Raw genomic sequence first — 72,089 nt, forward strand, 5'->3', positions numbered from 1 at the left:
TTTGAACATTATTCTAGTAAGCAATAAAATGTATAATCCAATAATGAAAAACTAATCATTTCAGAAAATTTCAACCATAAAGGGCCACTCAAGCTTCTGTCATTACAGTCCATCAGTATCAGTCAATAAGCACAATTTCTCCAGAAGTAAAAGCCATCAGAATAATTTCACACTAAAGACATCTATAACTAATTAAGAGGCTGCTACTGGCAAATAACTTTACATTTCAGTGTTTCATCTACAAATTCAGTGCCTGCTGCCCTTGAAGAATTAATTTCCTATGTTACATTAAAAAAAAATTTGGTAAGCTGGTAATATTGCAATAGAGATTGATTGATAGGCCAACAACAAATTGATAGTTACTAGGCATCTCATACAAAGAAGGACACACTCAAGAGAGCATAACCCCTATCTCCCCTTAAAATGTATCAAATAATCAGCAATCAAAAGGGCACTTCAGTATCAGCACTCCATATACATGGTGTGGGACTAGAATCCACAACCTTCTCCATCAAAGACAAATATGTTACTAACACTGTTTTCAAATTCTACAGCACAAACAGTGACTGCCATTTGCTAAACAAAACCATTAGTTGCACATTGAAAACAGACTTAGCATGAGCAACAGTAAACCACTCTTCCCTTGAAACTCAATCCAACTCAAGACCATGAAAATGTACTGAAACTCAAACTCACAGTTCCATCAGCAGTCTGGTAGTTGGTGTAAAGGATTCAGGCTCACAGTTCCACATGTTCTATTCTGTCTGTTCTATTCTGAGGAATAGGCCCAAAATATGATGCAAAAATCTGGACAGTTGGGAGGTATGTTACACACACACACCCACCTTCTCTTAGCTCTCTCTCTCTCTCACACACACACACACACACACACACACGCACACACGCACACACGCACACACACACACACACACACACACACACATATACACACACACACACACACACAACTGACCATACCTCTCAACCTCTTAGAGCAAGAAGTCTGGACAAAGCCATAAATAATGGGGGATAAAGGCCCAAAAATAGGGACAATTTTTAAATATCACTCTTACAAACTTTGAAAGTTGATAGAATCTAAGGCTTTGCATTAGCATGAATTTTCTGAAAGGTATGATGTCAGAAACTCAAATATTTGTCATTATTTTCTAACTTCAATCACACACACACACACACACACACACACACACACACACACACACACACACACACAGACACACACACAAACACACACACACACACACACACACACACACACACACACACACACACACACACACACACACACACACACACACACACACACACACACACACACACACGCACACACCTACCATACCTCTGAACCTCTTAAAACAAGAAATCTGGACAAAGCCATAAATAATGGGGGGACAAAGGCCCAGAAATAGGGACAATTTTCTTACAAACTTAAACACACACACGTACACACTTATACTGGTGAGACGGCTAGTTTAAATTCCACTCCTGAGTGCGGAATGAGGTTTACATCCGTGTTTGGCATGTATGCATGCACACGCATGGTCCTCCTTAAAAGAGAACACACCAGCCACGGTTTTAATGAGTACATTTTTTGCGCCCCCTTATGATCTGCACCCTAGGCAAATGCCTAATTTGCCTTAATGGTGATGCCAGCCCTGGGTAGAAGCTGTCAAGCCATGAAAACAGGAACTTAATCTCCAGAAACAATGATTTCTAAATCATCTCAAAAGTTAATGTATTCATCGCCAATAAACAAATAAATAATTTTATGTGAAGTCATGGTGGACCCACCCTTCTGTTTAATCTGCAATGCATATACCTTTCCAGTTTTATTGGTGCAATGCTAGCCCTGAAGATAGGAGATGTACCACATTAGTTTACTAGAAGTACTAGAAGCAGTGACAAATGTCACTAAAAATTTAAGAATATATACATCTGACATGATGTTAAAGACTCTATGGGGTCTACAAACATTGTCATTTCCATTCATCAGGACTCATAAGGCTGAATACAGAAAACTTTGCTGCATTGCTTTACCTTTGTGCATTCCTTTAACCACATTTGAATGACAAATGAGCACACACAGGGTGATGCAATTCACATGTGGATAGGCCACGTAATGTGGTGGCTGTGTTATATGCTGATGACTGTATAATGAAACTCCATATATGATAATGAAGTAAAATAAGATGGCAGAATGATTCAGAACCATCATGTAGTGAAAATGTGCTTTCTTCAGTTTTGAATTTGGCTATTAGTCCATCTTCAGAAAGTACATCAAGCAAATATGCTTTGGTTTGTATACCCATCGTAAATGTGTATCTGCAGGAGGCTCTCATTGCAGCTGCTTTGCCCAACAATGTGCAACATCACTCCCAGAGGTGCAGGGTCATCCGTCTTCAAAAGCACCAACATACGGGACCAGTGTTGCATGTACAGGAACACCCACCATGCAACAAATCAGGGAAGTATGTCAACCTCATCTGTAGCCCCATGGGAGTTGTGGAGTACCTATTCAAGTGGATACCAAGGTATGTGTGGTTTTACGTATATTAGCAACACAGACTATTCAGTGACCTACTAGGGACACAGTGGGGGTATCTAAAGCCATACGTTCCTCAATGTCATGCTTCAACATATGGGGGGGCATAAGTGGTTCCCACATACCCCAGAATAGAAAGCCAACATCATGTAGGAGTTTTATGACCTAGCCCATATCCCTGAGGTTCTGAGAGCCATAGACAGTATCCACACTGAAATGAAGGTCCCTACCTGGTGAACTGGAAACAAGGTATGTGAACTGTAAAGGGTATCACTCCATTACTTCCAGGTGAGATACAGTGAAGTGAGCATCATCTACAATGTGTGTGCAGGCCACCTGTGCAGTCTCCATGACACCCACATATGGCAAGGAGTAACTTCCTTTGGAGGCATCTTGTTGATGGTGCCAGATATGCCCTGGAACCATGGCTCATGACACCCATCAGAATTCCATGCAATCAAACTTACCACTCTCTGGGGGACTATCCAGCTCTGTTACATTATAAAGCATGTATTTGGAATGCAGAAGGCATGGTTCTGCTGTCTGGATTCATCCAGTTGTGCCCCATAGTATGACCCTGCCATATGCAGCAAAATACTGACTGTATATGCAGTGTTACACAATATTATAGTTAGGAAGCAGCTAGAACAGGATGGTCACTTGCATGGCCAGGAGCTCCCAGCACCACTGGCAGTGGTAACTCAGATAGATGAGATGTCAAAGGAGGAGCCAGCAGCAGGAGATTATGATGCCAGAAAGAGGTGGGCACAATATGCTGCAACATTAGCAAAGCGGCAATGGATTGCAAAATAGACTTATAACTTAACTGTGCAAGAGCAAAGCAGATACACTATAGTAAAAATGATGCATGCAGAAATACCATACAGTAGTTACCCATGCTTAGGGTGGCCAGGTTGTACATCAAACACAGGCAACCCAAGTAGTGATGTATACAAGGAACAGCACAATTATCATCATTTACATTGGTAGACAAAGGAGTACTGTCTTTCACAGGGAAGTGTGTAAGTGCTGAGGTATAGCAAAAGAAAAAGTGTATGGGAAGTGTGAAAACTGGTATGGGATTAATCTCAGGAAAGGGCAGGGTCATTGGATGTGTGGGAACTACTAGAGGCTGTGTGACCTGTGTGTGCATCTGCAGGGACACAGCCTCAGCACTTGGTGCAGCACTGAGGCTGGTCTACTGGACAGGTGTAGAGCATGCAGACTACAAGGTAATGAGGACTTGCAGCTGTTGATACACTCAACTAGGACTACAAACTTAGGATATCTGCAATTGAATCTCTCTGGGGACCTATCTAGCTATGTCACATCATACAGCCAATTGTAGCACATGCCTCAACATATAATTAGTGATGCTTATGAATGGATGAATGAGATCCCTGCTGTCCTTGCCAACTGTCAAACTATCAAACCACAACCAAGAAACAGGCTTGGTAGAATCAGCGGGGAAAGACAACCCTGTTGAGCTTGGCTCTAGTCTGGCACTGTGAAAAGACATGAGAGGTGTAGAATAAATGGGAGTCCTTGGCCATTGGTGAAATACTACTACTCATTATTTTTTCACTTAACCTAGTGAGGTGGGGTGAGGCAAACCCCACCTGGGCTCTCACTTCTGTCTCCAAGTACCTGTGCATCTGGGTGCGACCCCCTCCGGGGACAGTGTCAGGTGGGGAGTTTAACTGGGACAGTACACCTGTCAAAGAGTAATTTAGGTGTCCTAAGGCGAGCTCATGGAGAACAGAAACCTTCCGTGGAGCAGAAGGGCAAAAGCTCGCTTGATCTTGATCTTCAGTATGAATACAGACTGTGAGAGCACAGCCTCATAATCATTCTGTTTTTTTTTTTTCAGGGGGGGTTAAGCAAGAGGTGTCAGAAGAAAAGTTACCTCAGGGACTACTAGCTTGTGGCAGGCAAGCATTCATAGTGACATCGCTTTTTGATCCTTTGATGTCAGTTCTTCCTATCATTTTGAAGCTGAATTCACCAAGCAATAGATTGTTCACTCAATAATTGGGAAAGTGAGCTGGGCGTTAGACCAGCATGAGACAGTTTAGTTTTAGCTTACTGATGATGTGTTATAGGTTCATAGGTTCATAGGTTGGTACTAGGCTATCGGCCTTAGGGCCTATACAAGCCTAGCTATAACAATTCCCTGAATATTTCTTCCCACAATATTTACTTCTCTGGACCCCTGTCTAGCAGGGCGACTGACATGATCCCAGGGGTGAATTTCCTATCTCCCATGCAATCATCAAGGTTCCTTTTGAAGAGGGCCAAGGAGGTGCTCTGCTTGACATGTTTGGGCAGTCTATTCCAGAGTATGGGGAGTATCTGGGTCAGGAACCTATCCCTCCAGCATGGTTTTATTCATTGTGATGACAAGGTTTAGATCCCTGGAGCATGTGGCTCTGAGGGATTGGAATTTCTAAGTGGAGCATGTCCAACAGCTCAGGATTTGACATGGCCTTGTATGTTAAGCAGAGATCACCTCTGAGTAGACGATATGCCACAGAGTATAGCTGGAGTTGTTTTAGATGGTCAGCATATGGCATCGGCTTTAGGCCTGTGATTCTTTTAGTGAGGCATTTCTGTGGCCTTTCCAGCTGTTGCAGATGTCTTGTAAGGTACATACCAAACTGGGCATTATACTCTATAATGGGTCTAATGAGGGATGAGTACAGTGGGACAATGACCTCCTTTTTTCTGTATGAAAAGCCCTTGGTGATGAGGTAGAAGGATTTCCTGACTGTTTTGGCGATGTGGTTATCGAAAGTGAGACCACTGTCCACCTGTGTCCCTAAGTCTCTCATCACACTTTCGATGTTTAGTGTACTGCCACCTATGTGGTAATTCATGGGTACATGTTTTTTTCCAAAGGGGATAACTATACATTTCTTGGTATTAAGCTTGAGCCCATGGCTCTGGCACCAGGCATCTGTTTCTGTAAGGCCCTTTTGTGGAATATCCACATCATTTGGGGATTCAATAATGGCTCCCAGTTTGCAGTCATCTGCAAACTTTGTTAGCCAGAGTCCCTTAGTGTTAGCCTGTACTTTAGAGAAGTAGATGCCAGACAAGAGTGGTCCCAGGACTGAACCCTGAGGTACTCCACTTGTCACTTGTCTGGAGCTGGATTTGGAGTCGGCTACTTTTACAGTCTGGGTTCTGTCAGTAAGCCAGTTGGCAACCCATCGAGTGATGTAGGGATTTATGCCCAGCTTAGTAAGTTTATCTATGATTCCAGAGTAGGGGATGGTGTCAAAGGCCTTGGCAAGGTCCAGATAGGCTGTGTGGACCGCCTTACCCTCGTCCACAGCTCTGGAGACTGATTCGAAGAAGTTAATCAGATTCAGGAGACAAGATCGGCCCTTCACAAACCCAAACTGGGTGGGGTCCAATGTTTGAAGGTTGCCAATGTCTTTGTTTATAAGTTCCATGATAATGGGTTCCATGCCCTTGCAGATCAGGCTTGTCAGACTGATGGGACGGTAGTTCTCGGGATCCAAGGTGGATTCCCCCTTGTGGAGTGGGATAACTGTAGCTGTGCGCCACTCAGTGGGCATGAAGCCTGAAGTGAGGCTATGATTAAACATGACACTTAGGTGAGGTGCCACTTCATTTTGTAGTTCATGTAGTAAACAGCCTGGGATGTCATCTGGTCCCATGGTTGCTGTATTCTTAGCTTTGGAGAGTGCAGTTTCTACCTGTGTGGCCATGATTACCAGAATTTGGCAATCTTTTGGTATTGAGATGGGGGGGTGAAGTTGGCACTAAATCGATCTGCCAAGATATTGGCAATATCCTTGGGATCAGTATATTTAATGCCATTCTGTTGTAGCTCAGAGCAGATCTGAGCATTGCCATTTAGATTCTTGATATAACTATACAATGCCTTGTGGTTATCTTTGGAATCTTTGGCAATTTTATTTTCGTAACTAGCTTTTGAAGATTTTATGAGGGATCTCAGCTTCCTACTGAGGCTGGTGAGGGAGTTTTTTGCATCCTGGGAATTTCCTCTCTTATGCAACAGTTTCTTCCTTCTGTTGTATAGTTTGTTTATAGCAGGGGACCACCAGATTGGCTTCCTTTTTTTGGAGAAGAGCATCTTGGTTCTATTTGGGATGGCACGATTCATGAACGAGTGGATGTGCTCATACAGTGCCTTAGTGTAGGATTCTGCAGTCGAACTTTCAGATCCTGTCTGCATGGGTGTCATGAAATTTGTCACTTCTGACTACAGTAGCATGAAGTTGGCTTTGGAGAAGTTTTTTAAGGAGGTTTCCTTACAGGGGGGTGGGGGTGGGATGTGGATGTCAAGGGTGATTTGCTTATGGTCAGACCTGACCAATGAGGGGGTGACCACTGGTGTGGAGCATCTATCTCCCATGTTGGTAATGACCAGGTCTAGGATATTGGAGCCCCTGGTGGGACAATGGAATTGATCCAGGACATTGTAATTTATGAATTCCAAGAACCGCTGGGAAAAGGAGTTTGTACCCAAGTAGTTTTCCCAGTTAATGGCAAAGTAGTTGAAATCACCCAGTATTAGGGTGTTTGGTTGTATATTAATATTTTCCAGTATGTTTAAAAGGGTGTAGTGAGAATCTTGGGGCATGGTGGGGGATCTGTAGCAAGCTACAGTTTGGATTGCAGTCTTACCTAGTATTAGTTGCACCTGGTGAATTTCAGATGCATTGTGTTGGGCAACTAGCCTGGAGGTGTGAATATCCTTGGTGAATATGGACACTCCTCCACTTTTAGTATTTCGGTCTTGGTTTTGTGGCCGAAAAGTGTGGTAAGAGTTATAGCCTGGTATTGCAAGGGTGCTGTCTGGAGCCTTGAACCAGGTCTCAGTTACTGCACAGATATCGATGTTTTCCATTTTTAGGAGTGCCTCAAAAGAGTGCATTTTGAGGTTTAGACTTCTAGCATTGAGTAGCATTACCTTCAGATTTTGCATGCTTGTATCTGTTACGGTGGCAGTTTTGTCCTTTGAACCTTGCCTAAAAAGGCACTATAGGGGTGGCAAGAGTTTTAGCCAGTAACCTGAATCCCAGGGGTGACAGGTGCAGACCATCTCTGGCAAAGCATCGTGGTTTGTCGATCATGTCTTCCCAGGCAGACAGATACTGGATCCCCTTTGAATGACACCAGAAGCTCAGCCAATTGTTGAAGTCAATCATTTTGTCCTTATACTGTGGTATCATTCTGGGCGAAGGCAGGATGCTACTCAGGGCTAGGGTCATACTGCCTGGGCCATATGATCTGAGAGCTCTTCCATGTCTCTTTTCATGTAGTCCAGGGAGGTACGTCTCAAGTCATTCACTCCAGCATGGACAATAACAGAGTTGTATTTGTACTTGTTGTGGAGTGACTTGAGTGCATGCATTATGTGGTGGATCCTGGCACCTGACAGGCAGCTGACTATAATTTTCTCCTTGTTCAGCCTGGTGAGTGGGACATCAGTGTGCCTGACTATAGAGTCACTATGACTAAAGTGTTGGGTACATTGTCTTGCCTTAGGGGCTATTGTTGGGTGGCACACTGGTGTTGTGAGCTATGTGTCACTTTGGTTGTGACTGGTGTTTGTTTGCGTTTCAGCTTTGGAGGTCCTTGTTGCTTGGGCAGGTTAATGTTAAGGGCCTCCACATATGTGGGTTTAGTGTTGTTATGTGTGGGTGTTGATGGTGTGGATTTTGAAGGGCTATGAGTTGCTTGAGGTGTAGTGCTGGTGTTAACCTTCACCTCTTGACTGTCTAGCCCAATCTTGGCCGGAGAGAGCTTTGCTTCCAGTTTGGCTATGTAAGTGCATCTCTTGCAGGTTCTAGTGTTGAGTGGTAGGAAGAGAGGATTGTCTGTGTACATGAGGCAGTTGCCGCATTGCCCCAGTATGCCCAGATTCACCAGGTGGACAGGAGAAATCACCGGAAACTGACCCTTGGACATGCCTGTTTAGGTGCTTTTTTTGTAAAGTATAAGAGCTGTTTTCCCTTACCTTTGCAAGGTACTTTGCAGTTATAGGATGTTTAGTGCCTATGATTAATTTTGCCTTATTAACAAGGAGAGTTGAGTGCTTGTATCAGTTTCAGGCTGCCTAGTGCTTTCCAGCAGGTTCTAGAGCAAGTGCTAGTCACAGGGGGTTCAGATTTTAGTGCTACTACTGAGAAACCAGCTAGTTCTAAGGGAAAATTTGAACAGCAGACTTTCTGGCACCTGGAATAGTTTAACTATAGCCTCACGGAGCTGCACGATGCGAAAAATGTGCAAACACACGCATTTTAAGCCAGAAAGTTGTAAGGGATAGAAATCAGCCCAAAAAGGCTAATAAAATTACAATTTCAGAGCTGGAAACCACTCCTCTAGCATTAAATAGGCAGTAAAATGCTCACCACTCCCACTGGTAAGCAGTAGGACTTCCCTCTACCACAGCAAGGTCTGGATAGCTCTGAGCACAGAAAATAAAGTCCTGAGACAAGCAAAGCCTGGGATATGGACTGGCTAGGAAAGGTGGTAAACAAGCAAACAAAATATAATTTTTTTTTTGTTAAAACAGGCTAAACAATGCAATAATACAGTAAATAAATACAGAAAAGGCTAACACACTTGAGTGTGTAGTCCTAAACAATAAATGCAATTAAGACTCTACAAAATTAGCAATTTAAAACTTTTTAAATGAAGCAAGGCAAGTGCACAACTGAAAAATGATTTAAGAGGCAGTAATACAGCAGAATGCGTAGCTAGTCTACAAATACAGAGAAGTCTATATATACAGAAAAGCAGCTAAAACACAAACAATTCATAGGTTCATAGGTTCATAGGTTCATACTAGGCTATCTGCCCAAGGGCATTTATAAGCCTAGCCCATAGTTATTTGGCTTTCGCCACCCCTTTAGTTTGAATAAAACTATGCCCATTATTTTGCTGTGCCTCTTTCAAGCAGTGACACTGAAGTAATCCCTGGGGTATATCTGCGATCCCCCATCCATTTGTCAATATTCCTCTTGAACAAGGCCAGCGAGGTGCTCTGCCTCACATGTACCGGGATTTTGTTCCACAGCATAGGGAGTCTCTGGGTGATGAATCTGTCCCTCCAGCACATTCTATTAATAACCGTGTCAAGGTTTAAGTCTCCCGCCCTTGTGGTTCTGAGGGATCTAGATTTTTTGAGGTGAAGCATATTCATCAAATCAGGGTTTGACATGGCCTTATATGTCAGGCACAGGTCACCTCTGAGCAAGCGGTATGAGACTGAATAGAGCTGGAGTTCTTTCAGTCGGGCAGCATAAGACATATTTTTGAGACCCTTTATCCTTTTGGTGAGGAACTTTTGGGGCCTTTCTAGCTGCTGCAGGTGTCGGGTCAGATACATTCCGAATGGGGCATTGTGCTCAATCATAGGTCTTATGAGTGATGAGTACAGGGGGACGATGACCTCCCTTGATCTAGATGTGAATCCCTTTATGATCAGGTGGGCAATGTAGAAGGTTTTCCTAACTACTTTAGCAACATGAGTGTCAAACGAAAGGCTACTGTCAACCTGGGTCCCCAGATCCCTGATGACTTCTTCTGTGCTCAGTGGATTGCCACCTATATGGTAGCTAGGGGTAACCTTGTTTTTCCCGAAGGGTATGACTATGCATTTCTTGGCATTTAACTTTAGGCCATGGCTCTGGCACCAGTTATCCATTTCTGTGAGGCCCTTCTGAAGGATATCTGTGTCAGATGTGTTTTCGACTATGGCGCCCAGTTTGCAGTCATCTGCAAACTTTGTCAGCCATAACCCTCCTGTGTTTGCTTGTACTTCAGAAAAGTAGATGCCGAACAAGAGTGGACCCAGGACTGAGCCCTGTGGGACACCACTTGTGACAGGCTTTGAGTCTGACATGGCTCCAGCAACTCTGACCCTGTGGGTTCTGTCACTTAGCCAGTTTGCAACCCATCTTGTGATGTATGGGTTTACATTCAAGCTGATGAGTTTTTCGATGATACCTGAGTGGGGTATTGTGTCGAAGGCCTTTGCCAGGTCAAGGTAGGCTGTATGGACTGCCTTTCCCTCATCAATGGACTTGGTGACTGTTTCGAAAAAGTCAACCAAGTTTAAAAGGCATGATCTGCCTTTGACAAAGCCAAACTGGGTTGGATCCAAAGTCTGCAAGTTCCCTATGTCTTTATTTATGAGTTCCATTATGATCCTCTCCATGGCTTTGCAGATAAGGCTTGTCAAGCTAATGGGACGGTAATTTCCAGGGTCGGTGGAGGCACCGCCCTTGTGAAGTGGGACCACAGTCGCCGTGCGCCACTCCTTGGGTATGTATCCTGAGGTGAGGCTAAGATTAAACAGCTGTCCTGTCCTCATTGAGTTCGTGGAGCAAACAGCCGGGGACACCATCCGGTCCCATGGATGCTGTGTTTTTTGCTTTGGAGTGCTTTCAGATGCAGTGCAACCTAGAGTTGTAGCAATATTAAAGCAATTACAGTTATAATAAATGCTCTAAAGTATACTCTGTATTTACAAAATGTTTGAGAAGCACCGTCAGAACACAAGGAGATTCAGGCAATTTTTTTTTTTTTTTTTGAAAGGGAGAAAGGAGGAACAGAAGGCCTTCTCAGATGTTCTCTCTCTATTATGTAGAATGAGCTAATGACACTAGACTGGGAGGAGTGTCCCAGATAAAATTTACAGTAGGGGCGGGTAACTGCAAAGTCACCAAGTATAACAACAAGACACCAACATGGACGGAGGGTGGGGACCAATATTAAAGCTATTAGCCCACACTCTTTAGACAGTAAATACTACAGAAAGCTACAAAATGAAAGTTTTTAAACAGATAAAGGAGCAAAGAGACTTTACAGAATGCTTTTAACTGCAAACAAATCAGTTACCCATACAGATTAGTTAATAGCAATAAAATGCACTAAAAACTATGCAGCAGGCAATAAAAAGGGCTATATATAAATTGCTAGAAACAATAATTAGTATAAATAAGCCAAAAAAACAGGATACTTATATATCTCAGCTCAGAGTTGTAGTCAACACCCCTCCTCCACTCTGCTCAGTGTGTATAGACAGAAATCCTCTCAAAGTTAGGGCTTAAATACCAGAAAATACAACCTTAGACAACTTTTTTTTTTAAAACAAAAGCACAAAAGAACCAGCCCCCACTATCCAGTAGCCAATTAGCACAATCTAGCGAAGGTAAAGAAAGGCTTCTGCTAATTCAAGATGGCCTGTTCATGTGCTTTGAACAATCACTATAAAGACAAACAGTGCCAGAGCCAGCAAATATGAACTAGGACAATACTGAAGCTATTAGCCCACACATTGCAACAGCAATCCTGCTCAGTCTGAAAGGAACTACAGATTCAGACATTTAGTATATGTGAGACACTGTGGAGGTTTTTCTGCCTTTAAGTGAGGCCAGAAACTTCTCTACCTCCATAAGGGGTGGCTCATTTCATAGTCCACCACCTATTTCCCCTCATTCCAATGCCAGGGCTTCTGCTCTGTGGGTGGCAGTATGGATCATATCCGTGCCCCTGCAGTGAACCATGTCACAGTTGCAAACCTGACCACCCACAACATTAACATTGCTGGCAATTTTAGCATAGCCAAGGTTATGGAAGAGCCAATTGGCAGAATGGACCAAAGCCCCATTACCTATGGAAAAGAAAGACCTCCAGTACTGATTCATTCTCAGCATCTGTAAACTTGAGTTTGCAGGTGGATGTTGAAGCACCACCAGATACAGTACTTTTCTTTGGGCCCTGTTTTTTAGGCATAGCTCTGTTTCATGGAAAATAGTGGAACAGCCTTGTTCCAGTATGGGCCTTAATACTACCACTACTACAATACCACTAGGCCATACAGTATACCGTAGTGGTGGCTGATAGTTACATATCTGAAGTTACAACATTTATATAAATGTCAGGAGTGGATGTGTACTAAACACATTCTCTCAACAAAACAAGCACAAAATTGCAAATGTACAACAATATCTGGCCATTATAATAGCACTGTTAAAAAGGTTGTGCTAATTACATATGTCCAAGGCACACAACACCTCTGGGATGTGTGTATCATATACCCTAACAATCCTATATGTGACTACATTCATTATACTTACAACATAACCCTTAATATAGGAAGTGATGCCCCTTATAGACCTCAGAGTAAGGAGGACCAAAAGCTTCCACTGTACAAAGAAACAGATGTATAAAAGGTATCAATTAGTTTATCTAAGCTATTATGTTCATAAGAAGAACTATTTCTTCAAAGATACCCTTGCAGCAATCAAACTCAGGTTACAGACGTTTCCCTCTGTAGTATTATGAGGCCCTGTACTTCTTGTTACATTTATATCATGTAAATTCTCTCCTCTGGGCTCATTGATTATGGTAATTAGGGCTCATCTCATTATTGTTTCTAAATCACTCAGCTTGTGTGGTGAGCAAACCTGATAAATCTCATAGCGACTTCTACGCAATGCCATTCGCTTGACTGAGCAAGGGCCATGCACATGACAGAAGGTGAGCAGCCAATCATTTTAGGGTTGAAGGAATTATCATCCCATATTTAACCATAATCAAATGAAGGCACTGTAGAGAATGCATTCTCAATACCATAGACAGGAATGAAAGACTGGCATGTTTCACACCTTAAAGTGCACTTGGAAATATTAATACAGCACCTACAGTTTCTGAGATTGCCATCCATCATGTGAAGGAGGTGCCAATTCATGCCCACTGTTGTGCTGCAGATGGAATACATGACAGCTCTTTTGGGTATCAACTGTCTGCCATTCTTCCCTGAGATTCTTCAAGGTGAGACATCATGGATGGAGGAGCAGGAGAGGGTAGTGGTGCTTTTAAAGCACAGAGCTGGTGTGAGGAGCAGTCCATGATTTTTCTGGACAGCCTCCATAAGCAGTACAGCCAGAGGCTCCTGCAGGAGGGCTATACTGGGTCACAGTTTAAAGCTAATGACTATAATAGTTTAAGCAAGGCTGTCACCCTTGTTATTGACATCCCATGCATACAGGAAAGTGCCTTCATCATTACAGTGATGCCAGGCATCACAATCCTGAACTTCTTTGTCAACAGGATGAAGAAATTAGGGAGCAGTCACTAACTCTGCCTGTAACTATAACTTCTTTTAGCTATCCAGATAAACCACCACTGCATATGACCAATACATTTTTCATTATGCCTTTTTATGTCTCAAGTCCTGAAAGAGATCAAAAGAAATTGTCAAATGCACAAGAGCAGAATGGAATGCCTAAGAGACTAGCAAGGTGAGAATACATACTACCATAAAAAGTCTGCTTTCAATAGTAATTGTAGTAGACATTAAAAAAATAATGTAAAACCTTCATACACCAGTGCCACATCTTTCAATACTAAAATAACTGTAAGGTATTTGCATAAATATGCAATATTAGAAATATTTCTTCATGCCTGTTCCTGTATAGGTGGACAAGTAGACCTTCACGTTAAATATCTTTGTTTACAGATTGATTAGGATGTCAGTGAGTTTAGCCACCCCCACACACACATGCACACACACACCCACATATTGTTGTGACCATGAAAAACATTTCATGTATATTTTTCTGACCAGCAGTATCACTGCAGTAATACATGGTCCACATATGTAAGATCACCATTACTGGTTTGGTGGACATTTCACAGCTTAATATAGAATTAGTTGTCCTTTGCCTATCACCTGTGATGGAAATGTGTCTGCCTGCGCAACATGTTTACTTCCTATATGTACATTACTCTCAAACATCAGCATGCACCTCTGACCACAGGAACATGTTGGGCTGGCTAAGTAGCCCCAGAAGTTAATCTTCTGTCTGTAATACTGCATGTCAGGCTGGCTGCTGTTTTAGGACTCCCCTTCATATATATATATATATATATATATATATATATATATATATATATATATATATATGTATATACATACATACATACATATATATGTGTATTTATATAGATATCTATAACTATATCTATATCTATATTTACATATAGTTAGCTATCTATATCTGTATCTATCTATATATATATATATATATATATATATATATATATATATATATATATATATATATATATATAGAGAGAGAGAGAGAGAGAGGCTTCCGATGTCCATGATTATTTGTTTTGCACATTAACTGTATCATTAACGATATTTAGAATGCAGTTTTTACTACATTCTGCATCGCACCTCACTTTCTCTTGATACTTTTTTGTTTCTTTCTTCCAATTTGTTTTACTATTGTATGCAGTAGCATAGCACACTGCAACTGGCCCACTGGCAAGACAGGTCTACCTTACCTTCTCCTCTTACCTACTTACTACCCTTGTTTCCTTTCCCAAGTTTCTCTTCTCTTAAAAATGAGCACAGAAAAAGTTAGTTCTCCTACTGCACCTCCATCCTGCTAATCCCTTATTTGCTCACCTTCCGTTCTTCCCTCTGCTTGCCTGCCCTTTTCATCCCTGTTCTACACTCCAATTCCAACCTTTAGTCTGGTCAAAATATAGATGAACACACACATGCTCAAAAAGGGCTTACAACAAATTATGTTTTTGTGGTCATACATTGCATGACAGGTCACAGTGTGTACCCTCGATGTCCATATATAACCACTAAGAAATGGCATTTATCATACAGCAAAAATGAAGTCCAATCTATGTCATACACTACACGTACTTCCATCAGTCACTCAAATCAGCTGAGTGCCATTGCATGGCAGTTGTCAAATGTGAAATGGAGTAAAGTTTATGCCTTCATTCTGACTGCTGCCATCACTCAGCTTGTGCATGAGTCATGGCTGTCAGTGCATAGAGTGGGGTCTTACAGTCTCCTTGTGACTATATTTTTTATTTTACTTTTGTGCCTCCCTCCTGTCTATGTGTAACACTCCCATTATATGTGTTTCCAGAAGCCCTTCAGTATAACTTCTGCAATGGCTCATTTGTTAACTACCACTGTAGAGAGTCAAAGGCTCAATTCCCTCAAGGCCTGTCATTTGATTTCTACTACCAGTCTGTTCTTGTGTATCATTCTCCAGTAAGTGTTTCTTTAACCCCTTCAGTTTGACTGCTGTAATAACTGATCTTCATAATACTGTATTTAAGAGAATAAGTGGGTTTAAATTCCCTCAGAGTTGATATTTAGTTTTTCATCACATTCACATTACAGTACAGGTAAAAATGTGATGATGTCAGGAATGGTGTAGGTCAGTACATCATGTTACTTTATTGTGTCCCATCTATCCTGTCTGAGTTTCACATTGTCTATGTTCAGGTATTTTATCTGGATATCTGTGTGTATGTGACATGTCCCCTTCTCCACAGTAGTCTACATCCCTGCTATGTTCACCTTTTGCAGTCTTCTGTCAGTTTCTGTTGTTTCTTTTGCTCTAGTAGCACCTCTGCACTCAACCTTTGGCAATCATAGCCTTATTTTGGTCTATAACAAATTTTTCTGCATAACGTCTGCCTTGAGTCACAACAATAATTTAGCACCTTAGCATTATCATCTGTGCGTACAGTCAGTGTTTATAACAGCTGCTCATACTTTACTTTGGAGTCAGATTAATCTAAAACAAGCTTTCCATGAGTACCTCTTGAAGCCATGTTGATGAGGAGCATCTCACTACACACACTGGCCTTGTCATGTGCAGCTGTAATGAGCCTGCACACATAGTAAACAGTGTTGACTTGTCTGTGATCATGTTAGCAGTGTTTCAAAACCCCTGGGATAGTTTTCACAAACTTGACCTAACCAATATAGACAGAATATATTAATATTTCGTACCCATGAAACCCATGCTGAAAATCAATTATCAGGCTGTGAGTTTCCAAATATTTGTTTATCTGGTTATCTAATATTTTTTTAATAATTTTAGAAAGATCTACTTAATTACTTTTTTCCAGATTTTGACATTGACATTTGCCAAATCTCTTTCAGCAAATTTCTCCTCCAAACTAAAAGAGTTAAAAATGTGAACTCTATGCATACCTCTCAACTGTACAGACTTTTGCAGAATGCCCAGATTTTTGCCTCAAATTTTTGGTCCGTTTTTCATAAAACTGGTTTTCTGGCAAATTAGTGGCAAATCAATAAAGACTGAAGTTAGAAAATAATGACAGACATTTGAGTTTCAGACTCCATATCCTTCATAAAATTCATGCTAATGCAAAACCTGTTATTCTATCAACTTTCTAAGTTTGTAAGAGCAATATTTTAAAAAGTGTCCCTATTTTGGGGCCTTTGTCCCACTTTTATTTATGGCTTTGTCCAGATTTTTTTTTCTAAGAGGTTGAGAGGTATGACTCTATGCCAGACCAAAACATCCAATGCAAGCTGAAAAAATTTAACATGTGTGCTATTCTGCAAAATATGTGGTAATTTTGTACAGTTTCACACAGCTGTATAAATTTAAACTCTGAGCAATGAAAATGAAAAGTTAATACTTTCAGAACTCTGTGAATATTCTAAGTTGTCAACCTTAATTTTTTATACATAAAATATTTATTAAATGCCAGTGCTGTATCACAAGGACCAGTCATCACTGAACCATTCACCCAATTTCAGACTTGTTGGAAGAAAAACACATTCTTGTTTACCAGTAAATTGTCTGAATGCTCACTATACCCGAGTTGTTTTTAGGCAGCAAAACTTTTAAATCAAAACATATTTTTCTGCTTGATGAGTGATTTGAATATATTTTAATCTGCTTAAATGTCCACTAGTCTGAGGCAGTTTTAGCTGTAGCATTTTGGCCATAACTTTCCATTCTGCCTTAACATTTTCAGTACTATAATCAGAATTTTCTCTTTCTTTTTCTTTTTCTTTCCAGTTTCAGTTTTGTGTAAAAGGAGCTACCAATTTCATTATTTTCAAAACATATTATTTTGTATTTGTACATTGTCATTTACATTTTCAGTCAGTAAAACCTGTGCCAGTCCAGTGATGCCAGCAGATTATTTATATAATCTGATTTCAGACCTGAAAAAAACCTAACAAAAGTCCTCAACTATTCAGTAGATAGAATAAAATAAGTAGATGGCCTTTTGAGAAAGTTAACGAAAGTTCTTCAGGTGTTAATACCCAGGCAATGGCTGATGCATATTTTATGGGATAATGACATACAGTATATTTTAATGCATTCTGGTATTGACTTAATTTTGATATGTTATCAATTACATTAAAATCTACACACAACTAACTATGGCTGAAATCCTCTACCATAACCTAATCTTCTTCAGGATTTATATTAGTTATTAATATCTATAAATATTTCCACCTATTTTCTAAAAAAGTTTGATATAGAGTTTAAATTACACTTTTCTGTAAAGGAAACTATTAGCAACAACATTAAACTTAAAAGCATCATGCTTTACCTGCAAGGTTGTGAACAGAATATTACAAAGCAGAATAACTTCCCCTTCTGCTGTATCGTACTCTTTTATAAAACTACAGGTTATACTTCATAGGTTCATAGGTAGGTACTAGGCTATCTGCCCAAGAGCCTAAGTAAGCCTAGCCAACAAGGTTCCCTGGCTTACTCCACCCAAGAAAGTTAATTTCCTGTGCCCCTGTCGAGCAGAGCCACAGAAGTGATCCCCAGGGTGTATTTCCTATTTCCCATCCACTTATCAAGATTTTTCTGGAAGAGTGCTAATGAGGAACTTTGCTTGACATAGATGGGAAGCTTGTTCCAGAGTATAGGAAGTCTCTGAGACAGGAATCTGTCCCTCCAGCATGTCCTATTTATTGTAGTGACAAGGTTTAGGTCCCTAGAGCATATAGCTTGGAGGGACTGGGATTTCTTTAGGTGTAGCATGTCCAACAGCTCTGGGTTTAATATGTTAGACAGAGATCTCCTCAGAGTAGGTGATATGCTATAGAGTAAAGCTGGAGTTTTTTGAGACGGTCAGCGTAGGGCATCTGTTTGAGGCCAGTAATCCTCTTTGTGAGGTACTTCTGTGGCCTTTCCAGCTTCTGCAGATGTCTTGCGAGGTACATTCCAAACTTAGTAATAAATAAAATAATTTTTACACCTGATTACCAATGTTCAACTAAAATGTAATAGTCACATTTGTGTATCAAACTTTATAATATGAAAGCATCATTGTTAGATCATAAACACTAAATGTTTAACAGAAACATGTCAAACAAACTTGGCATGGCAGAAGATTTATTCAGTTTTGCAGATGCAGAAATTCAAATATACACAGTCTGTTTTCTGGGGAGACCTAAGGAGAAAATCTCCAGTAATAATATAATACAAATACAAATTCAGTGATAAAGGTAAACAGCTGAAAAAGCACAAGTGTATTAAAGAAAGAAATGTGGCAGATAAAAGGTGTGCAATCTCCAACCTTCAAGTTACTATTAAGAGGAGAGATACAATAATCATCTGCTAATTTTCAAAGTATTTATCTGTCCAAGCAGATTACAAAGCTACTATTGTCTACACAGAATCAAACCAAGGAGACTTTTAATGTGAAAAACTATGCATTATGTACAATGAGCACACAGTCTGTATAATATAAAAAGAAACAGTATACACTGTGTTTAGAATTTTTTTGTCTCATGTTTAATCTTTGCAAACTACATATTAGGTTGTAGCTTCTTCACAAATGAGTTAAATGTTTATGATATGTTTATGTTAAGGGAAAACTGAAAAATAAATGTGTAATTATGCAAGATATATTTTCACATAAGCAGTAGCCTTATATTTTAAGTATCTTACAACTGCATTCTCTCTATTAGCAAACTGCAGTGTACTGACAGACATTTGAAGATAAAGTAAGTGCTGAGGGAGTTATGGTATGTTATGTTTGAAAGTCTAGTTTCAGAAAGTTAAGTAATTGTGCCAGATACTGGTAACCAGATTAATTAACAATATCCTCTGGCCTTCTCAGGCTGGAGGATGAGTCTTTGCAAGGCTCTCTGTGAGATAGTGCGTACTTGTACCAAATGTAACAAAGCTGAAGGACCATACATTTTCAACTGAGGTGGCTTATGTTTTAAAATGCAAATTTGTGAAGTGTTCACTTGAAGCTTTAAGTCAGAATCACGAGGACTTAACATATTTTAAAATGCAGTGATTTGTTAAAAGTAATGTAACATCAAAGTTTTGCATGCATGCAACTGATAATATATATGAAGTATTGTCTTTTTATTTCTTGAGACTGATCTGAAAAATTTGCAGGGAATTAAACCTGTAATTCAGTCTTTAATGCAACAAGTAATAATAGTGCCAGTTAAAAGCCCATGTAATATTCCTATTCTCCCGGTAAAGAATCCAGGAAAAGATAGTTATAGGTTTGTGCAAGTTTTAGGGCTGTAAATAATGCATTATTACCAACTTTTCCTGTAGTTCCTAATCCAGCAACAATACTGATTTGCATATGACCTACAGCAAAATATTTTTCTGTGATAGATCTCTGTTCAAATTTCCCATCTACCCTGAAAGTTAGTTTCTGTTTGCTTTTACTTATGAGGGACATCAATGTACCTGGACACAGCTACCACAAGGATACACTGAATCTTTTTCATTATTTTCTCAAATTCTAAGAGTTTGGAAGAAGTAACATTTCCAGGCTGGTCTGTGTTAGTGCAATGCATAGATGATTTAATAATAGCATCTGATTCTTTTCAGCATTGTCAGCAGGGTACAATACACCTTTTAATTATTCTTGCAGAAAAAGGACATAAGGCTCCAAGAGAAAAGTTGCAGCTATGGTCATCTCAGGTACATTACCTTGGCCATCTGATATCTCAGAGTAGTAGTCAGATGCTATCATCTCATATTGAGGCAATAGCTAAAGCCCCATGACCAACTACTCAGTGTCAGCTTAGATCTTTCTTCGGTATGACAGGATATCGCAGACAATGGATTTCTAATTATGAAAAAATTGCTAAACCCTTGACAAATCTCTTAAAACATGATACACCAGAGCCCCTCCCTTGGAACAGTGAGGAAAATTAATTTCAGAATTTAAAGCAAGGTTTATCTACTGCCCCAACTTTAGGGTTGTCACATTATGAGAAGGCTTTCATTTGATTTTATCATGAAAGGAATTGATTTTGCTCAGGGAGTGCTGGCACAGAAACATGGGAACAACTATCGTCAATTAGCTCATTATCCTACATCACTTGACTCTGTTACAAAGGGATTTCCACCATGCTTAAGGGCAGTGACCACTGCCACCATTCTAGTTGACCTTGCACAATCATTGGATCTCAGGCACAATCGTACGGGAACCATCCCTCATTCTGTGTCATCTCTCTTATTTAAAATGAAAACTCAGCCCCTCTCAACTGCTCATCTAACTAAATATGAACATACTTACTCTTCTTTCTGATCCTTCTATAGGTCTTATATTCCGCCCTGTTCTAAATCCTGCATCTTTGTTTGTAATTATTCTCCTAGGAATGACTAAAAGGACACTCCTATACCCACTGCTGAACTAGATCTATTTGTGGATGGTTCCTGCGGAAGAGATCGAAATGGAAATTTGGTCACAAGAACATCCATCTGCACCAGTGACAAGGTTTTGCTCCAACAAAGACTGGAGGATGTATATTCTGCCCAGGTAGCTGAGTTTGTGACTCTACAAAGAGTTTGTGAATTAGCAAACTGCAGAACTGTGAACATTTATACAGATAGCCACTATGCTTTTGGTGTTGTACATGATTTTGGGTAACTTTGGAAGCAGAAGGATTTCTTGACCTCAACAGGGGCTCAGACTAAAAATTCTTTCTACATCAATGCTCTTTTAGATGTTCTTTTGTTATCTAAATAATTAGCTGTAGTCAAATGTAGTGCCCATCAAAAAGGTGTTGATACTATTTCAAAGGGAAATAATTTGGCAGATCAAGCTGCAAGATGTAGACGGACTTTTTGCAAAACTATATGTGATTTTATTACATGAATCTAGCAGTGATGATGTGTTTGATGTTAAGAAAGTATCAACTTTCCAAGCCGAAGCATCACAGGGAGAAGTTCCATAGGTAGCTTAAAGACGGATGCAGTAAATCTACCAAGGGACTATGGCGACATCCGGAATCTTCAAATGGACTTTTTCCAGATGCCCAAAGTAAGTAATTTACAAAATATACTTGTATTGGTATGTATGTTCTCTGCATGGGTGGAAGCTTACTCATGCCAGAAAGCAGATTCTGTAACAGTTATTAAATTTTTTTTTATTTATTCCTAGGTTTTGAGTACCTTGCACTATCAATAGTGATCAGGGAACACATTTCATTAATGCTCTGATAAAACAGTTATGTAAGATTTTTAACACTAGATTAAGTCTTCACTGTTCCAACCATCCATAACCATCTGGATTGGTAGAGAAGGTGCAGAAACAAATCTTAAATGGCCAGAGGCCCTCTCCTTAGTAATAATGAATATGAGGAGGACATTAAATACTACAAGGAGATTGAGTCCCTATAAGATATTAGTGGGTAGACCCATGGCCCTTCCAGCTACTCCCCTTCTGTCAAATAAATAATTGACTCTAACTGATGATGTTATATTGTCTTACTGCACAAAACGTATTCATTTTTTGCAGCAATATCACAGAACTGTACGAGAAGCTGATCCTCAACCTCTTGACCAGCCCTGTCACCAACTGCAGCCAGGTGATTGGGTGTATGTTAAAACTTTACAAAGAAAGAACTGCTTGAGTCTGAAGTGTAAACATCCTTGCCATGTGCTACTTACTACTTTTACTGTTGTCTGCTGTGTAGGTTTACCATCCTGGATTCATTCATTGCATTGTAAAAAGACCTGTCATTTAGAGACCCCAGATGAATCATCTTTGTCAGCGAATGAAGACCAAAGGACGAACCATCTGCCCCACTGAAGGATTAAAGAAAATTGACTCAGATGGCAGTCCATGATAAATTTTGTAGCAACCGGTACCTCTATCTTCTTTTTATTGCTGTTTAATCTTACAAAATAGTCAAGAGAAAATAGTTTCCTGTTGGTTCTTTGACAATATGCTGTAGACTTAAATGTGATGAACTGTTGGCTGTGTTCGCATATACCTCATCATTCTAAGGCAGGAATTCCTATAATTCCAATCCCTGCATCACAAGTGACATTTGAAAAGGAACTTAGTAATACCAACTTAACTTGGTGTAATGTGTATAAATTTTCAAAGGTTATGTCTCTTCAGCTTGCAACAACAAATCATGGAGATACATGTTATGCCAGAAATGAAATTGTACCAGTGGGAACCAGCAGATGCAATGACACTAGACATGAAAGTGTGTTGAACTCTTTACACATAAAAAGCTATGACTGGGATGTGGCATGGGCATGATAGAGGACAGTTACTACATTTGCGGTGATCATGCCTACCACTGGTCACCTATAAACTGGTCTGGATGTTGTTTTGTGGGCTGTATCACTCCTGCTATTCAACATTTAAAACCCCCCTAGCAGGCAAACTGAGAAATAAATGGGCAAGTCACTGGACAGAACAAGTATGTTCAGCTTTTATTCCTGTGTATGGAGTGCAAAGAACAGTGCTTGAAATCACCATGCTTGCTCAAGCTCTTCGGGAAGTAGCAAATCACACTTCACATCACATCAGGATGGCAAATTGAAAAATGACTGAAATTTAAACTGTGGTACTACAAAATCATCTGGCACTCAACATAATACTAGATGCCAAAGGGGGGGGGGGTCATATGCCCTGATAGGAAGTTGCTGTTTTCCCTATATCAATGACTATCCTGGTGGAACAAAGGGCCAAGGACCTGGTACGGCCAAACAGTGGACACTTTTTGGATGGTTGGGCAGTACATTTAGTAACTTAGGAGACAGTATATTACAAGGTATCATTACAATAATCAGTATTATTCTTTTAATTGTTTTACTAGTTTCTGTTGTAAAGGTTATGATTACAAAATGTTTGACCTCACCTGCATGCACAATGCCACTCATAAAAGTATCTGATAATGAACTTAAAGTAAACAAAATCAAATCACTGCAGATGATGAATATTATGATGCTGAGGCATATTTTAGCAAATTAAGAAGAATTCAAATATAATTGGGGGTGTTATGTGACACTAATAGTGTCAAAGGGGAGGGACTGTTTGGAAAATTATTATGTCACTTGTTTATTCCTCACAGAATACATATTAACTTGTAGTTTCTTCACAAATGAGTTAAATAAAATGTTAATTATATGTTTATGTCAAGGGAAACCTGAAAACAAATGCATAATTATGTAAGATATGTTTTCACATTAGTATTTTAAGTGCCTAACAACTGCATTCTGTCTATTAGTAAATTATAGTGTACTTACAGGTAACTGACGGCAAAGCAAGTGCTGAAGGAGTTTTATGTTATCTTATGTTATGTTATGGTGCATTATGTTATATGTTATTCTATGTTGTTATGTTATGTTACATTACATCATGTTATTTTGTTACTTTACGTTATGATATGTTACATTATTATGTTACATTACATGTTGTATGTTATGCTATTTTATTTTACGTTATGTTATGTTACATTATTATGTTACATTATTACATTACATTATTTTATGTTATATGTTATTTTATGTCATGTTATGTTATATGTTATCTTATGTTACGTTACGCTACATTATGTTGTGGCATGTTACGTTATGTTATGTTATGCTTGAAAGTCTAGTTTCAGAAAGTTAATTAATTGTGCCAGGTATCTGTGGAAACTGGATTAATCAACAGTACACTCTGACCTTCTCAGGCTGGAGGATGAGTCTTTGCAAGGCTCTCTGTGAAATGTTGTTTTGAAATGTATATTTGTGAAGTTTTATGTAAAGCTCTAAATGAGAATCATGAGGACTTAAAATATTTTAAAATGTAGTGATTTGTTAAAAGTAGTTTAATGTCAAAATTCTGTATACATGCAACTGATAAGAAGAAATATATATATATATATATTATATATATAATATATATATATATATATATATATATATATATATATATATATATATATATATATATATATATATATATATATATATATATATATATATAATAGACAAGCAATTCTAATGTCCTGAAGCATCATAAGGTAACTTCTTTGTTATTTAATTTGTATTTTAACAACTGAAAACAAATGAACAATTTTTTGTGTTGTCATATGTGCCTAAGTTTATAGGATTCTAGCTAATTACTAGGCTAGCTGCCTTTATAGGCCATTCTAAGCCTAGGCAATTTCCCTTCCAAAGATGAGAAATCAAACACTGTACCTTGTGTCTGTGAGTCAAACACCTTAACCATTATATCAACCCCCAACCAAAACTAAGTTCAGTACTAGGCTAGCTGCCCTTGTGGGCCATTTTAAGCCTACTTAATTTCTCTTCCAAAGATGATACTCAAACTCTGTACCTTATGTCTGTGAGGTAAGCACCTTAACGATTATGCCAAGACCTAAATGTATAACACCATATTGTAATACAAACTTATCACTGTAAAATAGAGCTATCAGTAAAAATAGAAAGCAGGACTATAAGGGATGATAAGGAATAGCTGATGGGGAAGATAAACATAGGATACAGAAATAAGAATAGTGAAATAAAAGTGGACAGAAACAATTCAGCAGCAGAGGAGGGACAGCGTAAGAGAAGGATGCAATGCAAAAGATCATCCATGTGCAACTAACATCGGGCAAATCTGCAATGCAAATTTTGACCTGCTACAGATCACCCTCCATGACCCAGGACCACCACTCCACCTTTCTGGAGTTACTGGAAAACATGAAGGTCCTACCGAACACCCTGATATTGAACGATTTCAATTACCCTACCATTCACTGAGAAAACTACTAGAGTACAAATTCCCAGGCCCAGCGCTTCCTGGAATTCATCAACTCAAATGCCCTAGATCAGCTGGTAAACTCCCCTACCAGAGGTGAAAACCTATTGGACTTGATCATCACCAACATGGGTGACAGGTGTTCCACACCAGTGGTCAACCCGTCACTGGTTAGATCAGACCATAAACTAATCACTCTGGATGTCCACACCCCACCACCACCCCCAACTAAGGAAACCACAGTAAAAACTTTTCTAAAGCAAACTTCACCTTACTTAAGACAGAGGTGGTAAGTTTCACAGCCCCCACGCTAAAGGATAATGCTGCCCAAGATGCAGAAACCTTTACAAATGCACTCTATGAGCACCTACAAGGATGCATGGATCATGCCATCCCTAGCAAAACCAAGACTCACTCCTCTAAGAGAAGGAAACCAGTTTGGTGGACCCCTGCAATAAATAGGCTATACAATAGAAGGCGGAAACTAGTTCAGAAAAAAAGCAAATCCCAAGAAGGAAAGACATCCCTGATCAGTATCAGTAAGAAACTGAGGTCCCTCATGAAATCATCCAAGGCTAACTTCAAAAGAAAAATAGCCAAGGATTCAAAAGATAACCACAAAGCCTTCTTTAGCTATGTTAAGAATCTAAGTGGCAACTCGCAGATATGCACTGAACTAGTGCAAAATAGCACAAAATATACTGAACCTACTGATATTGTCAACATCCTGGCAGATATATTCAGTGCAAACTTCACCCCCCTCTCACCTCCAAAAGGGCCCACAACAATACCATAAAAGTGTAGTGTCCCAAAAATCACAGACGCACAGGTGAAAACAGCCCTTTCAAAAGCTAAAAACACAGCGTCAATGGGACCAGATGGCATCCCAGGCTGCGTCTTGCATAAACTACAGAACAATCTAACCCCCCCCACCTAAACACGCTGTTCAACCTCAGCCTCTCCACAGGCTACGTGCCCATATAATGGTGCACAGCAATGGTTATTCCTCTCCACAAAAGAGGGGCCACAACTGACCCTGGTAACTATCGCCCCATAAGCCTGACTAGCCTGGTCTGCAAGGCTATGGAGTGCATCATCATGAAACTCATTAACAAAGACATTGGGAACCTCCAAACACTTGACCCGACCATGTTCAGCTTTGTTAAGGCCAGATCATGCCTACTAAACCTAGTTGACTTCTTCGAGACAGCCACCAAGGCCATAGACAAGGGAAAGGTGGTTCACATAGTCTACCTTGACCTCGCCAAGGCTTTCAACACCATTCTCCACTCGAGTATTACAGAAAAACTCACCAGCCTGAACATAAACCCCTATGTTATGAGATGGGTTGCCAACTGGCTTACAGACAAAACTCACACGGTAAGAATAGCGGGCTCCAGGTCCGACTCTAAACCAGTCACAAGTGGTGTCCCGCAAGGCACGGTCCTGGGACCCCTACTGTTCGGCATATACTTCTCAGAAGTACAGGTAAACACAGGAGGACTATGGCTAACCAAGTTTGCCGATGACTGCAAACTGGGAGCCATAATTGACTCTCCGGCTGACACGGACATCCTCCAAAAGGGCCTTACTGAGACGGACACCTGGTGTCAAAGTCATGGCCTCAAGCTAAATGCAAAAAAAATGCATAGTCATCCCATTTGGGAAAAACAAAACACCCACGAATTACCACATAGGTGGCAGCCTCCTTAATACAGAAGAGGTAATAAGAGATCTGGTGACCCAGGTAGATAGTAATCTCTCCTTTGACAATCATATTGCCAAAGTAGTTAGGAAATCCTTCTATGTGGCCCATCTAATTACTAAAGGGTTCACATCTAGAAATAAAGAGGTTATAGTGCCCCTCTACTCATCACTCATTAGACCCATCATAGATAGGGTTGCCACCCTCACAAATGGCCAAAGTGGGACATGTTTGGTACAGACATCAGACTGTACAGGCCGACACATACCCACGGCCAGTATAAAGGACAGAACATAACTGTTTTGCCTACAGAAAAGCGTATTCCTGTAGCATTTTAGTTGCTTAGTCTGTTTCTCATAACAGTCAGGTATTTTAGATACAGAATTAACTGTTTAATGCAACTATCACATAAAATATAAGAAATATGTTTGTCCTAAAATCTCAGGACATTTGCTATGTTGACAATTACATGTCAGGACACAACTGCCCAAAGAGGGACTGTCCCTCGCAAAGTGGGACAGGTGGTAACCCTAATCATAGAGTACAATGCCCCATTTGGGATGTACTTCACAAGACACTTCCAACAGCTGGAAAGACCACAAAAGTACCTCACCAAGAGGATTACTGGTCTCAAACATATGTCCTATGCAGCCCGACTGAAAAAACTCCGGCTGTACTCAGTGGCATATCACTTACTCAGAGGTGATCTCTGCCTGACTTACAAAGCCATGTCCAACTCAGAATTGATGGACATGCTCCACCTAAAGAAATCTAAGTCACTGCGAGCCACGCGCTCTAGTGAGCTTAATCTTGCCACAACAATAAATAGAACATGCTGGAGGGATAAATTCCTGTCACAGAGACTCCCCATGCTTTGGAACAAAATTCCAAATTAGATCAGGCAGAGCCCCTCACTAACACTCTTCAAGAGAAACCTTGACGAGTGGATGCATAACAGAAAATACACCCCTGGAATCACTTCATTGGCTCTGCTTGACAGAGGATCAGTTAATTAATCAATAGGGTGGCGAAAGCTGACACACTCTGGCTAGACTTATAAATGCCCTTGGGCAGATAGCCTAGTACCTACCTATGAATCTATGAACCTAAGAGCTGCAATTCAATGTCAAGTACATAGACAGTAACCAGAGGAAGTCAGTGGAGCTGTCCAAAGAAAATAAAATGTAAATCTGCAGAGGGAATAAGAATAAAACAAGATCGTATTCATGCAATGGTGTGTCTGTAGGACCATATTACCCTAAAACATTGAAGTTATTCCTGTTTAAACAGGAATCTCGACCTCTACTGGTAAATGGCAACAGGTAGCCTGGTCCAATTTTTTGGAGTAACAGAAAAAGGAGAATCATTGAATTTGCTTGCAAGGAAACACATGGAAAAGGAACACAGTCAATGATATTGGAGAACATAACAGTGAGCACTGTTTAAGTCATGCACTTTGCAGCATGCATGGTCTTAAGGAAACCAAGACATGCTAATGATGATCAGTCACCTGAACTGACTTTAGAAGACTGCAGTGGCGGCATTTTGATATCAAGACTAGATGTGAATCATACACCTTTATTATATGACCACTCAAGCAGATTTAATGAAGACATGATTAGCTTAGTGTAATGATTTGAAGCATAGAGCAGAAGAAGAAGAAAGGCCATGACTTCCAGTAAGTAATTCAAAACTGTTTCATTCCCTTAGAATAGACCCAAGTTTTTACTTGTCTTTGCAAAAGTGCTGTTAATGTGAAGGTCATATGTCATGTTTTTATAAAGAAACAGACCCAACAACAAAACTACCTGTATTTCATTTATTTTGTTCTTGTACAAAACCATAAGAGTGAAGACTATAATTAAGTGTAGTGATTTGCACCCCAAATAATATGCAATGTATCTTTTTTATTTATTTGCTAATTTATTTATTTATTCTTCACCTTAGGGATCTTCTGCCAAAAATAGTCCGATGTCCAGCCAGTATACCAAATCCTTTAGATCTTTGTATGTGCTGTATGTCACACATATACTCCCCTTTCAGGAAATAGGCTATAAAGGTGACATATGAACATAGTTGCCCAGAACTGAATTGCCCCAGAAGAAAACAGTCTCCACAGGACAAAGGAAGCTATGTACATCCAGAAGGAGAAAATGCAGAAGGAAAAGGTAGACCCTTGGCCAGGAGGGAAACCAAAACAAGACCCAAAAGAAAAATCAGGGAGGATGGAGGGAGGGAGAGAATACTGCAAAAGTGAAGAGAAGAATATCTACTGTTATGGTAAGATTTTATACAACTCTACAACATTCTTTTATATCACTGTTGCAGTATTCTTCACCTTTGGGAGAGTACAAAAGCTCAAGAAAAGGATTCAGAGGTAGAATACTGGGAAAACCCCAAAACAAACTCATGCGGAATGGCTCTAGCAAACTCTGCTCTAGCCCTAGAAACCATATCCAATTTATAATGCTTAGTAAAAGTATGCACTAAAGAGCAAGTAACAGCTTCAAGGATAGAACTGGTGTCCAATCCCTTGAAGAAAGCACTATAAGAGGCAACAGCCTAGTGGAGTGAGCTCTGACTGAAGTAGACAGACACTTGCAATGAAAAGAGTAACAAAAGGAATGGCCTTAGAAATCTGGGAGGAAATGGTTTGCTTAGAAACAGCCAAACCCAATGTCCTGAGATGAAATGAAACAAGAAGCTGGTCAGACTTACAAATGGCCCTAGTTTTATCCAAGTAATACCTGAGCTGTGTCTGCAAATCTAGGGTAAGAAGGACCCTCTCACTAGGAGATTGAGGAGAAGGAAAAAAGGAAGGCAATTGCACTGCCTGATTCAGAGACAACTCATTAACAAAAATGGGCATAAGAAAAGGATTAGTATGAAGGGATAACCTGTCCCTCTGTTTGAAAAATAGAAAAGGAGGGATGGCCATAAGGGCCTGAAGCTCAGACACCCTCTGTGTAGAAGTAAGAGCAAGCAATAAGATAGTCTTCCAGGTACAATGTTGCAGAAAAGCTGAACCTGCAGGCTCAAAGTAGCCTTTGTCAATTTTTCTAAAACAAAATTAATGACCAAAGAAGAGGAATAGGCTTCCGTGGGGGCCTAAGACGCAGGATGCCTTTAAGAAACTGTTTAACATCAAAATGAGAAGCCAAAGGAGGATTCAGTGGCAGAGAGGTAGAAATAGCTGACAGATGGGCCTTTACAGAAGAATAGGCCAAGCCATACTGGAGTAACTCAAACAAATAGGAGACAACCAGAGGGAACTCCACTGAAAAAGGGTCCTGGTTATGAGCATAACACCAGATGGAAAATCTCTTCCATTTGGACAAATGAGACTTTTTGGTTGCAGGTTTTCTTGCCTCCAGTAAAACAAACCCTGAGTATGTCCTCAGAAAAGAGGTGCTGAAAAGGGATTAGAACCCTATCATCCACAGTGTCAGTTGAAGAGTGTACAAGTGAGGATGGTTAAGTGACCCCTTGTCCTGTGTAAGAAGATCCAACCAGTGAGGTATCTTGTGGTGATTCCACTGGCCAGATGCATCAAGATGGGAAACCAGTACTGTCTTGGCCAAAAGAGAGTCACTAGGAAGATTTGTGAGGAGTCCAGCTGAATCTTCTGCAGGACTCTTGGTAGTAGAGGAGGAGGAGGGAAAGCATAAAGAAACATCCACTTCCAAGGAAAGGAAAGGGTGTCTGTTTTCCATGCCAGATGGCATGGCACTCTGGAACAGAAGAGGGGAAGCTACCTGCTTATAGAGGAGGGAAAAAGATCCACCTGAGGAAAACCCCACTGATGGACAATGTCCCGAAACACATCTCTGTGATGCATCCATTCAAAAGCGTGTGTTTTGGACCTGCTCAGACAGTCTGCCATTTAATTGTGCTTTGAAGGAATATATGCAGTGCCTGAAGATTTAAACTGATAACTAAGAGCCATATTCCAGGTGTAAGGAGCCAGCCTGCAGAGAAATTAAGACTTTGTGTCCCCCCACTTCCTGACATACCACATCACTGTGGTGTTGTCTGTGAAAACCTTCAGAGAGCCTGGACAGAACATAGGGTAAGAAGCCTGCAGGGCCAGAATCAGAGATGTCATCTCTTTGATGTTGATATGGTCTGACTTCTGATGAGGGGGCCAGAGACCCTGAACCTTCAGGTGACCACTTGAAGCCTCCCACCTCACGTCTGAAGCATCAGTGAGCAGTTCTTGAGAAGGAACCAGATGCTGAAAGTGTAGGCCTGGGTTGAGGGTAAGTTGTTGAGTCCACCACTCAAATTCCCAGTTTACACAAGGAAGAGGTATTTTGAAATCCAGTGGGTGACAATGCTGAAGCCAAACTGACTTTAGGTACCATTGAAGTTTCAGCATGTGCAATCTAGCAAGAGGGAGTATTGGAATAGAAGAGGCCATGAATCCCAGGGCTCGAAGAAATTCTCTGGCTGGAATAGTAGGCAGAGGAAGAAGAGAGTGAAAGAAAGTTGTCAAGGACAGAATATCTGAAGGTGGAAGAGAGGTCTGAATCCTGAAACCCAGAAATGAATGATCCTGAAAGGTAGTCAGGACAGGCATTTGAAAGTTAACAGTGAACCACAGACTTTGCAGGAGAAATATAGTGAACTCCACATCCTGTAAGAGGCAACTGAGAGAAGGTGCCTAAAGCAAAAGGTCATCTAGATAAGGAAAAATCAAAATGCTTTGGGGTCTGCAAAAGGTAGTCACAGCAGCTAGGCATTTTGTGAATACCCTTTGGACAGTAGAGAGGCTAAAGGGCAAAGCAGAGAACTGAAAATGAGAGGAAGAAACAGAAACATAAAAACTTCCTAAAAAGGGGTGAATAGGAATATGAAGGTAAGCACTCATACTTGGGAAGGAGAGACAGGATGAATGGTTCCCAAGTTCACCAGGGGTCCAAGGACATCTGAGAAGGGAGGAAGTTGTTCCAGAGGAGTTTTGGAAATCCCTGAAAAAGGAGGGATATGCTTCCAGACCATGAAGTTATCCTGATGGATAATAGATAGAACTCTAGAGTCTGCGGTGATGAGATTCCAATTTGGAAGGCAGAGGGACAGCCAAAGGGACAAGGTAACCTGGCTGAGAAGTGGGGGGCAAGATGTCAAAGAGAAGCAGGCTTGTCAGATAAAGGAGGCTTCTGAGCCACAGAAGCCTCAGAAGACTTAGCATGAGGAGCTCATTCATAGGTTCATAAGTAAATACTAGACTAATTGCCCTTATGGGCCACTTTAAGCCTAGACAATTTCCTTTCCAAAGGTGAGAACCAAGTCCAGTACCTTGTGCCTGTGAGGTAAACACCCTAACCATTATACTGACCCCCATCATCTACCACCCTTCCTGCCTTTGATGGCCTGATGAGACTGCCTGTGAATAAAAGTAGGTCTAGTAGGATAATTTCTTCAGAAGTTAGGGATAGAGGACAGAAAAATATGTTTAAGGTGCTGCAAAACTTTACCTTTTTCCTGAAGAGACTTAAACATATCAACAGCAGCAGTCCCAAAGAGATTTTTATTATCCAAAGGTGCATCCAGCAACTTGGCCATAATGTCTTTAGGTAATGACTTCAGGTGAAGCCAGGAATAATGTCTCATGACATACCCAAAAGCAGCAGCTCTGCAAGAGGCATCAGCAGCTTCATAGCTGCACTTGATAGAGTGATGACCCACCTGAGAGGTACAGTAGACCCAAAATAGAAACAGCAGATTATGACTCAGAGTTAGGGAGGTTGGAAAGAAACTGACAAGCCTGGGGAATCAAGATCAGAGCATATCTGGTCATGTGGGTCTAGTAATTGATGGCCTGAAATATAAACCTTCTTACCAATTCTCTCCATTGCCTTACTATCCTTATTTGAAGGCAGAAGCTTGGAGGAGGGCAAAAGTTTATAAGGCTTGTCAGAGGAGACTGACACCATGGCATGGTCAGCAGAAGGACGTTTAAATAAGAATTGACAATTCTCAAGAACTTTATACAACCTGTCAGGTTTCTTAGGAGCAGGAGGCTGAGAATCAGGAGACTTAGAAGTAGCTATTAAAGGTGTCTAACAAAGCAGCCAACATAGGAGGCACTGCAGAAGGTTTAGGAGTAAACACCTAAAGCAGCTCATATTACCTTTTCTGGATAACAGACACTTGAGAAAAATCCCACTTAAAATATTCCATCATTCTAGCTATTGTCCCCATAAAAGACAATTCCTCAAAAGGAGACTCAGGGCTAATGGACTCCTCTTCATTAGAACCATAAGCCAAAGGTGAAGGCATCTGGGATGAATAAGACAAGGATCCTTCAAAAGACTCTGAATCCACATCTGAGGAATTGGGATCCCTAGTCCATTTGGAAGAAGTTGAAGTCCAAGAGGGGCTAGGCACAGAAACCCCTTGGAGAGGCTTCAGGGCCATTAAGGCAATAACACGCCCTGAGTAGACTCCTGCCATTCCCTCTGAAAATCCTTAGGGAGCACAGAAATATGCTTAGTCTTCTGCTTTTTCTTAGCAGGGACATCAGCCATAACAAACACTGGAAGTTCTAACCTTTGATGAGATTCAGTAAGAGTACCTGGAACCTCTTCCCTGACCAGAATCTGTGGAATCCCACTAGGGTCATCCGAGATAGTCTACCACAGTTCCCTCTCAACATGTAGAGCAGACACCTGCAAAGCCTCAGAGGATGTGTGAAAGGAAGGAACTATGCTGGACTCTGATAGGATCATGGCAGAGGAATCTGATGTAGACACCAGATGATCTACAGAGCTATCACCCGCTTCTAGAGAAACATCCAGTAGAGGCTGGTCAGCCAAAGAATCCAGCCAAGATTTCTTGCCCCTCTTCTTATTTAATAGTACCCCAGGGTTAGAATATTCTGCCATGCTACCCTGGGCTAACAGTTTAAGCTTCTCAAGATAGATGGCCAGGGAAGACAACTAACTTCTAAGAGTCTTGGAGACAAACACTTTTCAAATGCTACAGGATGCATGCTTGTAGGAAGCATCCAGACAAAAAAGACCCTATTTCTGATAATCTTTATGGGGAATCTGCCTCCCACAGTGACATTTTCCCTTCTTGGATGACATGAACTCTAGGTAACCAAAAGAGAACAAGACCAAAAGAAAAAGAGAAAAAGACTCCAAACAAGGCACTTATCTGATGGCTAGATATTCGGTACATCAGAAGTGCGTTCAGACCAATGAGCAATGACGGTGTTCAGACTGGCTGAAAAGAAGCTCTAGGTAGCTGTGTTTGTATGTTGTCTTTACATACATACATACATACATACATACATACATACAAATGTTTCAAGCACTGGCATTAAAGCCCTTCTAGCTTGCCAATATGCCAAAATATGTGTTCCCATAATAAATATCCAGGCTGTTCTTAAAAATACCTAAACTAGTACTTGCTTTAATGTAATTTGGTAGACTGTTCCAAGCATCAGCTACTCTGTCAGAGAGCCAATTAGTACACTTCTCATTCCTATAGAATCTTCTACATAGGTTGTCTGATGATTCTCTAGCACTTTTTGATAACCTCAAACATTCCCAGAGGTAGTTTCCCTAAATGCCCTATATACCTGAATAAGATCTCCTCTTAAATATCTGTAAGAGACACTGTACAAGTTCAGATATTTTAGTCTTTCATAACTTAGATTTTCACAACCATGGATGCCCTTAGTATATTTCCGCTGCACTCTTTCCAGTTTATTTATGCTTGTTTTCCTATAGGGTTTCCATATTGTTATTCCATACTCAAGTTTGGGTCTAATGTAACTAACAAGCAATGACTTCATTATGTTTGATTTCCTAGACTTTATAAATCTTTTTATACAACCTATAGTTCTCTAACTATCATTAGCCAACTGGTTGATATGATTAGAAAAACTCATAGTTGAATCCATCCATATACCCAGATCCTTAAATGAGTTTACAGTTTCAATCATTGTGTGCTGTATTAAATATTCACCTTTCAGTTTATGTCTCCCAAATTTCATATGCTTAGTTTTTGATGTATTTATCAACATATTATTCTCCTGTGCCCAAATGGTCAGTTTAGTCAAAGTATTTTGCAGACATGCCTTATCTGTAACACATGTAATCAGTTTACCCAATTTCAGGTCATCAGCATATAGACTGTAGAACACCTCAGATGAAAAAGTAAGGTCTGAAAGATACAATCTAAACAAGTGCGGGCCTAGTACAGAGCCCTGTGGGACACCTTGACTGTAACCAAGGATTTCGTCTGTCCATTTGGTGTGTGATACTTGCCATTTCTTATTTGTAAGCCATGCAGCTATCCATCTTATCAACAGTACATCAATACCTAGTTGTACTAATTTATTGATCAGTGTTTTGTGCATGACCTTGTCAAATGCTGAAGTTAAATCTATATAAATCACATCACAGCACAATTTTTCGTTCATAGCTGTTATTGTATTGTTATAGAACATCATGTTACAGGTGGTAATAGATCTATTTTCAACATATGCATGCTGATATATGGTTTCAAGTTCCAACCTATCCAGTTCTGACAATAACTTATCCAGTATTACCTTCTCCATTATTTTTCCACAACATGAAAGTAGACTTAAGGGTCTATATAATTCTGGGGTTGTCCTACTCCCCTTTCCCTTAAAGACAGGTTTAATAAGTGCATATCTCCAGTCTTGAGGAATCTCCCCATATTTATATGACCTAGTGAATAATAGATGTAATGGCAGTGTAAGTTCTTGCTTAAGTGTTCTCAGGTCATTGTTACTTATTCCGTCTCCTCCCTGCGCTTTGTTTGGATCCAGTTTGCACATTTCTTTTCAATATAATCTAATTTGATTCCAGTATCTGGAGTTACCTGGATGTCACTAGGACAACTTACAGTATGTCCTGAATGGAGAGCATACTTGTGATATATGGTGCATACAAAATCTAAAGGCTTTAATATACTGGCCAGATGTTTGGCTATCCTTGGCAGGAGGTCCCTAAGGTGAAGAATATTGCAACAGTGATATAAAAGGTAATCCCTATACCACATTCCTTTTAGTCTAATTTTCTTAAGTCTACCTAAAATACATAATAGTTGAGAGAACTAAACTGTGTGATAAATCAAGGAATAGTGCATTATTTACATGACCCAGATACAGCTATGTACAAATGCATTTAGTATTAACAAGTAGAGGAGGGTCAGCATCATGCCCAGGTCTGAAATTATTCTGAGTTACAGATTATATCACTGGATATCAGGAGTTATGAGTTGAGAGTAGAAACAGCTTTCAGGATTTATGTATGATATTGATACACACAAAGGATCTTGGCATGAAATTGCTGATGTCATAGGATATAGCTCCTTTGTTCAGAGAAATAACAACTGCTGACTTCCATAAACCAGTAAATCATTTTGTTTTGGGAGTAAAGTGATAGGTCAGAACAGTAAGTGGCCAGTATATGGGATAAGCTGAGGAGTATATGAACTGAGGAGGAATGACATGAGCTACCACAGAGCAAGGCTTACATTTTAGTAACTGCCTTGATATCACAGTAGTAGAAATAAGAGAAAGAATGGAAGATGGACGCAATGAAAGTGATATGTGGAAAGAACTACTTTGAAAATATAGAAAGTGAAGTTGCAGGATTTTTTTTAAGGTATGAACTATACTCCCAGCAGCAGTCATCAGATGAAAAAGTAAATGAAGGTATTTGGTTGCATCTTTTTACCGGGAAAAAGCAGATAATGAACACCCTGCCAGAACTGATGTGACTTTGTGCAGCATGGCTGCTTATATTTTTGACATTTCTTAGATCAAGCATATAATTGCTCTTGCTTCTTGCTGTTCAGTACTGAATGGCTGAGGCCTCTTTTAGTTATGTTTGTAATCTCAAAAGCACAATGCAGCAATACTCTGAGCTGATTATAAACAATACTACTTACACTGATGCTGAATATATAGTGAATCTACTGGCCAATAAATTTAGCTCTAATGATACCCCTTTCTACCCTCCATCTGTCCCACAAGATACATCTGAAACTGGCTCACCTCCAGCTATCTTACAAGATAAAGTCCTAAATGTGTTATTCTTCTTTTAGGTCGCCACAGCGGATCACCTGTCTGCTCATGATTGGCAGTGGAGTTTTATTAAAAGTGAAAAATACTTTATCAATAGGTCCTGACATGCATTTTAAATAATATGAAGCATGATTTAGTTACACATCTAACAATACTGTTCAGTCTCAGCTTAAATAGAGGTTTTGTATGAAGTGAATGGAGAACAGCTATAGTCATTCCTCTGCATAAGGCAAGACCTTCCACAGACCCAGGCAATTATATACCCATAAGTCTGACCAGCCTCATATGCAATGCAATGGAAAGACTTCTCATGGATCTAATCAGTAATGACTTAGAGAGCATCCAAACACTGGAACAGTCTCAGTTTGGATTCATAAAGGGCAGGTTATCCTTATTTAACCAGGTGGACTTTTTTGAAAAGCTCACCTAAGCAGTGGATGAAGGCAAAATGTTGACTCTGCATACCTTGACATGGCCAAAGCTTCTGACACAATTTCCCATTCAGGCATAGCAAAAAGCTAAATAAAGTGGGAATAAACCCATATGTCACCTGCTGGATTGCCAACTGGACACACAGGCAATCAAAATAGGAAAAATTGCCTCCACAAAGAGACCTGTCACCAGCACAGTTCTCCAGGGTTTTGAGCTGGAACCTCTTCTGTTTAGCATCTACTTTTCTGAAATAAAAGCCAATACCATTGGGCTCTGTCTGACTAAGTTTACAGGTGACTGCAAGCTAGGAGCAGTCACTGGATCACCAAATGACTTACTGATCTGCAGGAAGGTTTGTCTCAAATAAGCTGTGCAAAAATCATGCAGTGAAACTAAATGTCAAAAATGCATTACTTACTCTTTAGGAAGTCATCTATCCCAAGAATCTACCACATTGGCAATTTGCCTGTAAGAGTTGACACATTTGTTTGGGATTTGTGAACTTACAATGACCTAACTTTTAGCCAACATGTGTCCATATTTGTAGCAAAGCCCTTCTAAATTGCACAGCTTATAAACAAAGGGATTGCATCTAGATCTGGGGATGTCATTTCCCCCCTTTACTTAGTCCTCATTAGTTCAATCATTGAGTATAATGCCTCCTTTGGCAGAAATCTTTCCGGACACATGCAATAACTGGAATACCCACACAGATACTTAACTAAAATGACACAAGGCTTAAAATCATGTCCTGCATGGATTGACTCAAGGCCCTGTCAGTATACTGGGTATCCTATAGACTGCTAAGAGGTGACAGAAACATGGTTTAAAATAATGAATAGCACTCTGGCTGTGCAGGGCTATAACAGTTTCCACATGTTTAGATCAGCTACTGCACAGGAGGAGAAAAGGAGGAGCGGTATAACTCTACATCTAGAAGATGCTCACATCAAGGCTGGTAAAGCAACATAACACACTAGAGATTCTTCACGTCCAAACAGCCATCAGAAAGGTTCCATGCCACATATTATCCAGCAATAGGTCTTCTTCTATGACACAAAAAAGCCACAGCCCTTATCTACAGGAACTAAAATCACACAATATTAAACCCAATACCATTTTCCTAGGTGATCTAAACTATACAATTATAGATTGGCAAACCTACACCACCACTAGTGCACAAGCACACTAATTCCTGGCCTTTGTCAATACAAATACTGTCCAAAAAACGCTGAAAGGCAGAATGAAACCTGGAGACACTAAGAATACTGGAAACACAATTCAAAGAGCCGGTAATAGCACATGTAATAGAATGCTTATATAAAGCATTATTACTATCTTTGACTTTGATGGCATATAGGTGTTCTTTGATGCGAGTTGCTAGAGATCTCGTTGTCATGCCCACATAAAATGCGGGACAAGAGGAGCAAATACTGACATAAACAACTCCCGTGGTGTTACAGTTTATGAAGTCAGAAACTTCAATAATCTTATCAGAAGTGATAATATCTATATAAGGTCCTTCTGAGATGTATCTGCAAATTTGGCAGTTTTGGCAACGAAACATACCTTTTTTACTAATCAAAGAAATAGAATCCTTCCTATAGTTGTTTTCAAAAATATTTTTTAATGTGTTCGTTTTACGAAACGTAAAATGTGGCTGATTTCCCAATATTTTAAAAATCTCTCTATTGCCTTGTAACACTTTCCAATTGTTTTGGATAGCTTTTTTTATTCTATAACTATCAACACTCATGTCAAGAGAGCAAATAATGTTGTTGCTATTGTGTAATTTCATGGCATTACCAAAAATAATTTGTTTATCATGTAAAATAGCTGGAAATTGATTAAATCGTTTGCTATATACTTCATGAGCTATATCAATTAAAAATTGCTCTTCATATCCACGTTGAATAAACAAATTAATAATAAAATGAAACTCAGAAATTAATATTTCATCTTTAGTAGTCATACGACAGGCACGAATAAATTGCCCCCTTGGGATGTTTTTCTTAATGTATGTAGGATGTCCACTACTATTATGTAAGTATCCATTCGTGAAAGTTTCCTTTCTATGAATTTTACTATGGAATTTTTGTTCTTCATTGTCCCACCAAATGTGTGTATCCAAAAAATTAACAGCTGTTCCAACATCGCCTAATGTAAACTTAATATAGCTGGAAAGAGAGTTAACTATGTTAATAAATGAATGTACAGTGTCTATGTTTCCTTCAATAATGAAAAATAAATCATCAATAAATCTACAAAAGAAAAAAATATTGAATTTTTCGTTCAAAACTGGAAAGGAAACTGTTTCCCACCATGCCATTACTAGGTTAGCAAAGGCAGGTGCTGCAGATGACCCCATGGCAACGCCATGCTTTTGTCTATAATATGCTTTATCAAACATAAAAAAATTGTTTTCTAAAATAATCTCAATGAATCTACATAAAACTATGACAATTGAATTATTGAATAAATTCTTATTAACTAGATAACTACGAACAGCATCCACCCCTTCTTCGTGGGGAATACATGAATATAAAGAAACAACATCCATCGTAAACATAACATGTTTGGATACATCAAATATATCTGCACAAGCTCTATTTGAAAAGATTTTAATTTTTTCCAAAAAATGCCAGGAATCCTTGATATAAGATGTATTATCACAAATCAAGGGTCCTAATAGTGCGTCAATAGTGAGGGAAATACCCTCGGTCACAGAATGTGGGGAAGACACTATCAAACGTAGTGGGGGATCAAAAATATTTTTGTGCGTTTTTGGAACTCCGAAGATGACACCTATTTTTGGCTTGTCTATATAACAAAAATTGTATAGCTTTAAATTAATCTCACTAGACATTAATGCATCATACAAATGTGCATGCACAGACCTAAAACTTTTTAATATTGCATAGTAAGGAACTAATTCATATTCGTCGATGTTATTCAATAATTTTAACATGGCCGTGTTGTATTGGTCATGTCCCATGACAACAATGTTAGACCCCTTATCACTCTTCATGAATCTTAATTTGCCTGAGAGTGATTTCAAATTGCCTAAGGCTTTCCTTTCATTTTTTGTTAAGTTGTCATAAAAATGAATGTTTGACTTAAATAAGTGTTCAATGTCCTTAATGCATACATCTTCGAAAGTCTTGATGGTATGATGGAGGCTAGGCACATAGCAGGAAGGTTTGTTGAAACAAACATTGTGTTCTGGAATGTCATTCATTAAAAAAGATAAATTTAGTTTCCTTGTATATTTTTTTAAATCAATTATGGTTTTGCCAAAATTCGCCCTCTTGTTTGGAATAAAGTTCAAACCATAATTAAGGACTGTCAATTCAGTGTCACTAAAAGAATGTCCAGACAAATTAATAATGCCAAAACTGTCTGAATTATTTAAGTTGTTGTTTAACATTCGTCCCCCGACTAATTCAACCCAAAAAAGTACGACTCCTAGTTAGAATAGAACTCTTGACATTGTCCACTTCAGGACCTTTCTTTTTATTTTTATAACAAACAATGGGTTCATTAATATCATTTTGCTTTTTTGTTTTATTGATGGAACTAATGGTGGAACCATCAAACAGATTCCTGGTCGTGGAATTAAATGTATCACTACTAGTAGCTTGCCTGTCTGGAGGATCATCTCTCAAGATGTCAATACAGGAAGAACTAGCGGATACCAGCGGAGGAAATTCAGTATTGTAACTGCTAGAATTTTTACTGTAATCAGTCCTAGTTGTAGCTGTTCTCAACGAAGTAATTGAGTAATTGGACTGAATACCCTTAGTGGCTTCTGTTTGATGAAACTTGTGAAGAGACTGTCCTTGCGAATGAACATCACGATTCCTTTGATTGGATACAAAATGACTGTAGGCCGTTTTGTTGCGATAGCACGCTATGTCCCTCTCCATTTTAGACTGTTTTCTGTTGGTAACTATCTTAGAATGTTCAAATAGCTCTTTAGAAAAAAAACTGTATAACGAATTCAAATCTTCACCATGCATACGTTCTTTGAAAGCAGTCTCTAATTCTTTGATGTCATTAAGAATTAAAGACATTTTTTCTACGTTATTATCTATGAGTAACTGCAAAAAACGAAGACCTGCTTCATTAAAGAATGTAATCAAAGAGTCAAACATAGGATGCCCTATATTAATACCATTAGGGCATTTAAAAAAACGCAAACCTTTAGGGACTATCCCCAATTCAATGCATTTCAAGAAATAGCAATTTTCTAAATCAAGGGATTTATACCTTTTTAAAAGTTTGAGTAAAAGGTCTCGTTGAGAATTCATGTGATTATCATCATTTGTAGGCAAAGTCCCTTTGTATATATTAAAAGGATTGTCACGACGGTCTAACAGCCCAGCACAGTTGGTATTAGTACCTCCGTTGGTGTTCGTCACTGCTTCTGGGTTAACGGCTGTTCGTAAGTCAGTCGACACTGACCTGCCTGCATTCGACACTGCCGGTAATTTGTTGCATGCCCCAATCGGACTGAGAACCACAACAATCTCAGTGGAATTACTAGCTTTTGCCACCAAAAATTTTAAAGAACTTTGTATGTCCATAAGCGTAGAAAGAAACAGGTGGTTAAGTTTATCAGGTTCTTTATCCATTCTGGATGTCGGTGTGGAATGCACCGACAAATTCGTTAAAGTATCATCCGCCGCTTCTGCCATGGGGCGAAACACCAAATCCACAAATACACCAAAAGTCGCCCAAAGGAACAACAACAAAAAACGCTGAAAGGCAGAATGAAACCTGGAGACACTAAGAATACTGGAAACACAATTCAAAGAGCCGGTAATAGCACATGTAATAGAATGCTTATATAAAGCATTATTACTATCTTTGACTTTGATGGCATATAGGTGTTCTTTGATGCGAGTTGCTAGAGATCTCGTTGTCATGCCCACATAAAATGCGGGACAAGAGGAGCAAATACTGACATAAACAACTCCCGTGGTGTTACAGTTTATGAAGTCAGAAACTTCAATAATCTTATCAGAAGTGATAATATCTATATAAGGTCCTTCTGAGATGTATCTGCAAATTTGGCAGTTTTGGCAACAAAACATACCTTTTTTACTAATCAAAGAAATAGAATCCTTCCTATAGTTGTTTTCAAAAATATTTTTTAATGTGTTCGTTTTACGAAACGTAAAATGTGGCTGATTTCCCAATATTTTAAAAATCTCTCTATTGCCTTGTAACACTTTCCAATTGTTTTGGATAGCTTTTTTTATTCTATAACTATCAACACTCATGTCAAGAGAACAAATAATGTTGTTGCTATTGTGTAATTTCATGGCATTACCAAAAATAATTTGTTTATCATGTAAAATAGCTGGAAATTGATTAAATCGTTTGCTATATACTTCATGAGCTATATCAATTAAAAATTGCTCTTCATATCCACGTTGAATAAACAAATTAATAATAAAATGAAACTCAGAAATTAATATTTCATCTTTAGTAGTCATACGACAGGCACGAATAAATTGCCCCCTTGGGATGTTTTTCTTAATGTATGTAGGATGTCCACTACTATTATGTAAGTATCCATTCGTGAAAGTTTCCTTTCTATGAATTTTACTATGGAATTTTTGTTCTTCATTGTCCCACCAAATGTGTGTATCCAAAAAATTAACAGCTGTTCCAACATCGCCTAATGTAAACTTAATATAGCTGGAAAGAGAGTTAACTATGTTAATAAATGAATGTACAGTGTCTATGTTTCCTTCAATAATGAAAAATAAATCATCAATAAATCTACAAAAGAAAAAAATATTGAATTTTTCGTTCAAAACTGGAAAGGAAACTGTTTCCCACCATGCCATTACTAGGTTAGCAAAGGCAGGTGCTGCAGATGACCCCATGGCAACGCCACGTTTTTGTCTATAATATGCTTTATCAAACATAAAAAAATTGTTTTCTAAAATAATCTCAATGAATCTACATAAAACTATGACAATTGAATTATTGAATAAATTCTTATTAACTAGATAACTACGAACAGCATCCACCCCTTCTTCGTGGGGAATACATGAATATAAAGAAACAACATCCATCGTAAACATAACATGTTTGGATACATCAAATATATCTGCACAAGCTCTATTTGAAAAGATTTTAATTTTTTCCAAAAAATGCCAGGAATCCTTGATATAAGATGTGTTATCACAAATCAAGGGTCCTAATAGTGCGTCAATAGTGAGGGAAATACCCTCGGTCACAGAATGTGGGGAAGACACTATCAAACGTAGTGGGGGATCAAAAATATTTTTGTGCGTTTTTGGAACTCCGAAGATTACACCTATTTTTGGCTTGTCTATATAACAAAAATTATATAGCTTTAAATTAATCTCACTAGACATTAATGCATCATACAAATGTGCATGCACAGACCTAAAACTTTTTAATATTGCATAGTAAGGAACTAATTCATATTCGTCGATGTTATTCAATAATTTTAACATGGCCGTGTTGTATTGGTCATGTCCCATGACAACAATGTTAGACCCCTTATCACTCTTCATGAATCTTAATTTGCCTGAGAGTGATTCCAAATTGCCTAAGGCTTTCCTTTCATTTTTTGTTAAGTTGTCATAAAAATGAATGTTTGACTTAAATAAGTGTTCAATGTCCTTAATGCATACATCTTCGAAAGTCTTGATGGTATGATGGAGGCTAGGCACATAGCAGGAAGGTTTGTTGAAACAAACATTGTGTTCTGGAATGTCATTCATTAAAAAAGATAAATTTAGTTTCCTTGTATATTTTTTTAAATCAATTATGGTTTTGCCAAAATTCGCCCTCTTGTTTGGAATAAAGTTCAAACCATAATTAAGGACTGTCAATTCAGTGTCACTAAAAGAATGTCCAGACAAATTAATAATGCCAAAACTGTCTGAATTATTTAAGTTGTTGTTTAACATTCGTCCCCCGACGAATTCGAACCCAAAAAAGTACGACTCCTAGTTAGAATAGAACTCTTGACATTGTCCACTTCAGGACCTTTCTTTTTATTTTTATAACAAACAATGGGTTCATTAATATCATTTTGCTTTTTTGTTTTATTGATGGAACTAATGGTGGAACCATCAAACAGATTCCTGGTCGTGGAATTAAATGTATCACTACTAGTAGCTTGCCTGTCTGGAGGATCATCTCTCAAGATGTCAATACAGGAAGAACTAGCGGATACCAGCGGAGGAAATTCAGTATTGTAACTGCTAGAATTTTTACTGTAATCAGTCCTAGTTGTAGCTGTTCTCAACGAAGTAATTGAGTAATTGGACTGAATACCCTTAGTGGCTTCTGTTTGATGAAACTTGTGAAGAGACTGTCCTTGAATGAACATCACGATTCCTTTGATTGGATACAAAATGACTGTAGGCCGTTTTGTTGCGATAGCACGCTATGTCCCTCTCCATTTTAGACTGTTTTCTGTTGGTAACTATCTTAGAATGTTCAAATAGCTCTTTAGAAAAAAAACTGTATAACGAATTCAAATCTTCACCATGCATACGTTCTTTGAAAGCAGTCTCTAATTCTTTGATGTCATTAAGAATTAAAGACATTTTTTCTACGTTATTATCTATGAGTAACTGCAAAAAACGAAGACCTGCTTCATTAAAGAATGTAATCAAAGAGCCAAACATAGGATGCCCTATATTAATACCATTAGGGCATTTAAAAAAACGCAAACCTTTAGGGACTATCCCCAATTCAATGCATTTCAAGAAATAGCAATTTTCTAAATCAAGGGATTTATACCTTTTTAAAAGTTTGAGTAAAAGGTCTCGTTGAGAATTCATGTGATTATCATCATTTGTAGGCAAAGTCCCTTTGTATATATTAAAAGGATTGTCACGACGGTCTAACAGCCCAGCACAGTTGGTATTAGTACCTCCGTTGGTGTTCGTCACTGCTTCTGGGTTAACGGCTGTTCGTAAGTCAGTCGACACTGACCTGCCTGCATTCGACACTGCCGGTAATTTGTTGCATGCCCCAATCGGACTGAGAACCGCAACAATCTCAGTGGAATTACTAGCTTTTGCCACCAAAAATTTTAAAGAACTTTGTATGTCCATAAGCGTAGAAAGAAACAGGTGGTTAAGTTTATCAGGTTCTTTATCCATTCTGGATGTCGGTGTGGAATGCACCGACAAATTCGTTAAAGTATCGTCCACGCTTCTGCCATGGGGCGAAACACCAAATCCACAAATACACCAAAAGTCGCCCAAAGGAACAACAACAAAAAACGCTGAAAGGCAGAATGAAACCTGGAGACACTAAGAATACTGGAAACACAATTCAAAGAGCCGGTAATAGCACATGTAATAGAATGCTTATATAAAGCATTATTACTATCTTTGACTTTGATGGCATATAGGTGTTCTTTGATGCGAGTTGCTAGAGATCTCGTTGTCATGCCCACATAAAATGCGGGACAAGAGGAGCAAATACTGACATAAACAACTCCCGTGGTGTTACAGTTTATGAAGTCAGAAACTTCAATAATCTTATCAGAAGTGATAATATCTATATAAGGTCCTTCTGAGATGTATCTGCAAATTTGGCAGTTTTGGCAACGAAACATACCTTTTTTACTAATCAAAGAAATAGAATCCTTCCTATAGTTGTTTTCAAAAATATTTTTTAATGTGTTCGTTTTACGAAACGTAAAATGTGGCTGATTTCCCAATATTTTAAAAATCTCTCTATTGCCTTGTAACACTTTCCAATTGTTTTGGATAGCATTTTTTATTCTATAACTATCAACACTCATGTCAAGAGAACAAATAATGTTGTTGCTATTGTGTAATTTCATGGCATTACCAAAAATAATTTGTTTATCATGTAAAATAGCTGGAAATTGATTAAATCGTTTGCTATATACTTCATGAGCTATATCAATTAAAAATTGCTCTTCATATCCACGTTGAATAAACAAATTAATAATAAAATGAAACTCAGAAATTAATATTTCATCTTTAGTAGTCATACGACAGGCACGAATAAATTGCCCCCTTGGGATGTTTTTCTTAATGTATGTAGGATGTCCACTACTATTATGTAAGTATCCATTCGTGAAAGTTTCCTTTCTATGAATTTTACTATGGAATTTTTGTTCTTCATTGTCCCACCAAATGTGTGTATCCAAAAAATTAACAGCTGTTCCAACATCGCCTAATGTAAACTTAATATAGCTGGAAAGAGAGTTAACTATGTTAATAAATGAATGTACAGTGTCTATGTTTCCTTCAATAATGAAAAATAAATCATCAATAAATCTACAAAAGAAAAAAATATTGAATTTTTCGTTCAAAACTGGAAAGGAAACTGTTTCCCACCATGCCATTACTAGGTTAGCAAAGGCAGGTGCTGCAGATGACCCCATGGCAACGCCACGTTTTTGTCTATAATATGCTTTATCAAACATAAAAAAATTGTTTTCTAAAATAATCTCAATGAATCTACATAAAACTATGACAATTGAATTATTGAATAAATTCTTATTAACTAGATAACTACGAACAGCATCCACCCCTTCTTCGTGGGGAATACATGAATATAAAGAAACAACATCCATCGTAAACATAACATGTTTGGATACATCAAATATATCTGCACAAGCTCTATTTGAAAAGATTTTAATTTTTTCCAAAAAATGCCAGGAATCCTTGATATAAGATGTGTTATCACAAATCAAGGGTCCTAATAGTGCGTCAATAGTGAGGGAAATACCCTCGGTCACAGAATGTGGGGAAGACACTATCAAACGTAGTGGGGGATCAAAAATATTTTTGTGCGTTTTTGGAACTCCGAAGATTACACCTATTTTTGGCTTGTCTATATAACAAAAATTATATAGCTTTAAATTAATCTCACTAGACATTAATGCATCATACAAATGTGCATGCACAGACCTAAAACTTTTTAATATTGCATAGTAAGGAACTAATTCATATTCGTCGATGTTATTCAATAATTTTAACATGGCCGTGTTGTATTGGTCATGTCCCATGACAACAATGTTAGACCCCTTATCACTCTTCATGAATCTTAATTTGCCTGAGAGTGATTTCAAATTGCCTAAGGCTTTCCTTTCATTTTTTGTTAAGTTGTCATAAAAATGAATGTTTGACTTAAATAAATGTTCAATGTCCTTAATGCATACATCTTCGAAAGTCTTGATGGTATGATGGAGACTAGGCACATAACAGGAAGGTTTGTTAAAACAAACATTGTGTTCTGGAATGTCATTCATTAAAAAAGATAAATTTAATTTCCTTGTATATTTTTTCAAATCAATTATGGTTTTGCCAAAATTTGCCCTCTTGTTTGGAATAAAGTTCAAACCATAATTAAGGACTGTCAATTCAGTGTCACTAAAAGAATGTCCAGACAAATTAATAATGCCAAAACTGTCTGAATTATTTGAGTTGTTGTTTAACATTCGTCCCCCGACGAATTCGAACCCAAAAAAGTACGACTCCTAGTTAAAATAGAAGTCTTGACATTGTCCACTACAGGACCTTTCTTTTTATTTTTATAACAAACAATGGGTTCATTAATATCATTTTGCTTTTTTGTTTTATTGATGGAACTAATGGTGGAACCATCAAACAGATTCCTGGTCGTGGAATTAAATGTATCACTACTAGTAGCTTGCCTGTCTGGAGGATCATCTCTCAAGATGTCAATACAGGAAGAACTAGCGGATACCAGCGGAGGAAATTCAGTATTGTAACTGCTAGAATTTTTACTGTAATCAGTCCTAGTTGTAGCTGTTCTCAACGAAGTAATTGAGTAATTGGACTGAATACCCTTAGTGGCTTCTGTTTGATGAAACTTGTGAAGAGACTGTCCTTGCGAATGAACATCACGATTCCTTTGATTGGATACAAAATGACTGTAGGCCGTTTTGTTGCGATAGCACGCTATGTCCCTCTCCATTTTAGACTGTTTTCTGTTGGTAACTATCTTAGAATGTTCAAATAGCTCTTTAGAAAAAAAACTGTATAACGAATTCAAATCTTCACCATGCATACGTTCTTTGAAAGCAGTCTCTAATTCTTTGATGTCATTAAGAATTAAAGACATTTTTTCTACGTTATTATCTATGAGTAACTGCAAAAAACGAAGACCTGCTTCATTAAAGAATGTAATCAAAGAGTCAAACATAGGATGCCCTATATTAATACCATTAGGGCATTTAAAAAAACGCAAACCTTTAGGGACTATCCCCAATTCAATGCATTTCAAGAAATAGCAATTTTCTAACTCAAGGGATTTATACCTTTTTAAAAGTTTGAGTAAAAGGTCTCGTTGAGAATTCATGTGATTATCATCATTTGTAGGCAAAGTCCCTTTGTATATATTAAAAGGATTGTCACGACGGTCTAACAGCCCAGCACAGTTGGTATTAGTACCTCCGTTGGTGTTCGTCACTGCTTCTGGGTTAACGGCTGTTCGTAAGTCAGTCGACATTGACCTGCCTGCATTCGACACTGCCGGTAATTTGTTGCATGCCCCAATCGGACTGAGAACCGCAACAGTCTCAGTGGAATTACTAGCTTTTGCCACCAAAAATTTTAAAGAACTTTGTATGTCCATAAGCGTAGAAAGAAACAGGTGGTTAAGTTTATCAGGTTCTTTATCCATTCTGGATGTCAGTGTGGAATGCACCGACAAATTCGTTAAAGTATCGTCCGCCGCTTCTGCCATGGGGCGAAACACCAAATCCACAAATACACCAAAAGTCGCCCAAAGGAACAACAACAAAAAACGCTGAAAGGCAGAATGAAACCTGGAGACACTAAGAATACTGGAAACACAATTCAAAGAGCCGGTAATAGCACATGTAATAGAATGCTTATATAAAGCATTATTACTATCTTTGACTTTGATGGCATATAGGTGTTCTTTGATGCGAGTTGCTAGAGATCTCGTTGTCATGCCCACATAAAATGCGGGACAAGAGGAGCAAATACTGACATAAACAACTCCCGTGGTGTTACAGTTTATGAAGTCAGAAACTTCAATAATCTTATCAGATGTGATAATATCTATATAAGGTCCTTCTGAGATGTATCTGCAAATTTGGCAGTTTTGGCAACGAAAACATACCTTTTTTACTAATCAAAGAAATAGAATCCTTCCTATAGTTGTTTTCAAAAATATTTTTTAATGTGTTCCCCCATAGGGGGAATAATACCTTGGATCTTATTTTATTATTTTATTTTATTTATTTAATTAATATTTATTAACCGGGAAAGTCCGACTTGGAACGAAGCCAATTTCAGAGGAGGGCTGTGAAGAAGCACTCTAGATGCATGTCTTTCTAATGTGGGAGGAAACCGGAGCACCCAGAGGAAACCCATATGAATGCAGAGAGGACATGCAGACTCCACATAGAAGGCACTCCAGCTGAGAATCAAACCAGGGAACCTCTTGCTGTGAGGCAAGAACGCTACCACTGCGCCTTAGTAATATGAGAGCATCTTGCACCATTCCTGTCTGACTAGAAAGTAGGTTTTTTTTAAATAAAATTGAAAGCAGAGATCCATCTGTGATGATGTGAGGTACTGCGAGCTATGCCAGGTGAAGTAGGATAGTGGGTGTGTAACATGTGCTAGCAAAGCTAGCTGGAGATTTGTAAAGAATTACATGTCATTTGCATATCAAACTGATTGGTACAGATGCTTGTGTTGAAAATTGTATTTGTAAAGCTGCTTGTGTTAAAAATGTACAAACAGTGTGTCCTGCTGGACAGAAAAAGAAATACACTTGTATGTCAGACTGTATCATAACTAATGAAGTTACTATATTGTAGCAGAGGATACTGGAAGAGAAGAGGTTAATCTCACTCCAGCTAACTTTGAAAACTAGTTTGAAATTAAATTACCTGTTAGGCCATAAAGATTGTATCTTACAGTTCTGATTGCAGCCAGAGACAAAAAGTCTGTGAAAACAAGGACTAGGAATCCTTGTTGTATTGTCCTTAGCAGTGAACTAATTGCTACTCTGGAAGGGTGGAAGTGTTGAAATGGTTTTATGGCTTCCAGATGCTATAACAGATCTTAGCAAAGCTCTGTCTGTGCGTACGGTAACACATATGTGCAAGATTCTAGTTCACTTTCTAGTAATGGGGGTAGCATGGGAACCAGAAGTCTGATGACCAGAAGTATGTGATGTCATTCTGTAATCCAGGACTGAAATGATGTTTTAATACTAGATGAGACTGAGGTCTCATTGCAGACTGTTTTTGTAACCTGACAAAGAAGGATATTTCACCCAATTAATTTTGCCTTTAAGTAAGTAATAAGGGAATAGTAATTATTTAGATCAGTCAGAAAAATATGGTGAGATTAGTTAAGTACTGTGTTACTGTATCGGTGTGAATCTATTCATCTGTGTTATTTTAACATTTCCTGTGATTGAAATTCTGGTGTTTATTGTAAATAGATATTTAGTATTTTCATGTTCTTTTACTATTTATGATTAAATATATTTAAACTTTCATTGTGGCTGGTCATTTAGAGAATATTTTAACCTTTGAGAGTACTTATATATATTTGGTGATACTGTGGCCAGTCCTGAAAGCCTTGCTGCATTGGTCAAACACTACCATTTGTATTAATATTAATTTTACTCAGTATAATTGGGTACCCTTGTAAGAGCCTTAGAGTAGCCGACTTTGGAATGTCTGGTGGCAGTAACTACCTTAGAGTCTGGCCAAAGGGTAGCAGAGCAAGAAAATCTGTGCCAGTCTTTCCCAGCTGTGTGTGTTTGTGTGTGTAAATCAAATCTCAAAGAGTGTGTGCGTGTGTGTGTGTGTGTGTGTGTGTGTGTGTGTGTGTGTGTGTGTGTGTGTGTGTGTGTGTGTGTGTGTGTGTGTGTGTGTGTGTGTGTGTGTGTGTATGTGTCAGCTACTTGGAGTAGGGACAGAGCGCTGGTTTTACAGAGATGGTGCTGTAAGACTTGGCTTGGACACTCGGCTGAGCCTCAGCTCTACAGTTGTGCCAGTGGGGAGTGTTATTGGGGGTCTGGAGAGAGATGGGGAAACCTAGACACAAACTGAGTGTGTTTCCTGTGTGCTCTTAAAGGAAATTGTGCTTGATGCAGAGAGTTACATATGGAAGTACTGTGCATATCTGTTTTTGTTTCAAGTGAACATCCCTCACCAGTGTCCGTGGTGAAAATTCAGGTTCCTTGATTACTGGCCCAGAAGTGGGACATCACATATCAGTGGCCCGTGGTATGGATATTAATTGAACTTCTGTAGCCTGTAGGCAGTTGTCACTGAAGGTGTGTGTACTCTCAGCAGCCACAAAATAAACATGCAGAGTTTTATTTTCACAACAGTTTTATTTTTGTTAGCTTAGTTTAGTCATGGAAAGCAGGTAAATATGTCAGCAGAGGATTATGTCCAGCTGACAAAGAACCAGTTGGCCAAGGTGTGTGAAACCAATGGACTGGTGCATTCCAACCTGACTAAAGAGTAAGTGATTTCAGTCTTAATCACAACTCCTGCATGGACTAACAACCAGGAGGACAACCAATCTGGTGATGGGGATGTGCAGCCCTCAGAAGCAGGACAGGTCATCTTTTCCTCAGAGGATGTAAAAATCCATCTGGAGTTAAAGAGACTTGAACTGGAGGCTAAATGGTGAGAAGTACAATCAGCAGAGAGACTACAGCATTTGGAGGCTGAAGAAAATGAGAAGCAGCATCAGCATGAGATGGAGATGCTGACTTTTCGTCAGGGTCATGCAGGTAATAAGGAAGGGAATAACCATACCCTAGAAGCAATAAAGGTCTGTAAATTTCTTCCACAGTTTACAGAGGGTGATCATTTTGATAGTTTTGTTCATATGTTTGAAAAAGTATGTAAACAGTATAATGCTAACCAAGGGCTCTGTGTACAGTTCCTGACCCCCTTACTCCATGGTAAAGCTGTAACTGCAGTTTCTAAAGCATCTGATGCTGATTGTTTCAATTATGATAAAGTCAAACAATGTTTATTAGAATGCTTTAAGTTAACACCGAAAGCTTACAAAAAAGTTTTGTGAGCATAGACACAAGGCAGATGAAAGTGTATGTAATTATATTGCTGAGCTAAGCACTTATTTTCATAAGTGGGTGAGTAGGTGTTAGGTCATCATTTTTGAAGGGCTGGTGGACATTTTGGTGAGGGAACAGACCCTCAGCACTTTGCCTAAGGACATGAGAATCTGGTTGGAAGATTGGGAGTGTAACACTGCAGATGAGCTGGGGAGAAAGGGGGATCTCTACTTAGAGAGCAGGGCATCACTGCTCAAGAAGGGGATACCCAGTGTTTCACATGAATATAAGGGAACCCATGGTAGGCAGATGAAACCACCCCAACAGAGTCCACCAGTAACAGGGGAAGCCACTAGTTCAGGCACATGGCCAGGATCAAGGGTTAGATGTTTTAAATGTAACCAGTGGGGCCATGTATCATATAGATGTCCATGGAGGCAAAGGGGGGAAAAAGGTGGGGGAGCCAGCAAGTGGGAATAATAGTATGCCAGTGGTAAGTTGTCTGCAGACAACAGGGGTACCAAACTATCACCAGGGGTTATAGCCAATATTAGTGAATGACAAACAGGCCACTGCTAAGAGAGACACAGCCTCTGACATAACTATTGTGAAGACTGTAGTGGTTAAAGAGGAGCAGTTTTTGCTTGGGCAGTCCACTTCAGTTAGAGCTTTAGGGAGGACCCCATTCCAAATGCTTTTGGCCAGGGTTCACCTTGACTGGGAGGGTGGAAAAGAAAGCAAGCAGGTAGGTGTGTTTGAGGATATCCCTGCAGATGTCTTGATAGGGACTGATTTTGATGATGCAGTACCTTGTGTGCATGCAGTTACTTGCAGTCAGGCTTGGAGACAGGAATGTGGGTCTGGTAGTTTGGGGGAGACCCAGACAGACCTCACACCTGAAGCCAGGGCTGGTGAGGTGACTATTTCAGGGAGGGAGTTACCATGTAGCAGTGAGCCTAAAGATGATCAATAGCTGCTGGTAGGTACTGATGTTTCCTTGGACAGAGTGTCTGCAAGGGCAGAGGTGAGTGGTAGTACCCAGGTTGACAGGCATCACTGTCAGATGCTACCAGACTTCCTGTGGAAAGGGAGCTTGGAAGAGTTACAAACACAGAGTTGAAAGAGGCTCAGCTCTCGGACCCTACACTACCAGGCTTGAGGGAGGTAGCCATGCCATGGGCAATTGCAGACCAGTTTAAGAGAGAGTAGGACAAATATTTACCCCATCTTCTGTTTGCATACAGGGAGGTACCCCAGGAATCCACAGGTTTTTCACCCTTTGAGTTGCTGTATGGGCATAGGGTGAGGGGCCCTTTAGATTTGATTTGTGATGAGTGGGAGAGTGAGTGTGAATCCCACAAGGAATATGTTGTGGCATATGTCCTAAACCACAGGACAAGATTTAGGGAGCTCATGGGCTTGACCCAGGAGAACCTGGCAGAAGGCCAACAGCAGAAAATGATCTGGTATGACAGGAAGCTCGAGCCCGAGAGTATGTTGTGTGACAGCAGGTTATGTTTCTCATTCTTGTCAGACACAATAAGCTGCAGGCAGCTTGGGAGAGACCCTTCAAAGTGGTAGGGAAGGTCAGTGATTTTAAATACATGGTAGAACTGCTAGGCAGGAGGCAAGGGCATAAATTGTACCATGTTAACAAGATGAAGCCTTACCATGATAGAGAGGTCCTAGTGCTGAGTATTTGCAGTGAATGGCAGGAGGAGTCTGAGGGGGCTCTATGTCTACAATGAGCCAGCCAGCAAAATGCCAAGTTATTAAGGTGGAGCCTAGGGTTGCAGGCATATGATATGACATTGCAGCACTGTAATGAGGTCAGCAATGCCAATGCAGATGGGGTCTCAAGAAAGGGCATGTGTTAATGCATTCCCAGACAAGCTTATTCCTCTCAAAACATGTTTCTCAAGGGTCATTTGAAACACTAGCTTGAGTCTTCAAAGGGGGGAGAGATATGACAATGTGAGGCATTGCAAGCTATGTCAGGAGAAGTAGGGTGTGGATATGTAACATATGACTGTATAGCTAGCTGGAGTTTTGTAAAGAATTACATGTCATTTGTATATCAAAATGACTGGTACAGATGCATGTGTTGAAAAATGTATTTGTAAACTGCTTGTGTTAAAAATGTACCAACAGTATGTCTGCTGGACAGAAAAAGAAGTACATGTATATGTCACGCTGTATTGTAACTGTTGAAGTAAATATATTGTAGCAGAGAATACTGAAAAAGAAGATCTTAATCTTAGTCCAGCTAACTTTGAGAAATAGTTTGAAATTAAATTACCTGGTAGGTCATAAAGATTGTATCTTACAGTTCTGATTGCAGACAAAGGCAAAATGTCTGTGAAAACAAGGACTAGGAATCCTTATTATATTGTTCTTAGCAGTGAACTAATTGCTATCCTGGAAGGGTAGAAGTGTTGAATTGGTTTTATGGCTTCTAGAAGCTATAACACATCTTAGCAAAGCTCTTTCTGTGTGTATGGTAACTCATATGCATGAGATTCTGATTCATTTTCTAGTAATGGGAGTAGTCAGATGACCAGATGTAGATAATGTCATCCTGTAACCAAGGACTGAAATGATGTTTTAATATAAGATGAGACTGAAGTCTTATTGCGGTCTCTTTTTGTAACCTGACAAAGAAAGATATTACATCCACCTTATCTTGCCTTGATTAAGTAAGTAACCAGGGAATATTAATTCTTTAGATCAGCCAGGAAAATATAGTGGGATTAGTAAAGTACTGTTTTTCTGTACCTGTGTGAATCTATTCATCTGTGTTATTTTAATACTTACTGTGATTGAACCTCTGGTGTTTATTGTAAATAGATATTGAGTATTTTAATGTTCTTTTATTATTTATTATTAAATGTATTTAAACCTTTCTTTTGTGGCTGGTCCTTTGGAGAATATTTTAACCTTTGACAGTACTTATTTGGTGACACTGTGGCCACTTCTGAGAGCCTTGCCACATTGGTCAAACACTACCATTTGTATTAATATTAATTTCACTCAGTATAATTGGGTAACCTGGTAAGAGCCTTAGAGTAGCTGACTTTGGAGTGTCTGTTGGCAGTAACTACCTTATAGTCTAGGCAAAGGGTAACAGAGTGGTAAATCTGTGCCAGACTTTACCAGGTGTGTGTGTGTGTGTGTGTGTGTGTGTGTGTGTGTGTGTGTGTGTGTGTGTGTGTGTGTGTGTGTGTGTGCAAATCTAATCTCAAAGAGGGTGTGTGGCAGCTACTTGGAGCAGGAACACAGAGCACTGGTTTCACAGAGAGAGTGTTGGAGGACTTGACTTTGACACTCAACTGAGGACTCAACTCTACAGCTGTGCCAGTGGGGAGTCTTACTGGGAGCCGAGAGAAAGAGAGACAGGGAAAGCCAGACCCCAGAATGAGTGTGTTCCCTGTGTGCTCTTAAGGGAAATTGTGCTTGATGCAGAGAGCTGCATCTGGAAATACTGTGTGCATCTATTTTTGTTCCAAGTGAATGTCCCTCACTGGCGCCATTGGTGAGGATTCAGGCTCCTTAATTACTGGTCCAGAAGTGGGGTGTCACACCATCCACCCAAGGTACCTTTAGAAATTTCTTTAAGACAAACTATTTCTAAGTGATACATTGGCAAGCTTCAAATCTCCACAAAACCCAGTTAACTCCACTGAATACACAAAAATGTACACCAGCACACTATACCAGGATGCAAACAGCTGCACAGATGCAGCTGTACCCTGTAGGGCAAACTGGATAAAGAAACCCACATGGTGGAACCATAATATTAACAAGTTTTATAATAAAAGGAAAATAATTTTGACCAAAAGTAAGAAGAGTAATTCCGAGAACAATAGAGCCCTTCTCTCTGAAATAAATAACACCATTTTGCATTTTGCAGGCACCTTAATCTTTATGGGTAAATATCCTAACTAACATCAAAACCAAAGGTAAAAAGGTCAAACAGACAAACCAGTTTGATGTTAGCTGGGATATTTGGCAAGCACCATAATCTTTATGGGCAACAGCTGGATTTAAAGACCCTGTGTTGAAAAGTATAGCCAGACTATTCATTGATGCTGCACTAACAAGGTCAACAAAAAGGCTGAAACATGCATATCCACAGCTAGAGGAGTTTCACTTTATTGGCCTAAATGTAACCATAAAGACTCAAAAAGTGAAAAAAGTAATTGACATTCAGAAACCATGTAGCTGAAACACTTATCCTTAAGAGGTCATTTGCATGTATCCCATGGGTCTCCAGTACAGGAGGTTTACGGTATCACACAGTGAAAATTCTAGCTTGGTTGGGTTTTTCTTGTAGTTTTTACTGAGTAGTTTGTCTGTGTGACCTTTTTACCCTTTGGTTTACATATATAGTGCTGAACATAAAAGTAACTGAAAGTAAAGCTTTTATTCAGCTCACACATAGCTTTATCCAAGGTTATAAAGCATATATTGAAATGAATCTTACCAGCAGGAACTTCCCATGTACAGATTACTCCACTATTCAAGCAAAAAGTCCAAATATAACTCCAACTGATGATTCAGCTTAAAGAAGGTTGTCCCAGGTTCCAAATGAAGCTGTTTTCTCTTCTACAGCATCTGGTACAGGCCAATGATTACACAGTCTCCGTAGAACTTCCCACCTTAGACAGTTGAAGACATTCTTCCTTGCTCTGAATCCTTCTCCTGGCATGAGGACCCACCTCCAACTGAGGTACTATGACAGTTTCCCCTCAAATTCCAGCCCAGATCAATGAGCCTTCCCCACATATTCTAACAAATCCATACTGAGTATGCCATGGTTTACCACAGACCTGCTTATGTAGAAAAACAAATTACATAAATGATTCCATAATGACCCATAACATAATAGGAAGGACATTTGCCTCTATCTAATACATAGCATTACCTGGCTGCTTTTAGGAAACAATATTTACACAAAAGTTAGATCATTAGCAATGTTTTTAAGCCAAAATACTTAACAATTATAACATTTGTTTTAGATTTACATCATTTACAGCATTTAATACTACAAAATGCTGCCATAGAGACATACACTTATAGACATGCCTACTCAGTTATATGTATTTTTACATATAGAGTGTGTGTGTGTGTGTGTGTGTGTGTGTGTGTGTGTGTGTGTGTGTGTGTGTGTGTGTGTGTGTGTGTGCGTGTGTGTCTGTAAAACCAGTAAGATTATCTTATGTTAAATTGTATTTTATATTTTACATTTGAATTGTTGTATAACTACACCTTCTTTTGACTTTTTATATTTTGTTTACTTTATATATAACTATAGATAATGATAAAAGATAAATCTTACACACACATGCATATACACAGACACACACACACATGTGTAACTGTAAATACATATTTTTATACATTACTCTGTCTTACATTTATGGAAATATCACTAAACTATACTGGAATCACAGTCATACTACTGTATTGTATATATTAGATAAAGAAGAAGAAAAAAAATAACCATTACTAACTACAGAGCTATATACACCAGTAAAGAAATAAACAGACATGTATGCACATATACATATATGATTACGTTTCACTACATTTCCATCTCACTAAATTGGTATAAATTATATTGGCCACAAATGGTTGAATCTTAATGAATAAAAAAAATAAGTTTCATGCAGAGGGACAAGTCCACACCCCTGCTAATTATATATACTAACTCTGCAGTCCTAGAATAGTAGGAAAAGGGCAAAATCCTACTCCCCACTGTGTAGTGATCTTGCAAACAACAAATCGTCAGTTTGACAAAACAATCCTCTTAACTGAATATTCAATGCAATGAACATACACTCAAATATACTCCACCCTCATTATGCATTTTCACCTCTTACGTCATAAACACTCCTGCACACACCCATACATAACATACATCTGTTAATATTTCATGGAGAAGGAAATTAACTTGTTTAAGAAATTAATAAAACCACATTAATGTTTAGCAAGTGTCAAGAGCACAGTTGTAACTACAAATAGAAAAAAGTACATCATTTTTATATATCAATACCTAAAACTTAAATTCAATATATTTTGCAGAAGTTGTCATTCTTAATTGCCTCGTGTGTTTCACAATTACTGCATAAATGTGTTAGAACACTGAAAGGAAGGAAAAATGCTTCACATTGTGTAAGGCACTGCATATAATAATGTTTCCTAACAACCAAATTAAATTACTATTATTCTGATAACTATCTCATATTCTGAATGAAGTAGTTACCAAATGTCTTTTTCACAGAATACTACAGCAAAACTAAATGTTTATATCAACTTCATTTTCTGATTAGTCTATGAAGGCACATCAAATGCTTCAAGATCAGTTAACTTGTTCTTTACTATATAAATTCTTATTCTTTATATTTTCCCCTTTTCCCTTTAATAGAATTAAAGAACAAAGATGCTTTATAGGACAGTACTACTTTCTTAGTATTTAAGATAGCAAATAATTTTTAATTATTATTATTTTTTTATTCTATTTAATTTCCTCTTGATTTGCAATTATATTCTTTTTTTCAAATACATGAAAATGCTTTATCCAGTGTGTCTTGGCTTGTCCTCAATCTTGCAGTAAAGAGATGTGTCTTAATGATACTATCTTCCCTTCCTAGTTTCCTTACTTCTGTCTTACAACAGTTTTAGATGAAAAGTACTTTTCCAAATATGTTAGGCCATTTATAATGACAACCCTAGTAGGAAATTTTGAGTTTGCAGAAGGTTTTTGTCAACATCCTGTGGGTTCTTTCTATTCTAAAAGACAGTCCCTTCTCCAAGTCTAAAGCTTTATGAATCTGGCTTATAACCATCACATTATTTCAGTCCGTGTTTTTATGTATATCAATGTATATCATATAGTTCATTTTCTATTTTTCCAGATCTTTATTTTTTTCTTGTAGCTGAATGTTTTAATGAGAAACTCAGCTTGCATCTTATACTAACTCTTCCATCTATATCACTTATTTGATTTGTTATCCTTGTTGCTGTATCGTTTGTTTAGTATCTCAGTTTTCTTACTGCATTTTTCTTTAACATAGTCCAGTTTATTGTTAAATTGTTCCCTTTTTCAATAGTAATCCCTGTACAGTAGTGTTTATTAGCTGATTTCTTTTATGTACATATCGTGATGTGAAGACTCGGAAGTATTCTTTTTCCTTCAGATTCAGAGTTACTGTTGACATGAGTGTAAGTAAAAATAAATCTTTATTAGCATTTATTCAAAAATCATTTGTAGGTAGATTGCCCCTATTTCAGCAGTTATTTTCAAAACTGCCCCTTGGATAAAGCATCAGTTTTTTTACATTTCTTGTTGCATATCTCATGTTAACATTCAAAGGTTATCCCCCTGTGAATGATTAGATAAGTAACTGATGCTAATAGGTGATGGCATCTGGCCAGCACTCTCAGTAACTCTGAGTAGGACTTTAGTTTTTCATCTGTGCTGCACTTTGAATGCAGAGTTAAACAACTAGATTGAAAACAGCAGGAATATAAGAAGCATCTGCAGGAGCAAAACTGGCAGCAAAAGTAAAACAAACTGTATGATCAAGGAACTGCCCTACTTAAATCGCTGCCCTGCGGTACTTCAGATAACCTGAATACAGCTGCAGAAAAGAATTATCAGCTCCATTTTGGCAGTGAATGAACAATGAATTACATTTTGCATGTTGGTATAATGGTTATTTACTTCACAGACACAAAATAAAAGGTTTGATTCTCACCTTTGAAAAGAAAATTGGCTAGGCTTAAAATGGCCCATAGGGCAGCTAGCCTAGTATTTACCTATGAACTATTTTTTTAATCTGTTAAGATGAGTCTAGCACACTTCAACTAACTTGCAACCAGCTAACAAGTTTGCATTAAAAGTAATCATCAGGAAGAGGCAACATAACCGACTTTTAATCCCCTGGCCTTTCACAGGGTTTACAAGACGGTGATGCCTTTATGGACCATATTAAGTGGAAAGTTTGGGTTATTTAGAGTCTCATCATGGAAGCCAAAATTGCAAACCCAGACTTGTAGAACTAATTAAACTAATTTCCCTATTTTTTTTTAAACTTCTCTTCACAGTAATGTAATGATAGTTTTTAGAATGTCAGCTTTTTATTTATTATCAGCTGTGATTGAACCAGTGGCATTAACATATCACTATAGTGCATTAATGTATTACTATAATATGTTTGTCCTTTCAGTAAACATAATCAAATATAAGAAGTTGCTACACACATCAGTCAGTTGTGTCACAATGAACAGCTGTCTGAAGCACTGATTGCTTAAAGGAGGTCACTGCTGAGACAGATATCCCTCCTATCCAAAGATGCAGTGACTTCACAACTGTGATAAGTAAAAGGGTGCAAGATGTAAAGTCTCACACATGGGTATGAACAGTGTTGTTTCTCAAGAAAAAAACATAATTTTTAATCAGTGTGCAAGTACTATTTTGAAAAATATTCTTTTAAGCAAAGTAGGCTTAGGATATTATTTTTTTAAAGAAACAGTCTACACTCCTGAGTATAACATAAGTCAGACGAAACTGCTCAATCATAGAAGATTAAAACTATAATCTCAGTGAAGGTGAACCTCTCTAATCCCAAATATTACTGTTCTCCTATGGCTGAGCTAGCAGTGTGGTAGTTTATGTAGACAGGAAGACATCTCAAAGCACAATTCAGTGTTTCAGAATAATAGCCTGGCCACAAATATGCAGTCAAGTGATAAAACAGTAACAATGCAGAACTGAAGATCATTGTCTATGCAGTTCACTGCCCACAAGCCACAAAACCACACAAGATTTCATTGCATTTTGTACACTTCATAGTGATAAATGCATTAAACATGATACTCAATCTGATTTTCTACATATCTTTGCCTAGTAATATGGGCTCAGAGGCAATTACTAGGCTTGCAGTCTAGGAGACCATTAAGAAGCCTGGTCCAGCTTTCCAGCTGCCCCAAAACACTGCCTGGTTAAGTAACTTGCTCAAAGTCACAGAGTAGGCAAATGAGTACTGAGGGGATCTAACCCTACACTGCATGTGCTAGAGCTCACAACCTTAACATTCTGCACCAAATAACACAACAAATCTAACTTATTGTGCAATAGCTCACTTTCTAGTTTAATGAAAAACAGATTTTGTGTAAAACATATTTTGATGATTAGCATGACCATAAATATAACATATCTGCTCACATCACCTATGCCATGGTACAATATATATGGTTCACTAAAAATGAATGCATTTCATTAACTAAAGAGCTGCTAGTAAGACATTGTCTTAGTACACTCTACAGTCACTGAGGGCAGGAATTCTTTTAACAGAACTGCATGCCTACTGTTGGACATTTCTTAACTGTGAAACTAAAGATAAACAATAGATTACGCTTTTTTTTTTTTACTTTACTGAAATATATTGTGATGGAGGGGCAGCCTGGTTGGGATTAAAAAACACAGAAGGCCATAAAATAGAATAATGCCTGAAATTAGAAACAGGGTTGTGTTCTGAAACTCAGAGGAACTGGTGTAAATATGCATTTGATTTCACACTATTTACTTTGGGGGAAGAAATTAGTTTGTATTCATTATGTATAGTGTACATAATATATATATATATATATATATATATATATATATATATATATATATATATATATATATAATTTTTCTCTTCTAGTTGATTATATTTTAATGTCTGTATTATGTTCACGTAACTGAAGTATGAAGAAGACTGATTATCAACTGGATCTTGCTATCATGTTAGAAGACCTGTTGTCAGAACCATTCAGGCAAGTTTCATAATGTTCTATGAAGTATATAGGGTTTCACATCACAGATATTGGATATAATGGCTCTGATGTGAAAAGAGCAGAACTGCATTTCCTCCAAGGACAGCTTTAAATGAAGTCTCAGTCCTAAATTCATTCCAAAAGTAGTTTCAGCAATTGCCTTTGAGCAGTTTGCAAATCTTTATGTTTCCTGTGACTATTATTTGGCCAGATCTAAGGAACAAAGAAATCCTGGCAGGATTTTTCTTATTGAAAGAGAAAGTAAGAAGTCTAATAAGCAATTATTTATAAAAAAAATTATTTAAAAGAAAACTGCATGTTTTCTGCAAAATGACAGACATGCAAGACCCATAACAGAGATAATTAGGACCACTTCAGGAGACTAGTGGCCACTTCCTTAATGTTTCTTAGACTACCTTTAGCAGACATGTGGGTTGCTGACACTTAGCCTTTGATCTGCAATTCCAGAAAGTGTTGTACAAACATAGTCTTCAGATGCTAGACCTCATTCAAGTGACTGGGCTCTTAATATTTGTAAAGTTAGCTTATTTATCTAACACTTCTTATCAAGGTAGGTGAACTGGTCCAAGTACCCTTTTCAGTCAAGACCTGGGCCAGAGAGGCAAGAAAATACAGCTAAACATATGACAGGTTGTAGAACTATTTGCATAGTAGCGTATATTGGCATCAGCAGTAACATGAATATAGTACAAGAGTGAATTTTAAGTCAGGCACAGATCATTTTGAATTTTCAGGTAGGTACAGTTAATTACTGGTGGTGCAAATTAGCTTATATTTTAATTCCAAAGATGCATTTCAATGACTATGATAACAGCTAAATCAGTATTAATAGATGGAATACATAATTGTTCCTTGCCTTATAGGTGATTTCTAGCCCACATCTCTGAAACACTTACAGGCATCCTGTTATATCAAAAAGTTTTTTCATTATAGTTTGAAGCTAGTATGTTCATTGCCTTGTTTTATTTCTTCTGGGAGTTTGCTTTGTATATATAATTGTGAAAATTACCAATGCAATTGTAATTTTCACAATTATATATATTACCAATGCAACTGTAATAAGTGGCGGTGGTACAGCTGTAGCATTGTTGCCTCACAGCAAGAGGTTCTCCTGTTCGATTCTCAGCTGGAGTGCCTTCTGTGTGGAGTCTGCATGTCCTCCCTGTGGTCGAGTGGCCTCCGAAAGACATGCGTGAATAGGCGTGCCTACGCTGAAGGTTGGGCATCGGGTTGGCAACTCAGCACCATAAAAATCTACTGCCAATCATTAATGGACCGGAGTTCCGCTGTGGCAACCCCTAACTGGGAAAAGCCAAAAACACAAACAACATTATCACAAAGTATGAGAAAGAATTTACAAAAATACAAAAGAAATAATATTAAAATGCAGAAATTAAACTAAAAAATGTACATACTGGTTAAGACAAGTCTTTTTACAATATCATACATGAGGTAGTTTACAGTGCAGAAATGATAGTATTAGCACAAGTGAGTTATTTTAATTTTACTAGTTACAGTTACTGCTTCAGAGAGATAAGCAGTGTAGTTTTAGTAAAAGGTGGGAAGATGGAGAAAAAAGTAGTGAAAGCAGAAGTTAGTCAGGGTTGCTGCAGGGGCATAACCAATGTGTTTTGAGGTGTCTTTTGAGCTTTTGTTTAAATAGTGGAAGGGAAGGAAGTAAGGTTAGTTCACTAGGTAGAAGGTTCCAGTTTTTTCCAGCAGTGTTACAGAACAGGGAATCACCTGCCAAGTTGTTGGACTTGCTTATACTAGCTAGAAGTTTGCTAGAGGAGCGTAGGGAATTAAGATTTTTATAGGGGATTATGAGATTAGTGAGTATAGGAGTGTTGTTTGGTTGGTAAAATATCTTGTGGGCAATGGTGAGTTGGGAAAATATCAGATTGTTTTGTAGTTCCAGCCAGCTTAGCTGCTGTAGATTATGACAGTGGTGAGTTCTAAAGGGATTACCCGTGGCAAATCTGGCAATGCTGTTGTAGGAGTTAGCTAGTTTGAGAAGGTTATTTTTTTTTTAGGTTAGTATATATGGGTGAAATGTAAAGAAGAATTGAGATTAAATGAGAGTGGGCAATTGTGGTTTTAGCTGTTGGAGTTAAGAAGGGTTTGATTCTATATAATGAGCCCATTTTTCTGTTTACTGTTTTAATAGTGTTGTTTATATGGTTATCAAAATTAAAGTTATTGTCAATTGTAATTCCTAACAGTTTGGTGGTAGAGTCGGGAGATATAAGGGTGCCATTACTGGATTTGACAAATAAATCTATAGGGGTGGACTTACTGGTAGGTGTAAAGAGTAGGAGCTTAGTTTTTTTGGCATTCAAAAGGAGGCAACATTTCAAGAACCATGCTTCAACTGTGTTAAATACCTTTTGAGTCTGAGATTGTAGCTCTGATGGGGAGTTAGCTAAACATATGAGTGTGGAATCATCTGCATATTGTATGCAGGTGGCTTGAGGAATTGCCACATAAAGGTCATTGATGAATAGTGAGAAAAGAAGAGGTACTAGAATGGAGCCCTGAGGGACTCCAAGGGTGACTGGCAGGTGGGATGATAGATTATTCTCCCAAAGAACTGCCTGTTGCCTATTGCTAAGGTAGGACTTGAACCATTGAACAGCCTGAGTATCAAGAGAAAGGGATTCTAAAGTATTTATAAGAAGGGGGTGATTTACCATGTCAAAAGCTTTTGAGAGATCGATGAAGAGTGCAGATGAGAAGATGTTTTTATTACGGTTTTTATTGATGGACTCGGTGAATGATAAGAGAGCAGTAGTGGTACTATGCAATGGCCTAAAGCCATGTTGGCAGTTAGCTAGTATGTTGTGTTGAGTTAAATGGTCTAATAGCTGACGATGAATGCATTTTTCCATAACTTTTGCTAAGGGTGATAAAAGAGCTATCAGCCTGTAATTAGAATAATCATTTGAGTTACCACCTTTGTGTAGGGGGACGATGTGGGGGATTTTCCAGATTTCTGGGATGGTTCCCTCTTTAATGGTTCTGTTTATAAGGATGGATATAGGATAGGCAACTGCTTTGGCTGCTTTTTGCAGGTATTCAGATGGGAACTGGTCAGCAGAGGGAGTATGAGGCTTAAGTTTTTGGATTATTTTATAGATTAGTGTGGTAGAAATGGGTTTTAGAAATGGGTTGTAATTGGAATGTTGGGAAAGTACCTGATATAGAGGTAGGCAGACTTGAGTTGTCGGGGCTAGTTGACTGCCTAGAGATTGTATGGTCTCTGTGAAGACGGTATTGAAGGCACTGGCAGTTTGTTGGGGGGTATTGTGATCAGCCCCTAGAGGGGTTGGTGTACTACAGTACAGGGTGAAGAAGTCTGTTGATACTTGACCATAACTTCTGTGGATTGTTTTGATGGGCTTGCTGTCGTTTACAATAGAAATTATTTTTGTCTGTGAGCATTGCTTTTTTTGTAATATTTCTCAACTGTCTAAAAGTTTGTTGCTCAGAGGTAGTTTTGGTGGCTCTCCACTTAGCCCAGGATTTGTTCCTAAGCAATATTTTTTGTCAGGTTTTCTAATAGACTATTTTGAAGCATGCACATCGAGGATAGCTAAGAATTTGGAGTTGAAATATTTAACAGCCTCTTCGAGTGGGAGAATTTTTAGAGGGTTCCAGTTACAGGCATTAAGTTCATTTTGGAATATTACTGGGTTAAAGTGTTTGTTGGTCCTTGAAATCCTATATGTGGGAGGGTTAGAAATATCATTATTTTGCCTTATAATATGTCAAAGTGTGATCACTTACATCATCAGGCATAGTTCCTACCTTATAAGTTTGTTGATGTTTATTAATAAGAATCCAGTCTAAGATACTCTCTTTATTGTTTGGTTTGTTAATTCTGGTTGTGGAGGTTATTGTTTGACTAAAGCCATGAAGATTAATATGGGAGGTAGGAGTTTTGGTATTGACACATTTACAGTCAGTATTGAAGTCACCTAGTATTATTGTTTCTTGTGGGTAAGTGAAAGACACCCAGCTTAGAATATCCTCTATTATATTGTTATTATTGCCAGGAGGTAGGTAGATACAGATGACATATAAGGATTTGCTATGGTTGAGTTGAAATCTGGAGAAAAGGGCTTTTTCCTTACTATCTTGAGGTGGGTTATAAGGTAAAGAGGAGATCTGAAGGCCATCCTTAAATAGAATTGCTACTCCCCACCCTTATGTTTTGTGTGATCTTGTCTCAATATATTATATCCTGGGGGGATGATTTCATTGTCTTTAGTTCCAGGTTTTAACCAAGTTTCTGTCAGACAGAAGATGTCAAAGGAGTGCATATCAAGGAGGGCATGAAGATGGGCGACTTTGTTATTAATACTGCAGATATTGAGATGTCCTATTAGGAAAGAGTTGGAAAGTCTAGCTTGGGTATCTAGGGTTGAGGGATAGGGGCTATAAGTTTTGACTGTGGGGACATTGGTTGGGCCAGGGTTAGGGTGGATGTCTCCATCTTTTAAGGAGAGATTCTTTAGTCTTGGGGCAGGATTATATATAAAGCTAGTTAGATATTTCACTTTCTTTACTAGGAGGTTATTGTATTTAATATATGTGAGTCTATGGTACTTGGCTAGCAGGTAGCTGGGAATGGACGTGATATTTATTTGAATATGGATGAGGGTAAAGGTTTGTATGGCTGTTTGTTTTGGGGAGTAGTTAATCAGATCATAATTCACCTTTTCAAAGGAGGTGAGGAGATAGGCTGAGGTAAGGGCAGGTATAATTGTGGCTATGAGTATAAGCTTGGTTAAGATAGCTTAAGTTCCTGTAGGTATATTGCTAAGATTACTAAACAAAAGCAATGGAGGAGAGACAGGAGTAATAAAATAAAAGAGATAAAGGGTATGGTTAAGTGATAAGGAAAAGGAAGCTTATCAAGTTTAGGTATCAGGTAGTGGATACGGTAAGTTAATATAATTAGGGGCCATTTGAGAATAGTTAGGTGAAGGAGGGGTGTGGCTTAGTTATGTAGATTGGTTGGAGTATAGGATTGGAGGGATGGGAGAGAGGGTGTGGTTTAGTAAGTATAAGTCTAGGACCACTGGGGGTGGGTGGAATTTGGGGGTAGGGTAGGGGAGTGGAGTGAGTCCGCAGGGCGAACGGAGTGAGAAGAGACAAGTACAGAAAAGTAATAACAGAAAGAACAATCAGTAAGCTTAAACACTACACATCTGCTAGATAACTAAAATAGAAATCAGATGTATTCAATTATTGTCAGTCTGCCATGCTTAGCAATGCGCAAACTCACACAGCAAAGCTGAATTTTGCTTACAGGCATGTGCCCAGTATATCTGCAGATATTCCAGTTACCTGCAGTATCCCAGTAACTAGGTAGAATGAGTCATGACCTACAGTGTAGTAAGTCCCAGGTTTGAGCTCTGGGTAGTCATTTTTTTACATATAGTGCTGTGAAACTGTATCAGGTGACTGAAACATCAGCTGACTTTAAATTAAATAATTTTTACATTTATAAACTGCTAGAAAAGCTGTGCATTGCTACGCTTTGCTTAAACATGGATTTGCAAGTTTGGACAATGCTAAGTGATGTGGCACTTTTTTGAAAGTTACAGTATGACATTCATAGGCAGGATTGCAGCCTACATAAAGGCCAATAGGCAAGAATTTCACATAATTCCTTGGACCCTGACCCTGACTGTGGGTATGGCTGCTGGAACTGGTGAGGGAGCATGGTTTCAGACACAAAAGTAGGGTGTGCAGGAGTCCAAAGTTTTTATTGGACTCCTGGTAGAGTGATACAACCCTGGCTGCTGCAGGGTAAGTATGAAGGCTCAGAGTGCAAGTATGAGGCCTGGGATCATTTGGCCAGGTACCTAATCAGTGCTACTGGTATCTCCTGCACTGGTGAGCAGTGTCATCTCGACCTGAAGCATAGGAAGAAGGGAACATTGGACACCTAGGTCCAAGATGCTAGAGATGGGCGCATCACACAGATTTGTAAATATGTTTGCCAGTAATTTATAAATATTCAAGCTAAATGTCTACAAAACTGGTATGCATAATTGCTTGTTTTTCTTACCATGGCTGTAGAAGAGAGGGCACACAATGTGCAATCCCATGCTGGGTGTCTGGCCAGGATGAGGCAAGCATGTGGTAAGTAAGAAAATCATCCAAGTAATAACTTAATGCATAACTTAATAGTACAATAAAGTAAATACAGATGTTGCAGTCCTAACAGTCAGGTATGACATACCTGGGACATCCTACATCTTTATGAATGTGTCAGTACATATCTGAAATGGTAGAGCAAGTAAGCATGCAGTACTGTGTAGCATAGCTTTCATCAGTTAATAGTGGGGTCTACCCAGATTAATGCACCCTCTCTTACACTGATTTGCATTAGGGTTTAGAGAATATTTATGGATTTAAAATTATTTTTTATTTTTTTATTTTTCATTTTTATTTTCATTTTTATTATTATTATTATTATATAGTTTATGGAGGGAAGTGTAATAGTCTTAGATTAGTTTTTGTCTTGTGCTGTTTGCATAAATTCCATGAACTCTATGAATAAGAGTATAATGTGTGCTCTATAGTGCTGTTGTTTGAACTACAACATTGTAGTTTTTTGTGGTCATTGTTAAGAGACGTGTTTTGTATCAGTGCTTGCTGATGAGGTGGTGAATATCCTACGTGATTTATTATATCTCTGTTCTTATTTGTTAGTTTGAATATGTATTAATGAGCTGCATAGTGATGCTTTTGTATTTAAGAGACTCTTTGAAGTTTTTACTTGTCTGATGAAGCATTTGTTAGTTCAATGCAAATGTGCTTACCTGTGTAGTATCGTTGAATAAATGGATTTTTTAAAGTTTCTTTAAAGTTTGTTCTACTTTCAGTTGCTGTGTAGGTTGCAGTAAGTTATATTGTTTGATTTTTTTTTGCTTTTTTACGTGTGACTGTACCCAACCGATTATATTTTTTATTTCTGCAATATTGGAGTCTACCCAGATTAAGAGTCACTATTCTGGTCTGCTCATTGTCTGAAATATGCTGTAGTTTGCACTCACTAAATGAACAGGGTATATGAGTTAGTTAACAGAAGTCCTAGACAGCTATCCATGATCTACATGCCAGAGTTGAAGCAACATTAATCAATACATTTTAAAATGTGATGGTGCTTTGATAAGTAATGTTTTCAAATAAAGTGTTTACTATTCCTGTATTCACTGCATGTGTGTTCTAATCTGACACTAGTCAACTGTTACATGTAAATGAATAAAGAACGCACCAACAAATATCAGAAATAAATGCAGTGTAATAACCAGAGTAAGGTTCAAGCCTGTGTTCTGCTCATTTTGTCTTAAATGTTTGTCTTTCGGCTTTTCCCGATTAGGGGTCACCACAGTGGAACTCCAGTCCGCTAATGATTGGCAGAAGATTTTCACAAATGCCGAGGTGCCAGCTCGACGTCCAAACTTCAATGAAGGCATGCCCATTTACGCATGTCTTTTGAACGCCCATCCAACCACTGGGAGGACATGCAGACTCCACACAGAAGGCACTCCCCGCACTCCAGCCGAGAATCGAACGGGAGAACCTCTTGCTGTGAGGCAACAACACTACCACTGCACCACCGCAGATGTTGCTCATTTTGTCTTAAATAATGTATATTGCGCTCAGTAAATTACCATGGTTATATGGGTAAGTTAAATGAAGTCCTGGACAGCTATCCATGTGTCTAAATGCCAGATATGAAGCAACATATCAATAAAGTTTAAAAGGAGATGGTGCTTTGATAATTAATCTTTTCAAAAAAGTGTTCATTATTCCTGTATTCACTGCATGTGTGTTATAATCCGACACCAGTCAGCTGTTACAAATTAAATAATAAATAATGCACCAACAAATGTTAAAAATAAATCTAGTGCAATACCATGATTTAGGGTCAAGCTTGAGTTTTGATAATGTTTTCTGAAATATGCTGTAGAGAGCACTTAGTAAATGAAGAGGGTATACGGATTAGATAACAGAATCCTAGACAGACAATAAATATGTATAAATGCCAGATTTGAAGTGACATGAAACAATAAAGTGTAAAAGGAGATGATGCTTTGATAAGTAATGTTATCAAATAAAGGGTTCACTATTCCTGTATTCACTGCATGTGTGTTCTAATCTGACACCAGTCAACTGTTTCATGTGCATGAATAAATAATGAACCAACAAATGGCAGAAATAAATGTAGTGCAATACCCAGATTAAGGGTCAAGCTTGAGATCTCATAATTTTTCCTGACATATGCTGTAGATAGCACTTAGTAAATGAACAGGGTATATGAGTAGGTTAATAGATGTCCTACACAGCTATACATGTGTGTAAATGCCAGATTTCAAGTGATGTTAAGCAATAAAGTGTAACAGGAGATGGTCTTTGATAGGTAATGTTTTCAAAAAAAGGGTTCACTATTCCTGTATTCAGTGCATGCGTGTTCTAAACTGACACAAGTCAACTGTTACATTTGTATGAATAAATAATGCACCAACAAATGTCAGAAATAAATGTAGTGTAATACCCAGATTAAGGGTCAAGCTTGAGTTCTGATAATTTTTTCTGAAATATGCTATAGATAGTACTCAGCAAATGAACAGAGTATATGGGTAAGTTAACAGAAGTCCTAGATTGACGATATATGTGTGTAAATGCCAGATTTGAAGCAACATTAAGCAATAAAGTGTAATAGGAGATGGTGCTTTGATAAGTAATGTTTTTAAATAAAGTGCTCATTATTCTTGTGGTCACTGCTTGTGGGTTCCAATCTGATACCAGACACAGCTATGGATGTGTATAAATGTATAATTTCACACAAAATGTTGAAATAAAAGTCTTAAAAGTTAACGGTGTTTCGAGAATTCATTATAGTGAAATAAAGTGCAGATTATTCCTGTAGTCACTGGTTGTGGGTTCTAATCCCATGGCAGCCAAATGAGAAGTGACCAGCTATCTAGTATAATTAGTGTACACAAACACCTCTCAACTGTCACAATTTGTGCAGAATGTAATGACTACTGCCGCATATGTCTGATCCTTGATTTGCAGATATATGACATTACTTGGAATGCACTATAATGGCAAATCTGTTATCAAAACACATTGCTACTAATGTATGAGCATACTATGTAAAAAGGTTCCCTGTAGTTGTGCCTTTGTACCACCATTTAGTAGGACTTGGACCATAATGCCCCATGCTAACAGTCTGAGAGTTATGTATGTGCAACATCATCTATACAATATTAGCAGTCACTGTTCTCACAACTGAAATCTGACATATGCAGAAGTATGCAGTAGTAGTCTGTGTAGTTATATTATCTGCAAAGTTACTAATGTTCTTTCTTTCTCTCTCACCACACCCCTTCTCCTCTTTAATTTATTAATTATATTTATTATTATGATTTGATATTAAAATATTATTTGAGGGCAGCCATGGTGGTGCAGCGGTTAGCATTGTTGCC

Source organism: Protopterus annectens, chromosome 3.part0 (assembly GCF_019279795.1).
Source record: "Protopterus annectens isolate FY-2018-M chromosome 3.part0, PAN1.0, whole genome shotgun sequence".
Classification (NCBI taxonomy): domain Eukaryota; kingdom Metazoa; phylum Chordata; order Ceratodontiformes; family Protopteridae; genus Protopterus; species Protopterus annectens.